This window comes from Lotus japonicus, chromosome 1 (genome assembly GCF_012489685.1).
Source record: "Lotus japonicus ecotype B-129 chromosome 1, LjGifu_v1.2".
NCBI classification, from domain to species: Eukaryota; Viridiplantae; Streptophyta; class Magnoliopsida; order Fabales; family Fabaceae; genus Lotus; species Lotus japonicus.
In genome coordinates, this window is record NC_080041.1 from 15247660 (window position 1) to 15304819 (window position 57160).

At 35.9% G+C, this 57160-nt stretch overlaps 4 protein-coding genes, 1 long non-coding RNA gene, 3 other non-coding genes and 1 pseudogene across 11 annotated transcripts; 4 read left to right on the plus strand and 5 right to left on the minus strand.

Moving 5' to 3' along the window:
- Positions 1-4659: 4659 nt before the first annotated feature.
- On the minus strand, positions 4660-9911 carry LOC130733811 (sucrose synthase 7-like). Its single transcript, XM_057586084.1, has 15 exons — positions 9512-9911; positions 9038-9192; positions 8470-8662; positions 8250-8368; positions 7824-8040; positions 7598-7693; positions 7334-7507; positions 7125-7241; positions 6872-7038; positions 6416-6640; positions 5703-6269; positions 5472-5610; positions 5303-5376; positions 4962-4991; positions 4660-4868 (listed from the first exon to the last, which is right to left on the minus strand). Exons 1-15 carry the CDS (start codon positions 9743-9745, stop codon positions 4853-4855), a joined length of 2523 nt encoding a protein of 840 aa, XP_057442067.1. The 5' UTR covers positions 9746-9911; the 3' UTR covers positions 4660-4852.
- Positions 9912-13212: 3301 nt separating this feature from the next.
- On the plus strand, positions 13213-13310 carry LOC130734901 (small nucleolar RNA Z103). Its single transcript, XR_009018237.1, has one exon. It is a non-coding gene; the product is annotated as a small nucleolar RNA Z103 (small nucleolar RNA).
- An 80-nt stretch (positions 13311-13390) lies between these two features.
- On the plus strand, positions 13391-13473 carry LOC130734918 (small nucleolar RNA Z122). Its single transcript, XR_009018253.1, has one exon. It is a non-coding gene; the product is annotated as a small nucleolar RNA Z122 (small nucleolar RNA).
- A 6399-nt stretch (positions 13474-19872) lies between these two features.
- On the minus strand, positions 19873-23404 carry LOC130733812 (protein SET DOMAIN GROUP 40). Of its 2 annotated transcripts, none has more exons than XM_057586085.1 (6): positions 23195-23404; positions 22809-22956; positions 22166-22297; positions 21900-22040; positions 21497-21784; positions 19873-20531 (listed from the first exon to the last, which is right to left on the minus strand). In XM_057586085.1, the coding sequence occupies exons 1-6, from the start codon at positions 23341-23343 to the stop codon at positions 19917-19919; spliced, it is 1473 nt and encodes a 490-aa protein (XP_057442068.1). In that variant the 5' UTR covers positions 23344-23404; the 3' UTR covers positions 19873-19916. The 2 variants fall into 2 exon arrangements, with proteins under 2 accessions (XP_057442068.1, XP_057442069.1); XM_057586086.1 differs by having other exon boundaries at positions 22809-22966; positions 23195-23323.
- A 9926-nt stretch (positions 23405-33330) lies between these two features.
- LOC130733813 (phytoene synthase 2, chloroplastic) lies at positions 33331-37623 on the plus strand. 2 transcript variants are annotated; one of them, XM_057586088.1, is made up of 7 exons: positions 33331-33535; positions 33866-34519; positions 34625-34675; positions 35156-35328; positions 35964-36199; positions 36389-36581; positions 37304-37623. In XM_057586088.1, the coding sequence occupies exons 2-7, from the start codon at positions 34045-34047 to the stop codon at positions 37481-37483; spliced, it is 1308 nt and encodes a 435-aa protein (XP_057442071.1). In that variant the 5' UTR covers positions 33331-33535; positions 33866-34044; the 3' UTR covers positions 37484-37623. The 2 variants fall into 2 exon arrangements, with proteins under 2 accessions (XP_057442071.1, XP_057442070.1); XM_057586087.1 differs by lacking the exon at positions 33331-33535 and adding an exon at positions 33585-33763.
- A 1873-nt stretch (positions 37624-39496) lies between these two features.
- On the plus strand, positions 39497-39570 carry TRNAI-AAU (transfer RNA isoleucine (anticodon AAU)). Its single transcript has one exon. It is a non-coding gene; the product is annotated as a tRNA-Ile (tRNA).
- Positions 39571-41292: 1722 nt separating this feature from the next.
- LOC130733815 (uncharacterized) lies at positions 41293-42752 on the minus strand. Its single transcript, XR_009017641.1, has 2 exons — positions 41744-42752; positions 41293-41609 (listed from the first exon to the last, which is right to left on the minus strand). It is a non-coding gene; the product is annotated as an uncharacterized LOC130733815 (long non-coding RNA).
- A 252-nt stretch (positions 42753-43004) lies between these two features.
- On the minus strand, positions 43005-48489 carry LOC130733814 (ras-related protein RHN1-like; annotated as a pseudogene). Its single transcript, XR_009017640.1, has 7 exons — positions 48267-48489; positions 48094-48171; positions 46452-46619; positions 45694-45742; positions 45149-45222; positions 44361-44454; positions 43005-43415 (listed from the first exon to the last, which is right to left on the minus strand). The product of XR_009017640.1 is annotated as a ras-related protein RHN1-like (transcript).
- A 6627-nt stretch (positions 48490-55116) lies between these two features.
- On the minus strand, positions 55117-56523 carry LOC130733816 (protein OXIDATIVE STRESS 3-like). Its single transcript, XM_057586090.1, has 2 exons — positions 55950-56523; positions 55117-55564 (listed from the first exon to the last, which is right to left on the minus strand). Exons 1-2 carry the CDS (start codon positions 56192-56194, stop codon positions 55231-55233), a joined length of 579 nt encoding a protein of 192 aa, XP_057442073.1. The 5' UTR covers positions 56195-56523; the 3' UTR covers positions 55117-55230.
- Between the last annotated feature and the right edge of the window lie 637 nt (positions 56524-57160).

Here is a 57160-nt window from a genome sequence, read left to right on the forward strand (position 1 = left end):
CCAAATTCCACTTCTGGTTCAAGGTTCAGTAATTCTTATAAGTCTCCATCCATTTCTCGAACTGTCACAGTTGATACTACACAGAAGAGTGGAGGCAAAAGTTACACACCATCTTCATCTTATTCTGGTAGTGTCTCAGTGGATAAACCATTTCAAAGAAATCGACCGGGTAATTACCGTAGACTTTCTGATGCTGATTACCAGGAGAAGATCCGGAAAGGAGAATGTTTTCGCTGTGATGAAAAATTTGGGCCTAACCATGTGTGCAAGAACAAACAATTTCGAGTTATGCTGATGGAAGAGACTGGCGATTCTGAACCAGAAGATGATCCAGATTGTCACCCCGAAACGGAACCTGTCCCACATTTATCCCTGAATAGTATTGTTGGATTCACTTCCAGAAGGTCTTTCAAGGTTTGGGGAACTATTGAAGATCACAAAGTTGTGGTGTTAGTTGATTGTGGAGCAACTCATAATTTCATTTCCAAGGCGTTAGTACAGGAATTGCACTTGAAGGTTGAGGATACTCCATCTTATGTAGTTGAAGTAGGGGATGGTCATAAGATACCATGCAAGGGTGTTTGTAAGGACGTGTCTTTGCTGTTACACAATGTGCCGGTCAATCAGCAATTTTATTTGTTTGGCCTTGGCGGAGTGGACATTGTATTGGGCCTAGAATGGTTAGCAAGTCTTGGTGACATTAGAGCTAACTTTGAACAGTTGACTTTGCGGTTTACTATGAATGGCCAGAAGTTATCACTCCAAGGGGATCCTGAATTATGCAAGAAGGATGCTTCTTTAAATTCCTTACTCAAGGCTTTGCAACATGGTGAGGGATTTCTCATTGATTTTCAACAAATTCGAGCGGAAACAGATTGGAGGGCTAATGTTCCAGCAGATTTAGTTTCCATTCTCCACCAATTTCCTTCCATCTTTGAACCGCCGGAAGGATTACCACCTCACCGTCGGCAAGATCATGCGATTCATCTCAAGGAAGGGGCGCAAATTCCTAACTTAAGACCTTATAGATATCCTCATTACCAGAAAAACGAAATTGAGAAATTGGTTGCTGAAATGTTAGATGCCGGCATTATTCGTCCATCTACAAGTCCCTTCTCCAGCCCCATAATTCTGGTTCGAAAGAAAGATGGTAGTTGGCGGTTTTGTGTTGATTACCGGGCCTTAAACAAGATCACCGTGCCAGACAAATTTCCAATTCCAGTCATTGATGAATTGTTGGATGAAATAGGAGGGGCACGGATCTTTTCAAAGCTGGATTTGCGTTCCGGTTATCACCAAATCAGAATGAAGGAAGGTGACATTGAAAAAACTGCATTCAGAACTCATGAAGGTCATTACGAATTTCTGGTACTTCCTTTTGGTCTCACTAATGCACCCTCTTCTTTCCAATCTTTAATGAATGAAGTTTTGAGGCCCCTTCTCCGCAAGTTTGTATTAGTTTTCTTCGATGATATTTTGATATATAGCCTCTCCATGGAAGATCATATCCAACATTTGCACACTGTTTTATCTCTATTACAACAACATGATTTGAAAGTCAATGGGAAGAAATGCACTTTTGGCCAAGAGACTTTGGAGTATTTGGGTCACATCATTTCTGCAGGTGGAGTTTCTGCTGATCCAAAGAAATTAGAGGCTATGTGGTTGTGGCCTACTCCCAAGGACATCAAAAGTTTAAGGGGTTTTCTTGGGCTAACAGGTTATTACCGCCGTTTTGTACAGAATTATGGGAAGATTGCGAAACCTTTGACTAATTTATTGAAGAAAGATGCCTTTCAATGGAGTTCTGATGCTCATGCTGCTTTTGAACAATTAAAGAATGCCATGACTACTCTTCCTATGTTGGCTGTTCCTGATTTTACCAAGCCTTTTGTTTTAGAGACTGACGCTTCAGGTACATGTTTGGGTGTTGTTTTATTGCAGGAAGGTCGCCCTTTGGCTTTTTGGAGTACAACTTTATCTGATCGGAATCAAAGGAAATCAGTCTATGATCGCGAACTGATGGCGGTTGTCAAAGCTGTCCAGAAATGGCGCCATTACTTGTTGGGTCATCATTTTATAACCCGAACTGATCAGAAAAGTTTGAAGTTTTTGGCAGATCAACGCATGTTGGGTGAAGAACAATTCAAGTGGGTTTCTAAGTTGGCTGGGTTTGACTTTGATATTCAGTACAAACCGGGTAAAGACAATTCTGCTGCTGATGCCTTATCCCGGCGGAGTTCTTATTGCGCCATTTCTATCTTACAAATTCATGATTTTGAAGAATGGGTGGAAGAAGTCAATAAAGATGACAAGTTGCAGAAAATTATACAAGACTTGATTCTGGACCCTACTTCTCATTCCGGATATGTCTTGCGTGATCAGAAACTATTCTTTAAAGGTAGATTGGTTTTATCAAAGACTTCATCCCGTATACCAGTCATCTTGAAAGAGTTTCATTCTTCATTGATGGGAGGGCATTCCGGAATCTTCAGAACATACAAAAGGGTGGCCAACTTGGCTTATTGGGACGGCATGAAATCTGACATCAAGAACTATGTGGCTGCTTGCGATGTTTGCCAAAGGAACAAAAGTGATACTTTAACTCCGGCTGGCTTATTGCAACCTTTACCCGTTCCTACTCAAGTTTGGACAGATATTTCCATGGATTTTGTCACTGGTTTACCTAAATCCATGGGGAAAGACACCATTCTGGTAGTAGTTGATCGTCTTACAAAATATGAACATTTCTTGGCCTTGGGTCATCCCTATACAGCTACTGAGGTTGCTGCAGTATTCCTTCAAGAAATTGTCAGGCTCCATGGTTTTCCTTCCTCCATTGTATCTGATCGAGATCCCCTTTTCTTGAGCAATTTTTGGAAGGCACTTTTCCGAGCAGCAGGTACTCAATTGAAATTTAGTTATGCTTATCATCCCCAAACTGATGGCCAAACCGAAGTTGTCAACCGGTGCTTGGAGGTGTACTTGCGCTGTCTTACAGGTTCCAAACCCAAAAAATGGGTTTCTTGTCTTCCATGGGCTGAATTCTGGTTTAATACTAATTATAATGCTTCCAGCAAAATGTCACCTTTTCAAGCCTTGTATGGGCAGGATCCTCCTCTTCTTTTCAAAGGTTCGACCATTCCTTCCAAGTTAGATGAGGTTAATAAACTTTCTAAGAACCGGGACGAATTGTTGGCAGATTTGCGAGACAACTTGCTTAAGTCTCAGGATATCATGCGTACATATGCCAACAAACACAGAAGACAAGTGGAATTTGAAGCTGACGATTGGGTCTTCTTGAAGTTGCAGCCTTATAGAAGGCGATCTTTGGCTCAACGAGTTAATCAGAAACTCAGTCCACGATTCTATGGGCCATTCCAAGTGCTAGCCAAAGTTGGAGCTGTAGCTTATAAATTGGACCTTCCTTCCCATAGCAGAATTCATCCGGTGTTCCATGTCTCTCTTCTTAAGAAAGCCATTGGCGATTCGTTTCAATCTCAGCCCTTGCCTCCCATGCTATCTGAAGATAACGAGTTGCAAGTTTATCCCGAATCGGTTCTCAATGTTCGTGAAGATTCTCCTGGTAATGTTGAGGTTCTGATTTCCTGGCAGAATCTTCCTTCTTGTGAGAATAGTTGGGAATCGGTGGCCCGCATTCATGAAGCCTTTCCAGACTTTCACCTTGAGGACAAGGTGAATCTTCAAGGGGGGGGGTATTGATAAGATTAAACCTCCTTTGATCCAAGTTTATCGCCGGAAAAAGAAGAATTTCAGGTCTGGAACCACCATGGGGGGTGGCGCAGCCACTACTGTGGCCATGGAGACTGCTGAGCAGCCAAAACAGCAAGGAGAGAGGGGAAATACGAATTTGGCAGATGGATAGGGGCAGTTACCAGTCTGTAGTTATTAGGAGTTAGCAGTTATTATGTGTGTATGTCAGTTTGAATTCAAAATAGAAACTGCACTATGCAGTTGTATAAATAATAGATGTAGCCTATTAGATGATCATCCAGGAAATTATAAGTTTGGTAGTATGGAGAGAACAGGCTCTCGAACTCCTGCTGTATTGTACTATTCCCAGTAGAGATTCTTCATCTCTGCAGTATCAATAATAATTATCCATTATTCTATTCCCCTATCTTATGAGAGAGACCCTGGCCTTTTGGAAGGAAAAGACCTATAACTACATTTCCATTCTATAATAAGAATAGTTTAAGTTCTTCTCTATTACCCACTTGTTTCTAGTTATTCTTCCATAATTCTCTGGTCCAATCTATCATTTGGTATCAGAGCACCGATCTAAGTGCTTTGGATAGAAAATTATTTCACAATCATGTCTAACATGTTCGTACAATGCACGTAGAAGTGGATATACACTTCATAAAACAAAACCTTGTGGAGAAAACCATCAAGTTCCTATTTTTCTAATCAGAAGACCAACTGGGGTGATTGTTAGTGTAGCTGTAGATATTTTATTTCTTCTATATCTCCCTGAAATCACTCTTTGTATCTATATATACTAAGAACCCTGAATCAAAGTGGTAGGTTTTAAGTCTGATACATTCTGACAGACATTAAATAGTCTTCATCCAAGTACCTCACAAGTTAATAAATCTTGTTTTATGGAAGTACGTTGAGATTATACATTGCTCCATATTCGTTAGAAATTTCCTCACGCACAACATTTTATTGATCACATGAAACAGTTGCTATATAGCAACAATTACATAGCTTCTTCATTTAATGAATAACAAAAAAATAAATTTACACCAGAGAATATCAGTATTATGATGAGATGTCTCCTCGTACTTGACATGCTTTCTGGTTGAGACCATTAAGCTCCAAGTAATTAAGCTCCAAGCAACCTGAAAGGAAACAAGTTTCTTTTTTGAGTAAGTTGTTACACAGCTAAAAATCATGATCTAATTCGGGACTATGTATTACAATTTACTACTAACCTTCGCAATGAGGACTGTGAACGTCTGGTGCTGCAAACCATTTAGAAAATGAAAAAAAGAAAAGAGACATTAGGTTGGATCACATGGAAAAATCATTTCTTAACTAAACAAAGGTGTATGCTGACAAAGAAATAGAGAACTTAGCAATTTGACCAGTTTAATTTAAAGTATGCAAAAGATATAAATCCCACAAAGAGAAAGACTCTAATGAAGGTACTCAACATTTTAATTAACTTCAATTTTTTCCAGATTGAAAATTCCTCTCATGTTGAAATTTCACATAACATTTCAATGTTAATATTTTGAATCTATCCTCTTCTCATATTGTTTGAGTGACATACCTCGAGCTCACTTTACTCGGCTGCTTGCCCACTGGTTGTGGAGGTTCATCACTTGGAACACGTATAGTTTTCACCTGTGACATTGACATATCAGAAGTGTTAACCTTTTCAGAAACTCACTATGCAATAATTGGTGTGTGTGAAAAAAAAAAACCAAACATTGACTAACCAAGTTCTTAAATATCAGATTGTAGAACATGTGGATGTATCTCTGCTTTGCCTCTTTTTGCTCCTTATTCACTACGCTCCAGAAGGTATACATGTTTCCCATATTTACCAATTTGTTTGCATAGATCTTCCAGGTATAGCTATAACAAAAAGGGATCAACAAGTTTAGAATTCAATTTTTCACTGACTAGACTAGTTCTAAGCTAAGGAAATGATATGATTCATTAGTTACCATTCATATATGCGCCGCAAACCAGCTGCAGAAATCAAGTTCCAGTATGATGGATCTGCTTTGCATTTTTCAAAGAAATCAGCAATTTTGTTGCTTGATTCATCTCCATTGAGAGGGTCAATGTGGAAGCCAGAGACCCCATCAACAATGATTTCAGCTGGACCACCTTGATTGGTAGCAAAAGTGGGCAAGCCACAGTTCATTGCTTCAATGACAGTTAGTCCAAATGCTTCATACATAGCAGGCTGCACAAAAGCTCCCTTTGAGTCAGCAATGCAACGGTAGAGCTCACCATTGCGGTATCGATTAGTCTGCGCAGCAATCCATCTGAATTGGCCCTTGAGTTGGTGTTTTTCAATTAAGTCATGCATCTTTTTTATCTCTGCCACTTCCTCCCTATCTTTTGATTTTGAAGGGTCAAAGTAGCCCCCAACTATGACAAGGTTCACCAAGTTTCTCAGTCTCTTGTTCTTTCCATACCATTCGACTAACCCGGTTAAGTTCTTCACAACATCAAGCCTTGCCATTGAGAAGATGATTGGCTTCCTCCTATCTGCTAGATATCCACTGTTGGCACAGTAGTTTAAGAAAAGAAAATTAATCATTTGGAAGGCTGTAGTAATTCACATATAAAACTTAATATTAACCATGCAAGAATGACAAGATAGGCGTTTGGAATCTGAACATAATGGGAAAGAACATTAACAACTCACATATGCTCAGCGTTATCCACTTTATTAAAGAGAAGGTCTTCAATGGAAGGTTGAAATTGAGTGAGTCTTTTCTCTTTCTCTGTGTATGGGAAGTAGATAGACTGGTCAGCTCCAGGAGCAGCTATGTTGAACTTGGGATCAAACACATTTATCCCTGAAACAACTCTACAAAGCCCTGGGAGAGTGAATGCAGCATGGCTTTCATATTGTCCAGGTCTTTCTTTGCTGCAAAAATGAACTTTCAAAATTAGTTTCAATGTTTTTTCTAACTCCACCTATGATGTGTCATAGTCGGTGTTAAGCTCGGATAAAGGAGGAATGTTGTGTAAGGCATGCATCAACCAACCTAAAGCTGGTCATACTTTAATATGGCTCAATTGATCCATATAACCGACCTCACTCTATTGAATAAGGCTTAAGTAAAGTAAACGGTTAAAGATATATATTTGAGCAAACCTTCCAGCAATTTCTTGGTATGTGCTGGTTATGATGAAGTCAGATGCATTCATTGCAACTGTATCAGCCATGAATTGACAAGAGAAATGATACTTGGGATCCAACTCTTTCCACTTGACATCTGAGTCTTCATACTTGGTTTTCTCTAAAGCATGTGCTATAGTTCCCTGGTTTCCAAACACCCTAAGGAATTAGTACTTTTGGAAAAATTGTGAAAAGGAAAACTAATAGAGAAATGGATAGAGATAGTAACCTGAGTTATCCTAAGTTTTCTAGCCATTAGAGATGCTACCAAATTTCCATCAGTGTAATTTCCAATAACAAGATCTGGTTTCCCTTCCATGAGGTCCAAAACCTTGGCTGTTGCATCCTATTAACATGAACCGAAGTATTGGTCAGAAGAAAAGTTTATAAGTGGGAAAAAATGTATTGAGTGAAGAACCTTGAAGCAGGTGAACATGCCTGAGTAAACCTCTCAAGATAGGGATAAATGTCAAAGCGAGAAACCCAATGGCGAAGAATTCCTTTATCTGTCTTGAAGGGCACACGTAGAATGTGGGAGTACTTGGTATCATTGATTGGTTCTAGCTCTTGGTGGCACTTGGTTCCTCTAGCATCAGGAATGAGCCTTGTTACCTGTGAAGATCAAGAATGTACTCACTCACTTGATTCCAGTAAGTTGTATCATGTATGTAGAAAGAGATCATTCATTTGCATGAAACTCACCACAAGAATTTGAGGCTTCACATTTAGTCCTTGTTGCTTAATTCTGAGAAGCAACTCTGCTTCCAGAGCCTTCACTTGGTCCAATATGTAAACTACCTGTTGTTTTGGCAAGGAGTGTTAGAATATCCATCTCTTGGCAAGGAGTGTTACACATATTGTGCACATACATTAAATCTAAATGATATGACATTGCCAAATTAATTGTTCCTTGTAGTAGGAAATTTACCTGGCCACCAGTGTCTGGCAAACCAAGGACATCTGCTTGTCCAAAATAACCATGAACTGAGAAGATTACTACTTTGAATATTGTGGGAATCCTGCTGAAAAAGTTATCCAGGTTCACTGGGTCTGGTGCTTGGAGTATTTCTGATAGGGTTTTCATTGTCTCCTTCACTCTTCCTGCAGTGTCTCCCCATCCTCTTTCAAATCCCCACTCTTTAAGCCTGCCAATAGCATATTGAGATCAGTATATATATATTTTTTAGAATCATTTCTGGCACTCAGAAACTACTTATAGAAGCTTCTTCCTAGAATTGATTTTGGTTTATGAATCAATTATAGAAGGATTTCCAAACATGCGCTAAATTGGCATTGGGTTTCAACTTGCAACATCCCTGGCCTATTTAATAGAAAAAATAAAAATCTTCTTTACCTTAGCTCAAATTCTTGATATGCAGTGTCTTTGGGAAGTAGTGAGAGGAATGCATCAGCCAATATCAGTGCATTCTGAAGATTTGCCGCTGAGCTCAAGGTGTCATTTATCATCAGGCTCTGCCAGTGTAGATGACAAAGAAAAATGAATATTGAGAAATGTGTATAACTTTTGTGTTGGTATGATGTTTATGAATTTAGTCTCATGTTCTTCCACTTACTTCTCCCTGATGAGTTAGTGTTAACAAGTAGTCCACTATAGCCTGTGTTTTAGCCAATTTCCCAGATAACCTTGTGGTTAAGAACTTTGAAACAAATTGAAGTCCATTTCCAATTGAAGAAGGCAGTGTTAATTGAGGAATCCCCATGTCAAAAGCTCCAAAGTCAGCTTCAAGTGCATTTTCATCGTTTGCCCTGCAATATAGAACCCAAGTTAATCATCAAAACCAAAGTGAAATGAAGGATGGCAGGAATGGATTAGAGACCTCCACAGATCTTCGTGTGGTATGGTACTACAACCAGTAAGTTTGAACATTTTTACTAATATCTTTTTACCTCATATTTATTATATACTTGACTTCAAGGTGTCAGAATTGATTTTGACGAAAGTGAAGCTGATCCAAAATGATATAAACCTTCTTATTCTACTGTTTTTTATGTATAGTACTAATGATTGAAATGAAAATAAGAAAAGGTGGATACTGAGAAAATTTGCTGATTACAAAGTTACTAAAATAGTAAAATCCAAGACAGGTTTGAATATAAGAAAAATGAAGAGAAATGACACACCATTTTTCATCATACACCCTTTCCTTGAATTTGAGGTAGTCAGTGGGGGTGATAGCCTCAACAGAGAGGTCCTCAGAGTTCACACGTACAAATTCCCAAACTCCTGGACTAGGCCTTATTCCAAAGGCAACATGTGGTGGATCCACAACAGCTTCCTGCAAGTTTCATATGCAAAAAGGATTAAAATTCATGTTAGAACTTAGAAGTATAATATAAAACCATTCCTGTGTGAACAGCTTAAGCTTTTGAGATATTTAGTCATGACATGGTATCAGATTCTCTGTGATTACGTGGTCTAGAGTTTAATCCATGTTTACCTCATTATTCTAACTAAAAGTTGGATTTCACTACATGTTAGGTGAGCATGTGCATTGTAAAAAAAACTTAAGCTTTTGGAATAACCGACAATCCAAATTCTAATTGTATGTCCCAATTTTGCATACAGAGTTAAAGTTACTAATAAAAACAAAGAACCTGTGTTGAGCACAATATGAAACCAAGAGTGCCCTCCAAAACTTGGTTTCTTTCACTTTCATCATCTATAGCTCGTTCCATTTCTTCCATCAAATGGTGAAGTTTCATGATCCTTCTCCCCTTCTCAAGGTACTTTGCAAAGCACCTCTTCATTTGGTACCGGCTCTGCCTCAATGCTTCCGGCATGTTATCTGCTATAGAATCTGTGCGCTTTAAGGCTGGTGAAGAAGCCATTTAGAGAAAGAGATAGTCAAAGAAGAAGAGAAAAAGGTTGGTTAAGGTTTTGAAACTCAGAAAGGTAAGATGGTTGTGAAATGAAATGTGTCTCCATTTATAGGTGTAGCTTTTTGTGTTTGTATCATATTGGAAAAATAATGTGCTGGCTTGGATAGGTGAATGTAAGAGTTGGATTAGGAATACTTGCTGAGGGAAGGAAAGGAAAGGAATTTGGATGTTTGGGAAGTGATTCAATGTTGTGAAAGTAAAGCAAGGTGTGAATATTATTTATATCAAGGAATCATTGCATTCTTGTGGATGGCCATCACCATGAGAAAAAGAACATAGACAGATTCCATTACATGGCATTTACTTTCTGTTTGTTTTGAGGAATGAAAGGGGATATTATTTACCAAGTCATAGTGTACCACGTGTGGTGATGTTTATAAGTTAAAGGTAGTGAAGAAGAGATGAATAACAAAGTGAAACTAATGAGATTTAGAGTTTTGGTCTGGCATTTAGGAAGAAAAGGGAGAGAAAACAAAGCCTTATATATGCTTAGCTTTGCAAGGAAAAGGAAGGAAGTTTTTCATCCACACTAAATCCTTTTTCTCATGATTTTTTTTAACCTCCCTGCATTTGGAGAGTTATGGAGAAAGAAATAAAGCTATATACTCATTTATCCTTGTTTGAATTGCTTAATGGTAGAATAATAAATTGCATAAAATTATTTTTTTCTTAAGATTTATCATTATTACACTGATTTCACTTAAGGTTTATTATTATAAGACTCAACATCCTTGATCCCTCTATTATTGTAAAGGCTTAATTGCACTTTCGGTTCCCCAACTTTGACCTTCCTGTGAAAATCGTCCCCAAACTTCAAAATTAGCAAAAAAACATCCTCAACGTTTACATGCGGTTGCAAAATTGGTCTTCCGTTAGACTTCCATCCAAAACTTAACGGATTCTGGGTTAAAAAATGAATTAAAAAAAAAATGAAACCCAGGAAATTCATGACGTTCTTCATCATCTTCTTCAACTTTTTTTTTTCCTGAACCTCAATCAAACAAGAAACCTAGAAATTTGAAGCTCTTCCTCAATACACATAGGAAATATTTCAATTCTTCATCATCTTCACATCATGTTCTTATGAAAAGCCAAGAAAAATCCATAGATTCATCATATTCATTCTAAACTTTCCATTAAGCAAAAGAAACCCACTAAAAAATTACTTCTAGAACCTCTATCTCTTTCACCTTCTATTAGATTTTGCTCCTGCACAACATTGGAAATCCAATTTTCTTCCATCATCAACTTTCGCTTCTTCCACCAGTTCCAGCTTTTCATCACCCTCTTCCATCACCATCAAAGAAATCAGAAGATAGGGACGTTTGAGGGAGAGATCGAGAAATCCGAATCCAGCGAAACCCACCCCACCACTCCCTCTCATAACCCCAGATCGAGAACGAAATCCACCCCAACACTCCCTCAACTCCTCATCTTCCTTATCCTCTTTTCAAATCTTCAGATCTATGCGAAAGGTCGTCGCGACGGTGGTCAGAGCTTCGCCAACCAAGAAAGGAGATCGAACGTCAGCAGTGAGGGATTCACAGGACGTCAACGACGGGAGACTCAGAGAAGTGGGTCGATCTTCATGTGCAACCCAGAGTCTATTGAAGCCCTGAATCGATTGAACCCATCACTCGATCTGCCGTTACTATTGATGTTGTTGTCGTTGTTGTTGCAGTGTTTGTGTTGTTGGGGTTGGGGTGGGGTGGGGTGGGGTTCTTGAATTCTGGGTTGGGGTTGAGAGTGGTGGGGTGATGTGGCTGTTGTTTGCTTGTGAATAATAGTAGTGGCTTGTATCGTTTGTCCTCTGGGATTTGATCTGCAATCTCATGCTCTTTAGGGGATCTTCTTTTGCAAGGGTAGGTGGCTTTGTTGAAATATATGACATCAGGTGCTATAAGGTGGCTGTGATTTTGGCATTGAAATTGAAATAGTTCTGTTGGAATTCTTGTAGCATTTAAACTTGTCTTATGTAGTTTCGTTGATTTCATTCAAATGAGAGGGATGAAAATGAAGAAGAAGATGTTTGAAGAATATGAATAATGAATGAAGGTTGTTGGGTTTCATTTTTTTTAATTTTTAATTCATTTTTTAACCCAGAATCCGTTAAGTTTTGGATGGAAGTCTAACGGCAGACCAATTTTGCAACCGCATGTAAACGTTGAGGATGTTTTTTGCTAATTTTAAAGTTCAGGGACGATTTTTGCAGAAAGGCCAAAGTTGGGGGACCAAAAGTGCAATTAAGCCTATTGTAAATGAAGTATGAAGGAGAGGAGTTAGTGTATTTCCCAAATTAGAGGGGCGGTTCAATAATGATAAATCTTAGTGGAAATTAGTGCAATTTACCAATCAAATGCAAGTTCGAAACATTGTATATTGTGTATTTCTCTTGGTAAGAAATTCATGCAAAGGATTAAAACATAGTTGTTTAACTTACCCATATGGTGTCATTTAACTTCATCCTAGTAATTAACATGATTATTTAAGGGTATTTAAAGAATTACCAACTTTTAAAAATTGATTAGGGTATGCAAAAAAGAAACACCTTTTTTTTGTTGCTTGGGCGGGGCTAGGCCCCAAAAGAAAAGGACAAGAAAAAACCAAAAACAACTACTCCCTCACAAACGAGGTTCCCCTAGCATCCACAACCAACAACAGATCAACCCCATCTGGTGGAGCACGAAGCAAACACAACGGCGTCGACTGTTGAGCTCCAGCCTTGGCAAGGAAATCTGCACACGCATTCCCTAAAACACCTTGAAGTTGCAAAAGAGTTGTATTTTTTTAATAAAATCAAATTATGTTAATAAAAAAAAGGTGTCTTATTAGTTTTTTTTTTCTATAGACAAAATGTTAATTGTTAGTAATGTTAATAAATTAATCTATTCTCCGGGTCGAACAAAATTGCCTCCTTTGGAGGATATCTATCTTACAACAAAAAAAAATATAATCACTTCTCAGTAACAAAAACAAAATTAATCCCTTCTCAAAGTGTCTTATTAGTATATTTTTGGTGTGCAAAAATGAATCTCATGTTGTCCCATGTCAGCTTAAATGTTTAATATGCTCAATAAGCCCAAGTTACCCAACTATCTTCACTTTGGATCCAACCAATTGGGCCAACCTTTGCACAAGGCCTGTTTCACATATCCAAAAGGCTCGCAGACCAAACAAACAAACCAGAAGCTTCTCCCAACCTCAAATTAGGGTTTCGCAATCCCTTTATAAACACCTCCACCTTCTCTCACAATACCAACATTCAAAGCGTTGTCTTTCTCATGTTTTCCTTTTCCTCTTTTTTTATGGCTTTAGTTTTATAATAATGCCCAATTCACATTGAAGTTTTTGGTTGAATTTAGGTTGTAGTTACTAGTTATTGTAATTGTTAAATGATGTGTTGTATTGTTAAAGAGATGGAAGTGATGATTTTTTCCCCAGATGATCGAAGCTGAACATAACCGTGCGATTTTTCTCAAATTTTGAGAAACCAAGCCTAATAAATCTGATCCATCTCTATATTTCACAACTTATATTATGTATTTTCGTCTTCTCCATCAATTTTTTCCCCTTAATCTTGCTATGTTTGAAGCTTTTGGGATATGATGCTAAAGATTGTTAACAGAGGCTTTAGCTTTGCTGAATTATTGATATTTGCACGTCAGTCTGATCCCAAATATTCATGTCTACCACTACTTTTTTATGTTTTTGTTAAAAACTGATTTTATATTAGCTATATGACAAATTGTTTATATGAGAGGGTGGAATTACTTTTGGCCGAAGGGTTTGTTGTCCACACCTTATCATAGGGCTATGCTTGGATTCTTAAGCAGGGATAGTTGAGTTTGGAGATAATGCATTATTATTTTGTTGTTAATTGAGGCTAGAACGAAATGGATTTGAATCTAATTGATCATAAGAATTAAGAAGACAAATACATCCCACATAATATCTATGACTACCACATTTCGAAGGCAACATCTTTTTCTTTGCAAATCGTTGATAAATTTAATTATGAACTTATTTTGCTTAGCTAGCTGTTGATAAATTTAATTTGGATTTGTAATAGTTCTCTGTTTTGAACTTGATGTGATATTGGTTGCGTGTTTAAAGGCCCATCGGGGTGCAACTATCTATTTCATTTGATAAATTAAACTAAACTCTTGTTTAGGAATTATTGATACATTGTTAAACAAAATTTGGGACTTGGAAAAGAGGTGAGGAGATTCCAACCTAGGTGTTTGTACGGACAATACATGAACTTTAGCATGTTGAGCTAGGGATTGAATTGGTGATTTGTGATGAATAAACCTAAATTTTTATTAATAATTTAACTAATGGTTTGGGTAGCTCAACTGGTAAAGGGAATGTTTTGTCAATACAAGGTCTTGATTTGAATTTCCCTCATCTTTTTTAAGTTTTGAATTTTGTTATTAACAAATTAACTCAATTTTCAAGTATTAGATAAAAATGAAATTAATTTACTAACATGTTTGGAAACATGTAAAATGACGACGACCAATGAAGAAATGATCCGTTGTTTCATATACATCTAAGTATGTTTGTTAGTAGGTGGGATGATAATTTTGCACAAACACATGGCTACCCGATCTGATTTGACATACAAGACCTGAGTTGGCTGAATTTGGGTTTGGGTTTTACCCGTTACATTACTGTAGCAGTTTAGAGGTTTGGGTTTTTGATATTAGTTAAACCCGTGCTCATACCTGTCCAAACCTGAACTCAAAGATTCTCGAAACATAAAATTACAAAAAAACTCTTATACATATATATATATATGAGTTTAATGGATATGCACTGACAGTGTAAAAGAGTTTTACACAGTCATCCAATCAAAGCATGCCACATAGGAGAGATAATTACATTTGACTTTAATTTTAATTAAAAGAATAAGATATTTTTTGATTTGGCGGAATTCAATTGGATGTCCGTGTAAAACTATTTTACACTGTCAGTGCATATCCATTAAACTCTATATATATTTATAAACTTTGTTCCTAGTGTTTGATGATTAATTGTACTTTTGTATGTTTGAGAAAGTAAATTCAAAACTATTGTTGTCTGACTTTTGTAATGAATGAATGATGAATGATATTTGTTTTTTTTCTTTCTTTCTATTCTATGCCCAAACCCATTGAGTTTTGGGTAAATTTGTAACCTAATGGATTTAGAAATGAATTTCATTTTATCGTCCATAAGAATTGGTGTTTGGGTTTAGTAATTATAAAACCTGTGTCTGATCTTACTCGTGTCTGATCTTACTCATTGTAATCCGAATTAGTAGGTGTGACTTTTATGTAACATTTGAATATTTGGATGATTTTTAATTCCATGACAATTTCAATATTAAGCTATAGTGTTAATGCTTGTTTGCTCAAAAACAATAATTATATTATTTTCTAATTGCATGAGAATTTCAATGTTTGGAATACCTCATGCTTTCTTGACAACTAGTTTTCTAAAAAAATTAGTCTCACGATCCTCTAAAGTAGGTAAGCTTAGCTTAGCTTTTCAACAAGTACTTTGGACTAATAAAATAAATAAATAAATTCCATAAGATGTAACTCAAACAAAAAACAAAGAATTTATATATCGACCTTTATAAGTTATAACTACCAGTGCCCTCATTGTTCAATTTGTGATCGGGAATGTTCAACATTAAGGTCAGAGTCAAAGTGGTAGATAACGGTTTTTTATAGGCAAATGTTAGTAGTGAGTAAGTTAGTCATCCTCAGTGGTCAGGGTTTGAATCCTGGGCTCTTCACTCTCTCAAATTCTTATGCCCCCAACTCTTACAACGTGATCCACTCTTGACATGACCATCAAGAAATCAATAACCAGCATCATTCATGATCCACTCCTGATGAGTATTAAAAAATTAATAACCACAACGCCGATAATAATGTGAGCCATAACCTTCATGCCAGTTGCGGAGGAGTTTTCCGAGACGATAATGGCTTTTTGATAAAGGGTTTCTGCTGGAACTTGTGTACTTTGGCCTCGTCAAATGTTTTCCTTACAGAGCTGATGGCGGTGAAGCTGGCGGTCGAAAGTTGGATCTGCCCAAGGTCATCATTGAGTCTGACTCCATGGAGGTGGTTAGCTTACTTCATTCGCAAGACGTTGGAGAGCATCATTTTGCGCAGATTGCCTTGGAGATAATCCGCATGCAGAATGATCATGGGGAGCATGTGTTCCAGCACACACCGCGAGAGTCGAACTCAATGGCGGACTACTTGGTTAAGATTGGCATTGATCTACCTTATGGACCTCATTGGTTTGGCTCACCCTTAAGTGAATGTCATTCTCTCCTGCTGAAGGACTCATGTCCTTGTTCCCCTCCTGCTACTGGTGGTAGTTAGTCTTAGGGCTTGGGGCTTTTAACCCCTCCTTGTTACAAAAAAAAATTAATAACCAGCTCATTCATGGTGTGTATGTATATCTAATTACACTATAATTATAACAACAACAACACTTGTAAATAATTATAATGGTAGTGAAAAAAGTGAATGCATTTGTAGCTTACATATCTCTCGTAGTATTAAATGGATACATCCAGATCTTCAAGTACTGCATACATAAGTCGTCAATCGTTTGACTATGTGTTACATTCATTATGTGCATTGCTGGTGTTAAATTCAGTCACAAGAGACCAGTCATACCACTCAGTTTGAGTTTTTCTTTGTAGCTAGTTTGGGGTGTAGTACCAAACCAACCTTGAATCTAAACCCACTAGGTAATGAAATTTTAAAAAGAAAGATATTAAGACTTCATTTATTTAACAAAAAATAAAGTAAATACATTCTCATACTTTTATCACTCGTAATTATTAAAAATATAATTTTTTTTTGTTGGTTACTGAAATTAAAACAACAGAAAAACAAAGAACAAAACTAGCCTGATTCCCTAAGATGAGGAATCTCAGCTGGAGGTCGATCCCAAGTGGCTAAGGTCCACTGCACTGACAATCCTAACTTTGCAAGCACATTCACAACCTTGAACTTCTCCCTTGGGACATGTTCGACCACCACCTCCCACTCGTCTTGGAGAAGGCACCTGATCTCAGTAAGCAAAGTGGCACAAGAGTGAAGGTTTACACTCTTCTGAGAAACAATACTCTGAACCGCATTTAAACAATCAGACTCACAAATAACTCTTCCATAGCCCTTCTGCCAAGCGAGTTACAGACCTCGCACTATCCCAAGCATCTCCGCCATATGCAAATCTCCCTGGCCTTCAAAACTCGAAAACCCCTGAAGCCACCGCCCCCCTCTCATCTCAGATAGCACCACCACAAGCAATAGACGACACAGCTTTATTACAGCTCCCATCCACGTTCAGCTTGACCCAACTCGCTGCCAGAGCTGACCAAGACGAATTAGGGATAGAGCTCAAGTGATTAACACCAATCACGGCTCCCTGTGTAGCCAAGTCAGCAACAATCTTTCGCAAAACATCGTCAAACTTCCAAACCTCAGCATCTAGAATCATATTATTCCTTCAACGCCAGATCCACCAGATGATCAGAAGCAGCGTAGGAGCCTCGTCATGATCTAGAGCAGCTGACAGCCATGAGCGACTGTCTTGGGAGAAGAAACCTGAGAACATGCCATACATAAGCCTGGACCACACTTCCTTCGAATATGGGCAGTCTCAAAAGCAATGGAGCATATCCTCCAAGGGAGAAGAGCATCTGCCACAAGCTGTTGATTGAGCTATCTTACAATGGAAACGATACCCATTAACAGGAAGAACCTTGTGCAGGGCAAGCCAAAACATGAACTTGACTTTCCAAATCCAATCATCACCCCCATCATCCTCTTTGGCATTCAAGCATGAATATGCACACCAGGTGGTGAAGTGCCCATCTGGTTCGAAGTCCCACCTCCAAGCATCGTCAAACCTGTTTCCAAAAGGTCTTTTAGCAGCCTCAATCAAACCCCTTATCTGAAGCGGTAAGTTGGTCCACCTAGGTTGTAAATTCCACCCATCTTCTGATATGTCAGCCACCGTCAAAGCAGTATCACTGATGTGGACGTAAGGGACATAATGACATATAGAACCAATGCCCAACCAATTCACATACCATAAAGAAGAATTCCCTCACTAAAGCAAGAACGAAAAGCAAGGTCGTAACTCATCCCGAGCCTTAATGATGCTCCGCCAGATGTAGGATACATTACCCGACATGTCGTAGTCCAAAATTGCGTCCCCCTAAGGTAGATACTCGACAACAATCGAACCCAAGGGCAGTCTGGCTCCTTCAGCATTTTCCAGACTAGTTTTCCCAGTAGAGCAGTGTTCGCTTTCCTCGCATCCCGGATCCCTAAACCACCAGCGCTGCGAACGTTAGTGGGCTTGCTCCAGCTAACCAGATGCCACCCCTTGCCAATTCCATCAGGGCTCCAGAGGAAGCGCCTACACATTTGATCAATATGTGAACAAATATTACTCGGTATCCAAGCAGCTTGCATATCATACACCGAGAGAATTCAAAACCGATTTATCAAACATAATTTCCCTGATCTGTTTAACATCTTCATCTTCCACAATGCCAAACGTTGCTCAATCTTCTCTAAAACGGAGTGAAAGTGCTCCTTCTTCGATTTATCAAAACCTAGAGTCACTCCCAGATACTTACACAGACTTGAGGCACACTTGATGGAAGATTGTGTTGTGAAGGCATTCCTGCGAACCCTAAACACCTTTTCGGAACAAAGCATTCGAGACTTATCCAGGTTCACCCGAAGACCAGAAGCCTCTGAAAAAGCCTTCAAAGCATCTGAAACAACCTGGACCTGAGAGGTACTTGTGTGTGCAAACAGCAAAATATCATCGGCAAACAGTAAGTGGGAAAGGCCAAGACTATTGTGTGCTAGGTGGATTGGTTTCAACTTCCTTGCATCAACCAGATCTTGAATATGAAGAGAGAGCTTCTCCATGCATAATAAGAATAGGCATGGGGACATAGGGTCCCCTTGTCTCAAACCCTTGGATGGGGAGAAGTTTGGAAGATGACTCCCATTCCAAAGAATGCTCAAGCTTGAGTTAGTCACGCACCACATAATTAAATTGACAATGCTATGGGGAAAGCCGAACTGGACGAGAGTTAAGCGGAGGAAGTCCCAATTCACATTATCATAGGCTTTTTCTAAATCAATCTTCATTGTTAAGACATTTTTGCCCAACAACATTAGGATAAGTAATTAGTGCCCATAAGTGGGAATCAACAAATGTCATTTCTGACGATTCATGACCAATAATAAGGGCGAAGAAGGGGAAAAAAGTGCAGCAACTTGAAACTTCTTCTCGATTTGAATAGACAAGAAAAATTAATTGGGGTTCTCTCTTCTATCAATGTATAGTCTTCTGAAAGTCTCTTCCATTTGCCTCTCTTTGCAAACTTGGTCATACGGAGTATACATGTTTTTCCAACCTTACCGGGGTGAGCTCTCCCTCCCCACCGAGTCCCATGCCCATCCATCATATTTAACACAAAAAGATGTTGATTTTATCGAGTCCTTGTTAGAGGATGTTTTTTTCATAGAATAATAGGGGTAACTAGTACAAGATCTCAGCAAGATTCCTAAACCTGATGCATTTTAGAAATTAAAACTCGTATTGCTCTAGAGAGTTTTAAGTAGTTTGTATCTTGTCATAGGTTCACTACCATATTATATGAAAAACAAAAGTGAGCACATGCACGGCTTATGTTTTGTACACACGTATTTGTTTACTATTTTACTATGCAACTCTTTAGTCTTTACATCAGAATTTGGATTTTGAACCATCGATGGGAAAATTTGCTTTCCAATCATCTAAACATACATTGGCACCATTGATTTAATTGAAAAACTATCAGAGTCTTGTGTAGGAAAAACCACCGCTGACACGTTGAGAGAGCTAATCCTACAAAAATATGGATACTTCCAGCTTGAACAGTATTGCTTCCCACGGAAGATATATGTGGTCAAACCAAAAGTACTGTTGCATAAGGCTAGCTTTCCTGTTTTTATTATTTAAGCTTTTCCACTAAAATCTCAAGAAAGATAACAGAAAAGGAAAAGAGTTCACTATTGCAACCAAGTCCATCAGAGCACTATTTCATCAAAGAATTTAGTTTCTCATTGCAATAAGATATACAATCAACAAGGACTTTCTTATACCTAAGCCTCCATTGGACAGCTAATCTCCACCTATCCATGGACCTTCTTGCTTTTCTAGATAGAAGTGTATCTGTACAACCATGAGCATCTTTTATATCATGAGCTTCTAAGAAGGTATCAACCTCATCCCTGGAAGACATGAGTTTTGTGAACTCCATGAAAATATCTTGACTATCAATTGCATTCATGAGCAAGTTATCATCTTCAATAGATGTTGGCAGATTCTTTAAGACGGCACCACAGGCTTTTAATAGCCATTTCATTATAAAAACTTCATTGTCGGCAGAGAGTTGAGAGCCAGAATATGCAAGATGTCCAACCGACCGCCTTTTATTTTGAGGGGTTGCCCACAATCGCAGTGCCGCTAGTAGTGCGAAGGAAGGCTTCCCGTTTTGATGGATATAGAGTGATTCCTTAGACCATGAAGTGGAAGAATATATAGCAGGTTCCAAAGGGATACAAATTTTGTCATTTGGATTTTCTGGTAAGAGAAACCCGTAGTGTTCAAGGAGCTCCAAATTTGTGTAGGTTCCATAGCATAATAAAACCTGGCGATAACAAGGTAATTTATAATTCACTATTATGTAAACAATGGAAAGAAGGTAGAGTGAAAACAGAAATGAAATTATTCGAATGGAAGGAGGTACATCAGCCCTGGCAAAGTTTCACAGTCAATATCTAGGAGACAAACAAGTAATGCTTTGTACCTAGAATTTATGATAAATTATATTTCTTGGAAAGATAAATTGGTAATAATCTCATGCTAAATTTGATGTGCAGAGCTGCAGACCAAAAGCAGTTATATTTACAGCTGCATATCCTAAATATAAGCTTGTCTTCTAAGTGTGTTTGGATATTAGTTGAGGGCAACATGAATGGACTTTCATCGCAATACATAACTGGATAAGACAAATCAAAATATAGAAAAAACAAAATGATGCTGAAACATAATTTATCAACACCAAACACGCCTCTCCCACAGTCATGTATTGAGCCTGATGTTGAGTTGAATTTCAAAACGGAGCTGAAACATAATTTATCAACACGCTTCTCCCATATTTGAACTAGCATTTATAAGTTTCATAGTTAGACTACAGTTGAATTGCATTAAACATCTCCAATAAGGACTAGTTCAACTAGTAGGTCTTACATTGTGTTCCTCCAAGTGGTCCTTCAAAAATAGGTCCTTCGTAAGTCTTCTCCAAAACTTATAACATGTCCCAACCTTAAAATGAAGTAGCCTCTCCCTCTACCTAAACTTCTCTTAAAAAAAGATAGTATTAAGCATCACTGCTCCTAAACACAATCCTAACCAATTGGGCATAAACATCATATTTTGATATAAAGAATAAACTTAAGCTAAGGACAGGCAATTCAAACAAGACAAATACAGTATAGTAAAACGATAAATAAAAACTGGAAAATGAAGATAAACTTTAACCATATAAAAATAAAACAGAAAGCAAACAGATACTCCACTTATATGTTAAAATTTGCAAGAGTTGTGCAATACCTGATCTCCTTTCTTATAATTTTCCCTAGCATAAAAGCAATATGCATTAGCATCTTCATCAAACCCACCATCTGTTAATCGCTGAGAATGAGAATCAATCTGCTCTGCATCTACCATGATATTATCCTCCTTTGATACATCAACATGGATTGAAGAATCAGATAGAAAATGCTCTACCTCCTCAATACCAGATGGCTCCTCTCCAGGTGCATCATAATTAAACAAGTCACCCACAGGGCATAAACAACCAGCTTCATCCCAAGGTATATGCAATGTCCTGGAAGAAATCTAGAATTTAAAAAATTTAAATGTGATTAAATGATAGAGAAAAAGTTGATTTGTGATTTACTCGAAACTAATATAAATATGCTGTATAATATGTATAAAAGGCCAGGTTTCGAACCGTTGCAGCAGCCCAAACCCAAGCCTTAAATGTTAAAAGCCGGGGCTTAAACATGAGATCATCCATCAAAGCATGAGCTTCTTTCCACTCTGATTTGGCTTTTAGTACAGCTTTTTCTGTGACCCACATAGCCTCATCAACCTAACAGTCACAACATAAAGATTATTTCTAACATAAGGTAGGAATGAGTGCTGATAAATACCATTAGTTGAGATGCTACAATCTAACCTAATGAGATAAATTAAAATTTCTAACAGAAACTGAACTTGAAGAGCCTGCTTCTCAAATTCACCAAACATGGCTAGCACGTCATAGCTTTGCGGCAAATGCATGAGGTAAGGATGCCATCTTGAAGTCTTCCCTTTACCCATTTCATACAACAAACAAACACTCAATATCTGCATTATACACAAACTTAGAAGTAAGCATAAGAGGTTCAAAAGCATAAAAGACTAAATTATAAGCAACAATAATAATACAACAACATGATGAAACCATATCCATTAATAGGTGTGTTCAGAGCTCAGTTCAAACATACCTATAGACTATAGTAATTCTAAGATAAAATACTTGGTCTGGTTCAACAACCAATGAAAGGTAATAAAACCTAATGTTTTGGACCCAGCTTGAATTAGCTTATAACTTATGAGGGCTTTTCAACAAAGATGAGTATTTTGTTCCTTAACTTACGATAAGTCCAAAACATTTTCTAACCTTTGCAACAGGATGGTTTTTGCTAATGCAAGAGCTGTACTTTAGAAAGATCATGATTATTCAATATCATTTTAACTTCTCTTTTCCTAAAAGTGCTTGTAACTAAAGAAGTTTATCTAAACAGGTTCTTGGTACATTTTCACAGATTCAATTGTAAACAGCAACAAAATTACCACACTAAGTTAAGAAGGAAACCTGAGTTGAGGAGAGAGAAGAGTGCTTATTGACAGCAAGACAGAGCTTATTATCTTCCATAACACTCTCTGTAGTCATCAAAGCAGATTTTGGAACTCTCAATATAATTTCACCCCTCCTAAGGTCTCTCACAGCACCCAAACCTCTACTGCAACATTCTCCAAATAATACAGCAAAAAGGGCAGACTTAGTAAATACAAAATATTCAAAAGTATCAACATTTAGATTATTATCATTAACAATATTCAGTTAATTGTTCATCAACAAGAAGAAATTTATTCAGTCACTGTGTGATAAAATTGATACTATATAATAAAGAAAATAAATTCATTGCAAAGTTTATACGATGAGCTATGATGAAAATAGAGGAAAATTTTGGTGAGTACCCGCCAGAGTGAGGAAAGAGAGAGACACATAAAGAATGGCCCAAACAAGAGAGAGAGTGTTGAGGTTGGTCGGTGTTTGTGGAGTCTGATATTCCAAGCTGTGCTGCCCATGATAAGAAGCTTTCAAGGCTTCCTTGTTGCTGCTCCATCTTCTTCCTACAAGAATCCCTAACCTAGTTTTTTCAGAACAAAGTGTAAGCTGTTATTTTCATGTCATCCCAGTTTTATCAAAATGGGCCCAAACCCATTATGAAATTAGACTAAAAAAAGTAATTTTAGCTTAGGGGATCACTCCCGACAACAATGATTAATCATCTCGTCGCGAGTGTTCATACTAAGCGGAAAACGACTAACCACTATATGCGCTTCATTCTCGTATACGAGGATCGAACCATTAATCTTATGGTTAAGGGACAAAGTGAATTAACCACTATGTTCTAAAAAGTTTTTTTTTTAGAAAAGTTTATTACAAACTCAAACCAATAAATTCTCTTAAAAACCGCATTCCCTCTTGTAACTATAAAAGTTTACTTAAAAACCAATTTTCTAGTATTACAACGATTGTCAGATATTCTATACAAATATTTCACTCACATAACTTTTTTCAGTTTTCTACCCTCATACACCTTTTTGGTGCATTTTTTATACAACTTTTTTAATGCAATCTACCCTACCCTCATACACTTGAAAAATCAAGTATAGCAAGCAGAAAGAGAGTTTTAATGCAAAAGGTTATATGAGCGAATAAGCGTTGAATAGTTAATCCTTTTTTTTGGTCAAATCGTTGAATAGTTAATCTCAATCTGAACTTTTAAAAAATATTTCATGGATTTTTTTCATAATTGGCACATAGCTCTGAATCTGATAATCATTTTGGGTTATTATAACTTCTGATAAAAAAAACTCAATAACTTGGGCCTGTCTAAACCCTATTCAACACAGTCCATGTATGTTTTCCCATCTTGAAAATGTGATTGACCAAAAAGAGATAAATGGACCTAATTATTCTCAGCCCATAATGGGCTTTATTTTTCACACAGTTTTACTTATCTTTAATCGACCAAAATTATATATTTAATAAGAAAATCTTTTTCGACCAAACTTTTTGGTTTGAACGTGAAAATCTGTACTTATATTTAACTGAAAGAATGCAAAACCTACCAAAAAAAAACTGAAAGAATGCAAAACCATTTCATTCATTGTGATGGCGCGCTTTCCCCTTTAGAGTACAGGAGAAGAATGAGAGATAAATAAAATAGTAGTAGTTGCGAATAAATAAAGGTATGGAGAACTTGAAGGAAAGGATGGAAGGAGGAAATGAGAAAATAATGGCTTCACTATTTTGTTTACCCCTAATTGAAGTTTTATTTTAGGTCATGTTTGGGGTGCCTTTATCTTCTTTGTTTCATGGTTTAATTCTGCAGTTAGTTGTTTTTTTGTATCTTTGATTCAATTTTTTGTGTTGGTTGTTGTCGTTGTTTAGTCTTGTTTTATTTTTTTGACCTATTGTTGTTTTAATTTTTGTTTAATTTTGTTCATGAAATCATTTGTTCCCACAACAATCATGAAGAATCTTGACTTGTAACATTCTCCCTTATACCAAGTATGGAAGTTGAGTACTCGGGAATAGCTCACAAGACTAGTGAACTCCTACAATTGAACACTTAATTCAAAAGTTGTAATTATGTAAAATTGTTTTGATGATGCTATTTTTTTACGAGACTTTCATAAGAACCAAACATATAGCATTAGTGGATGCTCTTCAGGGGGAATCAACTTCATTTTCATGAGCTTGCTGCTGAGTTGTTGGAAATCAGGACCTTGCTTCAGCGTGAGTGGACTATTCTTCTTGTGCATGTTCCTAGGGAGGCCAATGATGCAGCGGATTGCCTTGCCGGGCTAAGATATGATCGTCAGTGCTTCTATCTGCGTTTGGAGGATCCTCCTCCTAAGCTTAGTCTCACTTTAGCTAGGGATTTGTTAGCTTTGTAACTTTTATTTTTCTTCGTTTTTAAGTTTTTGATGTACAAAAAAACATATAGCATTAGAATATGTTATAACTAAGCAAACCTGGACCAAAGTTAGGTATTTTTTTTATAAACAATGATTTATTAGGGGATAAGGGTATCCCAACCCATATCAAATACAAAGAAAATAAGCTATTTAAACAAAGTTAGGTAATATGAAACAAAATGGTTATCTTTAATTTTTTAAATTGTAAAAAAGTGCATTTATAATTTTTGATGTTGATACTTTTATTTAAATTATTAATTCACTAATTAGTGTCACTATTTAAAAACAATGAAAATAATTAAGACTATTGAAAAACACTTTTTTTTAAAGAATAAACCATTCAATATTTGGGTAGCGTTTGGTAGACAGGTGGGAAGGGAAGAACATGACATATGTGTTTCGTTTTGTGTTTGTCATGCTTTTAAGATGGAACAGAACAAAACAGAACAAAAGACTCCAAGAATGAGACACTTTGGTTCCCTGAAAAAGGGGTGGAACGGAACAGAACACTCTCTTAAAAGTTTTACATAGTAAAAAATACCCTTGATTTATATTTGAAATATTTTGTATCTAAACAGTTTTAAATCACTTCTTAAAGTGAAAAGCACTTATTATATTTGTAGACAAAGTTAAATAATTTATGTTTTTCAAAAAAATCACTTAAAATAAAATCAATTATTTTTGTCAAATGTAAAATCACTTTTTTTAAGCAGTGACAAATGAGCCAATTAGAGTTCGTTTGATTCAACTTATTTTAGAAAAATCACTTTTTTCATAAAAAAATCACTTATTTTAATCAAAAATCAATTTTTTTGATAAAAATCACTTATTTTAATCCGAAATCACTTTTTAAATCAAAAAATCATATTATGTTTGTTTCGTCTTTTTTAAAAGCTGAAAACAAGTTATTTATAAAAATTACTTTTAACTTATCATAAAAATCTATTATGATAGACAAGAGGAGATTAAAGAAAGTGATTTTAATTAGAGTAGTCAAACACGAATCAACTTATGCTTTTTTCAAAATATCTAAAAATTAATCTAAACAAATGCACTTAAAATAGCTTAAAGAAATAATCGAATTTGTATTTTTTTAAAGCACACTGAAACAACTTAAATAATATATAAGTGATTATTTTAAAGAAATAAGTGATTATTTCATGAAATAAGCAATAACAAATGATTTCTATGCATGTTCAATTTGTTTATCCTCGATCAAATATTAAACATGCAGGGTTATATATGTAATTAATTCTGCAGTTAGTTGTTTTTTTGTATCTTTGATTCAATTTTTTGTGTTGGTTGTTGTCGTTGTTTAGTCTTGTTTTATTTTTTTGACCTATTGTTGTTTTAATTTTTGTTTAATTTTGTTCATGAAATCATTTGTTCCCACAACAATCATGAAGAATCTTGACTTGTAACATTCTCCCTTATACCAAGTATGGAAGTTGAGTACTCGGGAATAGCTCACAAGACTAGTGAACTCCTACAATTGAACACTTAATTCAAAAGTTGTAATTATGTAAAATTGTTTTGATGATGCTATTTTTTTACGAGACTTTCATAAGAACCAAACATATAGCATTAGTGGATGCTCTTCAGGGGGAATCAACTTCATTTTCATGAGCTTGCTGCTGAGTTGTTGGAAATCAGGACCTTGCTTCAGCGTGAGTGGACTATTCTTCTTGTGCATGTTCCTAGGGAGGCCAATGATGCAGCGGATTGCCTTGCCGGGCTAAGATATGATCGTCAGTGCTTCTATCTGCGTTTGGAGGATCCTCCTCCTAAGCTTAGTCTCACTTTAGCTAGGGATTTGTTAGCTTTGTAACTTTTATTTTTCTTCGTTTTTAAGTTTTTGATGTACAAAAAAACATATAGCATTAGAATATGTTATAACTAAGCAAACCTGGACCAAAGTTAGGTATTTTTTTTATAAACAATGATTTATTAGGGGATAAGGGTATCCCAACCCATATCAAATACAAAGAAAATAAGCTATTTAAACAAAGTTAGGTAATATGAAACAAAATGGTTATCTTTAATTTTTTAAATTGTAAAAAAGTGCATTTATAATTTTTGATGTTGATACTTTTATTTAAATTATTAATTCACTAATTAGTGTCACTATTTAAAAACAATGAAAATAATTAAGACTATTGAAAAACACTTTTTTTTAAAGAATAAACCATTCAATATTTGGGTAGCGTTTGGTAGACAGGTGGGAAGGGAAGAACATGACATATGTGTTTCGTTTTGTGTTTGTCATGCTTTTAAGATGGAACAGAACAAAACAGAACAAAAGACTCCAAGAATGAGACACTTTGGTTCCCTGAAAAAGGGGTGGAACGGAACAGAACACTCTCTTAAAAGTTTTACATAGTAAAAAATACCCTTGATTTATATTTGAAATATTTTGTATCTAAACAGTTTTAAATCACTTCTTAAAGTGAAAAGCACTTATTATATTTGTAGACAAAGTTAAATAATTTATGTTTTTCAAAAAAATCACTTAAAATAAAATCAATTATTTTTGTCAAATGTAAAATCACTTTTTTTAAGCAGTGACAAATGAGCCAATTAGAGTTCGTTTGATTCAACTTATTTTAGAAAAATCACTTTTTTCATAAAAAAATCACTTATTTTAATCAAAAATCAATTTTTTTGATAAAAATCACTTATTTTAATCCGAAATCACTTTTTAAATCAAAAAATCATATTATGTTTGTTTCGTCTTTTTTAAAAGCTGAAAACAAGTTATTTATAAAAATTACTTTTAACTTATCATAAAAATCTATTATGATAGACAAGAGGAGATTAAAGAAAGTGATTTTAATTAGAGTAGTCAAACACGAATCAACTTATGCTTTTTTCAAAATATCTAAAAATTAATCTAAACAAATGCACTTAAAATAGCTTAAAGAAATAATCGAATTTGTATTTTTTTAAAGCACACTGAAACAACTTAAATAATATATAAGTGATTATTTTAAAGAAATAAGTGATTATTTCATGAAATAAGCAATAACAAATGATTTCTATGCATGTTCAATTTGTTTATCCTCGATCAAATATTAAACATGCAGGGTTATATATGTAATTAAAATTATGCTTCTGTTCTAATGACTTGGAGTTACCAAACACAACACACAGAACATTATTGTCATGTTCCATCATGTTCTGTCCCATCCCGTTCTGTTATGTCCTGTTCCGTTCCGTCACCAAACGCTACCTTGATCATCCTTTAAATATTGATTATTTTGAATTTCAAATTTTACACAATTAAAGCTTCTTATCTCTTTCCCACACACACATATACTATATATGGAACTAGAAAGCTCTTCGCACGCACTTAACATGTGTTGTTAATTAAGTTATTTCTTTATGAGCAAAGTGAAAAACTCTTCAATAAGCGATATGAATAAAAAAAAAATATAGATATTTGTTAAGAACTTAGGACTTACTAAGGCGGAAAAATACTAGAAAACCCTAGTAGAGCAAGAATAAAGGTACAAATGTCATAGAATGAGTAAAGGTTGTCGAGTACAATAAATGACCTCCCCTTTTATAGTGGAGGGGGGAGGGGGAGGGGATCTGAAATCCTAAGCAAATTGGAGAATTGGTCCTTGCATTTAAGGCCCAATTCTCGATACTAAGATACAAACATAAGCATAGGCCCGTTATTAGTGTGAGCGACCTTTCCCATGGAGGTCAGACCGTCCTAAACTAACGATCTCGTCCAGCTAAGCGCGCCCGCCCAAGCAAGACTTTGATGCCTTTCCGCCTTCTCTGTATATCTGTGGCAGGTTTTATGTTGTAAGAACTCGTCTAATCCAAAAACCATAAGACATTGTGCTCGAATGTTCAGAAAGTTAAAATGTTTTTATAAATTCTTTTGGATGTTATGCATACTTGGTGTTTAGACATTCGCCCAACCTAATATTAGATACCAAATTTAATCAAGATGAGATTGATCATACCTACCATGAAAGGGAATACCAATCTCTCTAAGAGTGGTCCTTAGCAATGGCAAATAACCAATCAATTCACAATATAATTAAGCACAAAGCAATTTAGAATTAAAAATGCGTCCCACCCATCAGTTTTTTATTCTGATTTGGACCTGTTTTGACCCCTTCTTTTCTCACCTCAATACAATACAAAATAAGGTTTCCGACATCTTGGCTAATTATTTAACCATGACTAGCAATGTTACCTATCTTATGTGTAATCTACATTCTGAACCCTCTACACCTACCTTTTCCATTAAACAAATGGGTAATGAGATCTGAATCAAAAGCACGTTAATTAGTTAACAACAATGGATTGTAACCGAAGGCAATGGATCGTAATAACAAAAGTTAATAACACTAATGATGTGTTTCAAACACTCTTTTTTATTTGATTGAGTACTCATATAGCTAGGAGTGAGATTCATGTATGTGTAACCAAAAAAAAATTCATGTATGTAGAAACTCATAAATCGGGTTGTCTAAATGACTCATGAGAAAGTTTGAGTTAAATAACTCATTATCCAAATCACATTCAAAATAAGTAAGTTGAAATTTCTATACTTTATTTATTAATTTATTTATAACTTACTTATCTCCATTATATTTACTCACTCACCCTATATACTACATTTTCGTCCCCGTATGATAGCTCGTAGTAGGAGCTGGGGGACATATGGGTTAGGTAGGGGGAGATTCATGGATCAATTCCTGGCGGGTGCAATTTATCTTTCCGATGTACCAAAAAATATATTACGTTTTCCATTAAATTGTAATTGTAATAAAAACAAGTATTATCAACAATTTTAGGTACCCCAACAATTTTTGTATTGTGATTGCTGAGTCACTGTTTGGCAACAATGAACATACTTGCCACGTGTGAGGGGAGTTGAATCTAGACCCTCAACAAAAAGTGCCTCAAACCTGTTCCCTAAAATAGTCAAATAACACTAGGAATTAGGATGCTATGAGATCCACACATGGTGCAAAGTAGATACGTGTCAAACATGAGTGTGCACTTAACGTGTGGCCACTTTCCTAAACTCATATTCATTCCTTTGTTAATTCATAAAAGAGTAATGATATATACACACCTCATTTTTAAAACACTTCATTTCCACCTCTTTTTGTTTTTATCTCTCTCCTCTTACCATCTATCACATCTCATACTTTCTCTCCCTTACTTTTTCTTTTCTTCCTATCTCTCTCATCATTCCACCTCACACACCTCAAAAGAGAGGCACCTCAAAAGAGAGGTGTGTGAGTAACATTATTCATGTTCATCTTATACTTTCCACTATCAAAATAATTAGGACTATACCAAAAATATATTAAAAACCGACACAGACCCACTGGGCCCAAAAAGAGACAACGATGTGGGTCCCACACTTTAAGGATAGACCAACCCCCCTATATATATTAATATATCCCATGATCTTAAAATCTGAGTATTGATGAATGTGGCCAGTGAGGATGTGCCACGTGTGTGTTCGCACCCAACCGTCTTGGCACCGTTATGTAGCATGTGATAAGGTTATCGTCCGGTGATTGGATGACGGAGTCCACGTTGGATTGCCCTTTTTCATGCCGCACTTTCTGCCTGCGCCTGCCGTCATTCCCGGGTCCTGTATCCGGTTCACACTATTCTTCCGGGTTCAATTAATTATTTTACTGTCAAAAAATTTCAATTTATCATTTTACCACATCACAGCTAAATAAAAAGAGAAAAATTAATAAAAAAATGGGAGGTTTTTCTTTTATATTTATGTAATACTGTCTACAATATTAGTATATGACTATATGTTAATTAAGTTCTTCACAAATATATTTGTGTTTGGGTGCTAGCCCTTCTTTGTAACAAAAAAAATCAATAAATCTTTTAATTACATAGGTTATGTTTGCCATGTCATTTCAGCTAGCTTATAACTTATTTGACTAGCTTATCAGTTATCACAGCTGTCTCATATGCACACCGTTCTCGTACACAAATAATTACTACTTTGGAATAAAACAAATAATTTAAATTACAAATTATTTGTTTTATTCTATTAAATTTAATAAAAATATATAAAATTAAATAAGTAAAAATTAATATTATATTTTTAAGATGATAAATAACTTGAGTGAAATTAAAATATTCAATAATAATTTTAATATTAATAACATATATGTGTTAATGTGAAAATAAAGTAATGTTAAATATAAAAAAACATTATGCAAGTATGTTTTTTTATGTCATTTTACAATTTCAGCTTGTTCAACAACTAGTTTTATCAAACACTTTTGTTCCAATGACGTAGCTTTTCAACTTTCAGCTAGCTTATCAGCAAGGCGTGCCAAACATAGCCTATATGTTAATTAAGTTCTTAACAAATATATTTTTGTTTGGGCGCTAGCCCTCCTTTGTAAAAAAAAATCAATAAATCTTTTAATTACATAATATATATCTCATTTAATTTCAATGTGCCAAAAAATGACATACACATACGTATACATTTTTGACTGATTAAATTTTGTTCCACAACATTTTTGACTGAAAATTTGAGTATCGTTCAATGTGATTTCAAATATATTAACTCAATAATCAAAATCCCAAAAGAGTTTAATTTTGATGCACTGATAGTGTGAAGCTTTTTTACACCGTCAACCAATCAGATTCCAAAGATTTTCTCAGTAAATTTAATTAAATAAAAAATCAATCTTTCTGACATTTAAAAAATCTAATTGGTTGACGCGTTGACGGTGTAAAAAAGCTTTACACCGTCAGTGTATCAAACTTTTTTTATCCTAAAAGTTGAGGGAATGTAATGTTATTTACTAAGATTATGCGCATGTATGGATACATAATATGTACATATCGTAGTGGTTAAAATTACTACAAGGAGTTGTGGCCTTTAGAAGCTCTCCCACGATGCAAGGAGGTGGCGTGGCGTGCGACGATGGGTATTCTTCCGGTCTGGCAAGATCTTCGGGTTCAAGGGGTGGACGTTGAGGAGCTTTGTCCTTTCTATAATGAGCATCCAGAAACTATTAGCCATGCTTTGTTTATGTGTTCAATTGTCTCTTGGTGGTGGTATGCGTTTTTTGATTGTGCGCTGGTGAGTTTCTACAGCACAGTGATGAGCATGTTGCATAGTTTTCTTGAGTTGGGGGATCCAAACGTTGTTGGTGCATGCCTTACATTTATGTATGTCGTGTGGGAAGCACGAAACATGTTGCTATTTCAAGGACAAGTTCCTGTAGTCGAAGACATCATCTATCGGTTGTGCTCTTTGAATGCCTCTCCGAGTCACCTGTACGTTAGAAGAGACCAGGTCCTAGGGTGGTAAAGATAAACTTTGATGTGTATTTATACCTTTAAAAGTTGTTGGGTTGGGTTTTGTGGCTAGAAACAACAATGGCGAAGTCATGGCAGCAGGGACATCGTATCCCGCCGAAGCCTCTTCCCTCGGAGGTTTTGGCTTTTTGATGGTTGCTTGTTTTGGCTCTTAATTTGTTTTTCTTGAATATTTGGGCGGAAACTGACTGCTTGCAACTCTACGAAGCTTGACAAAAGTCTTTGGAAGGAGCATCTTATTTTATTTCTATTCTTAAGGATTGTAGACTTTTGATTTCTTCATTTAATAATTTTCTGTTATCTTAGTTCACCGATCAGGTAATTCTACGGCTGATCACTTGACCAAGAACTCCTCAAGGTATTCAAATTCTATGGGGATTGAGGAAGTACCCCTAGACTGTGCTTCTTTAATTGAGTCATATGTACCTACCTCTATCACCTTTTAGTTGTTCAATATATTTATCCACGTTTAAAAATAAATTGTACAAAATTTTATTTTGACCTTTTTAAATTACTAAAAAGTAAAAACACAAAACAAAACAAAACCGCAATAAGAGTAGCAAGCTACCGGTTTGGGCAAACCCGACCCATTCCAAGTGGATGGGGGAACAAAGTGGAGGATGACATAAAGCAGCAACATGCTCCAAACTTGAGGACAAGCTTCGTGGTGAACACAGAACCAGACAATTAGACAGTGGTTATCAAATCCCATTACAGATGTAGAAAGCTTTGATAGAATATAAAATAGGCACTTTCTCATACAAAAGGTTTCAATCTTTGTTAAAAAAGAGACAATATAAAGAATTATTACAACCTGGGTCTCTGGAAGAGTGGAGAGCTTGGTGGGTCACAATCACATAGTGAAGTTGTGAAAGGAAGGAAAATTTGCTCTTTCTTTAATGGCCGTTGTTAGTTTTTGCTCCATGATGTTGATGCCTCATGTCATGTGAGTGGGTCAATGACTCAAACCAACACAACAACAAGGTTGGTGCTTCTTGTTTCTTTCTTATTACTTACATAAATGCTATTCAGGTTCAGTTTTCGTGTAGCTTTGGGAACTTCACGTTTCTAAGCTAATTTGGTGCTGGAATTGATGAAAAACTCATAGGAGCAAAATACCAAACACAACAACCTGTTGCTTCATACTTCCTCTGTGACCACTAGAACTCTTTCTTTTTCTTGATTATTATTGATATTTGAAATGCCCATTATGTGAGTTCTTGGTTTATCTAATCAAAATGTTATCTTTTTTAGTTTGGATATGATGGGTCTGATGTACTCAATATGATGATGCTTGTTTTGGTTTAATCACAGATAGCTTGCTGGAATTGTTTGGATTAAAGCCTTTGCTTTTGTTTTCAACTGGGTTTCTTTTGATTGAAGAAAGCTTAGTGGCTGTTTGAATTTGAAGGATTGATATTTGAGGAATAGGAAGTGAAGAAGGAAACAGGTTAAGCTGAACAAGAAGGTTGCTGAAACCACAGAGTTTAGCCATGTCTGTGACATTATTTTGGGTTGCCTCCTTCCCTAACTTACAAGTATCCAATTCCACTAGGTTACTTGATTCTATTCGAGATGTGAGGCTCTTTGATTCTTCGAAGTTCATGTCGCGGGATTTTAGGTCAATTAGAGCAAAGAAGGATAGGAAGAAGAGATGGAGGTTTTGCTCTTTGAGTACTGGTGTGAAGTATGCATGTGTTGGTCAGTCTGGTTTAGAGAGTGCTAGTAGCTTCCCTATGATATCGAATGTGCTGGCGAACCCGGCTGCAGCAGAAGTGGCTGTTTCGTCAGAACAGAAGGTCTATGATGTGGTGCTGAAGCAGGCTTCTTTGATTAAGAGGAAGCTCTCCGCCGGCGATCATGGGGTGAAACAGAATGTTTTTCTGCCTGGGAATTTGAGCTTGTTGAGTGAAGCTTATGACCGTTGCGGAGAAATTTGTGCAGAATATGCTAAAACATTTTACCTGGGTTAGCTTTCTCTTATCTTTCCCTCAAGTGAGGATGTTAACTTTAGATTCTATTTGGGTTTGTAGCATGGCTTAAGTCTAACTGACACGGGGTTTTGTCTTTCAGGAACTCTCTTGATGACTCCGGAAAGGCGAAGAGCTATCTGGGCAATTTATGGTGAGTGATCATGCTCTTATCAGGATCTCTTTCTCTGTCTCTAAGTTATTTCTTTTTATTTTATAAAAATAATATTAGTTTTCATGATTATCAGAATTTTAGGCATAACTAGACTGCAAATGGAATCCACTGTAAAATTTTAACTATAGTTGGACTCTAATCCAGAAATTAAGTTAAGAAGGCATTTCCTAAGCTGTAGTAATCCTTATGGGTTTATAAGTCAAGGAGAATCTGGTTATGCTCTATTAGCATGTTTGAAGATCCTTCTACAATTGATTATAAAGTCAAACTTAATTCTGGAGAGAAGCTTCTTTGAGTAGCTTTTGGGTGTCAGAATTGATTCTTAGAAAAATTATGCTTATCAAAACATGCTATATATTGTCATGTACTAAGTAGGTTTTGTAAGCTTATTGTGCAAGACTGCTCTTGTATCAAGTAATTTCATTTTCCCTGATCAGTCAAATTCCACTGCCTTTTCAGTGTGGTGTAGGAGAACAGATGAACTTGTTGATGGCCCTAATGCGTCACATATTACACCAACTGCTTTGGATAGGTGGGAATCAAGATTGGAAGAACTTTTCCAAGGTCGTCCATTTGATATGCTTGATGCTGCTGTATCAGATACAGTTACCAAATTTCCTGTTGACATCCAGGTATTGATCGATTTTGTGACCGAATGAGATTGGCAGGCACATAATTGTCATTTTTTTTAAGAATTCTCTATGATATAATATATATTATGTAGCCTTTGATGAGAACGACCTCTACTTGCTCCTAATTCTTTCATTAGTGCACTGATCAGATCCACATTTTACCTTGCTATGAATACCTTTATAGAGAGTAACCAAAAAATCTGCAGTCTATGGAGTCCAAACTTTTCTCTATGCTTTTGTCCAAATCAGACTTCTTTACTCCTCATGATATAAACTGTTTCACTCTTAATTTGAATTCCATAATAAAGTTCAATTCAAGCCATTGGGGAAAATTTTAGAATGGGTTGCACTCTGTGCATGTAATATGCCTGAGATCCTTTTAATGAGCCATATACTTATTAAGTAGAGCCAGAGAGTGATGAAAACGCCCTTAACTTCTGGTCAAATGTTTTTTGAATTTATTTGAAAAATTCACTGCCTGTATTTTTGATTAATTTCTTGTCAACCAACCTGTATCATGATTTTGTGAAACCTTCAATTATTTTTGGTTACTTATAACATGCTTGTGAATTTGATATGTGCGACTTCAATGTTGGAGGAGTTATTTTCCTTATCTTTTATTGGTTTCCGTGCAGCCATTTAAAGATATGATAGAAGGAATGAGAACGGATCTTAGGAAGTCAAGATACAAGAACTTTGATGAACTATATCTCTATTGTTACTATGTTGCTGGCACAGTTGGTTTAATGAGTGTTCCGATCATGGGCATTTCACCGGATTCACAGACCTCAACGGAGAGTGTGTACAACGCTGCCTTGGCCCTAGGAATTGCAAATCAACTAACCAACATCCTTAGAGATGTTGGAGAGGAGTAAGTTCCAGAATTACTGATATTTCAAGTCATATCAGAAATTGTTATGAAAAAAGTACTGGATTTTGCTTCGCTCTAAGATCAGGATCATAAGCACAATGTTGGTTTTTTCTCTGTTGATGATTTCAAGAATGACCCTGCATTTCATTATGACTCCACCTTTCTTATTACATGTTCGATTTTCAACAGTGCCAGCAGAGGAAGAGTGTATCTACCACAAGATGAGTTGGCTCAGGCAGGGCTTTCGGAAGATGACATATTTGCCGGCAAGGTGACCGACAAGTGGAGGAACTTCATGAAGAGCCAAATTAAAAGGGCAAGAATGTTTTTTGATGAGGCAGAAAAGGGAGTGATGGAGCTTAATAAAGCTAGCAGATGGCCGGTAAGAAATGCAATCATTTTTCACTATACTTAACTTGCCAATATGATGACAGTGTAATTTTGAATGTCAAAGATGAGTTTAAATGTTGATAGTGCATGTATGGCATTGATTCTAAAGGGTTACCCTCATGTTTTAAAGTAAGAATACATGTCTTCCTAGAAAGATTAAGGTAGTTGTAGAACATGCAAAACAAGTTACTCGGTAGATTTTCTTATTGAGGGAGAAGTGATTTTGAGAGAAGCTAAACTTAGTGAGTTTGGTTCCATATTTGGAGTCTTAAAATCAAATTCTCTTTGACTAGAATTACTTTTAGGTGGCTATATACAGGTTTGGCAACTGACATAGAGAATTGGTTTTGGCAATATGAATTCTCGGAGAAGCTAGAGAGACTGAGAGTGTAACTTTTGTAGTGGGCATAATCAATAGTGAGATTTTATAACTGGAATTCACAATGTTACCCTATAGAAATCACTTTTCCCATAAACACATCCGAACATAAATCACTCCACTTCCAACTCACTTGTAAATCAATTATATCCATATTCAATTCTGACCACGCTGAACCGAGCACATGCACTTTCTGAGGGAAAAATTATTAGGCAAAGTTTAAACATGAAATCAAATATAATATTAGGATAACTTCTATGCAGGGCCCTCTATTCTTTTTATCCATGATTTAACTCTCACTTGTGAACACCAAAATGGTGTTGTGGCTGTTGCAGGTATTGGCGTCTTTGCTTTTGTATCGCCAGATATTGGATGAGATTGAAGCTAATGATTACAACAATTTCACTAAGAGGGCTTATGTGAGCAAAACCAAGAAATTACTTTCCTTACCAGCTGCCTATGCTAGAACTATGGTTGCCCCACCAAGAAAGTTATCTCATGTAATGAAGGCATAGATCCTTACACTATATACAGTTATGTAGAAAAATTGGAGGAGGACAAACAAAAAGGAAAAGCACAATTTGTATATGATAATAATATAAGCTTGTACTTGTTATCCACTAGTTGTAGTTAATATTGGTTTTCCTATTTTCAATTTTTTCTTCTTTTTAGAGCTAATAAATTATCAGCCTCGTCCATTCTACTGAATTATTCAGGATGTCTCACATTTTATTAGAATTTAAAGGGCTAGGGGTTTGAATCCTAGGGTCATTAATCTGGGGAGAGCTTTTCCTAACTATTACTCCCTCCATTCTAAAGTATAAGTTGTTTAAGGTTACATACGGGTATTAAAAACTCATTATTTGATAAATATTTTGATTTAAATATCCATATTTAAAGGTGAGTTATATCAAGAAGAGAAAAATGTAATTATTGGTTAAATGCATAATAAGGTAGCGTTTGGTGATGGGACAGAATATGACATAACAGAACGGAACGGGACAGAACAGGATGGAACAGGACAATAATGTTCTATGTGTTGTGTTTGGTAACTTCAAGTCAATATAACAGAACCATGATTTTAATTACATATATAACCCTGCATGTTTAATATTTGATTGAGAAAACAAATTGAACTCAATTGAACATTTTGCATAGAAACCGTTTGTTATTGCTTAATTCATGAAATAATCACTTATTTCTTTAAAATAATCACTTATATATTATTTAAGTTGTTTCAGTATGCTATTGAAAAAAGCAGAAACTTAATTATCTATTTAAGCTATTTTAAGTGCGTTTATTTAGATTAAAAATATTGATTTTTAACTATAATTTTTTTAAGAGATTTTGAGAAAAGCATAAGTTGATTCGTGTTCGACTACTCTAATTAAAATCACCTTTTTTTTATCTTCCCTCATCTATCATCATAGATTTTCATTATAAGCTAAAGTAACTGTTTTAAATAATTTGTTTTCAGCTTCAGCTGAAACAAACAGAAGTGATTTTTTCCAAAATAAGTTGAATTAAATGCATTCTAATTGGCTCGTTTATCATTGCTTACAAAAAATGATTTTACTTTTGAAAAAATAATTGATTTTATTTTAATTAAGTTGATTCGTGTTTGATTACTCTAATTAAAATCACTTTCTTTATCTCCTCTCATCTATCATTATATGTTTTCATGATAAGCTAAAATAACTGTTTCAAATAATTTGTTTTCAGCTTCAGCTGAAACAAACTCAAAAAGTGATATTTGATTAAAAAATTGATTATTTTGATTTTAAAGGTTTTTTGATTAAAAAAGTGATTTTTTAATTTTAAAAGTGATTTTTTGATTAAAAAGTGATTTTTCCAAAATAAGTTGAATCAAACGCACTCTAATTGACTCGTTTATCATTGCATACAAAAAGTGATTTTACTTTTGAAAAAAATAATTGATTTTATGTTAAGTGATTTTTTTGAAAAAGTAGATTTTTATTTAACTTTGTCTACAAATATAATAAGTGCTTTCAATTTTATAAGTGATTTTAAACTGTTTAGATACATAAAATTTCAAATATAAATTAGGGGTATTTTTTAACTTGCAAAAGTTTTAAGAGAGTGTTTCGTTCCGTTCCCTTCCGTTCCACCCTTTTCCAGGGAACCAAAGTGTCCCGTTCTTGGAGCCTTTTGTCCCGTTCCGTTCCATCTTAAAAACACGACAAACACAAAACGGAACCCATGTGTCCTGTTCCGTTCCCTTCCCACCTGTCTACCAAACGCTACCTAAGAGTTGTGATAAGTGAAAATTGGAGACAGTAGGTAAATGATATAATATTAAATGAGGGTATTTGAAGGACTTGTAAGTTGTAACACTTAAAAAAGATGAGACTAAAATCGCACATAAAGGTTGATAATCATGTTGACCTCCAACCCCAAGCAAAAAGATGTACGTTCCGCCAAATTTAATTACCCATAACTATTCATTCCGTATCAATATATGCAATACAATTTATTTAAATACTTATTATTCCACTATTTTAACGTCTGGCCTATTAGCTCAGCTGGTTAGAGCGTCGTGCTAATAACGCGAAGGTCACAGGTTCGAGACCTGTATAGGCCATTTTGCGTTTTTCTTTTGATAATATTTTTAGATCCTGCAGTCACGTGACTTCTTTGAGCCCTCAAAAGGAAATTTCGGATTCTTGTGATTCGGTCCTCCATTAGTGTTAAATTTCCATTCTCATAAAGATTTATCTCTTAATGTCATCAAGCCATTTTTAGATGATATGCATAGAAGTTAGAATAACCCATTAATAAAATATTTCTGGCATACCATAAAGAATTATTTTACTATTTTTCTTAAAACCAGTTTTGAACTTTTTTTTAGACAAGAGGGTAAAGAAAACAAAACAAGAAAAGAACACTGAAGGTAAGCTAAACCCAGGCAAAACTAGTTTTTCTAGCATCAGCAAGAGAAGAGGAACAAGATGATCAGGGAGTTCTGGAATTAGAAGGAATTCTTCTGCCTAAGCTTTTTTCATTTCCTTTTTTGACATTTGTACTATTTTTTCTTACGTAAAATACAAATTGTATTAGAAAATAATCGGCAAAATATCAGATAAAATACTGGAACGAATACGATTAGGAGGATCAACTGTCCAAATAGGCAAATAGTATCAACATAAGAATTTTTTTCCAAATAGCGCGCAACAAGTCTAGCATTTGAACTATTTCAAAGTAATTTATTATAATAAAAGAATATATATAAAAGTATAATTGAGGAAATATTACATATTAGATATTAATATTATATATACTTCCTTCATTCCAAAAGGCTTATTATTTTAATTTTTGACTTATTTTTCAAAGTTTTAGAAATTCAAAATACTTTATATCATTTTCTTCCTTCTTTTTTTTTGGTACATCGGAAAACACATCTTCCCTTTTTACCATTTCTGAACAATTTCAGAAGTTTCTTAATAATTTATTTGTCATCTATCACCTACTAATTTAACCTATTATCACTATCTTTTATTATTCCTAGTCCACTTTCACTCCTTTAATAAATCAACTTTTGAATACACACTCTTGAATCTTGATCGTTGAAATTTGAGGAAGAATAAATAATATGGACAAAAATAAATGGGAGTATTCGAGTCGAAATAATTATCTAATGAAGAGCTCTTAAATTATGTGTATAACCTTAAACAAGTGGTGGTATTATATAATTGCTTCTCCTTTCCATGTGGCTGCAACATTTCGAATTGTGATTCTTCGACCCATTATCGATAGTTAATTAAGTTTCATTTCCAAAATGACAACTTAGTTTTAACTAAGTTTCTTTGCAAATTTTGACCATAGTTATCAAATAACTTTGGTTGATGAAACATTATGGTTGACTTAATCACCAAAGTAAGGTCCCAAAGCTCAAAGTAAAACCTCAAAGCGTTCTTCATTCCTTTTTGTATAAAGACAGTCCACTTGACTATGTCTCCCAACCGTAAATGCACTATCACAATTCACAACCTACTAGTTATATTGAATTCAAAAACTCCATCCAACAACCAAGACATCTTAGTAACTTATAGGCTTTAGCCTCCCCAAGGTAGAAGACATGTCTATAAAAGACATGATGTCGCCTCAACTTCTCTGCCTGATCTCCAAGATTTCGACCCTTTTATATCTTCAACCTAGTTTAGAAACTAGGTATAATTTTGGATTAACAATATAATAGTAGCTTTGTTTAGTCAGGTACTATACTAGTAAATAGTAATTTCAAAGTACCTGAAATTCAAATGCATATTTTTATGCATTGTTTCTCCTAATCGAACATAAACAATGAGTACAAATCAGTTCATGCAAGCAATTACTTTTACACATTTATTGACCAAGTATAACTAGTTTAATACACATATACAAAGATGTTGGAGAAGAAATTAAATTTGGTAAAACTATCTTAATTAGCACACAGTACATGGTTTGGAAATGTGAATGACGTGGCAGATCATGAGCCTCAGCCAGCCATGTGGTTTCATTCAAGGTGATCGACGAGATTTGATGTAGTCTTGAAGTGCTTTGAGCTGCTCCTCAGAAGGGGGTGTCTGGTTATTCTTGATGGATCTGTGCACGTCGTACGTTGTTGCCGACAATACCAGAAGCCTGTGTTGGGTTCGTTGATCACAAACAATTCAACAGAATTTAAATTCATTACTACAGTTGAATACTTGAATTGGATCAAAGTGAATGCATAGCATAGTGATATAATAGTTGAATTTGGAAACGTACGTACGTACCCGGAAGCGAAAAGTATAATTTGGCGTGGAAACACGTGTTTGCCGAAGATCCTCATCGTTTTCCTCTGTTTCCGGTGTGTGTGCTTCCCGGTGTTTATTATTCCCCAACACAGACCAACTAATTTTGAAAATATTTATAAAAAAAAAAACTCATTTTTTGAGAGTTTTATTGAGTTTTTGGTTTGGGCCAAATATGGATCCAAAGCCTTTAAGGCTTCAACGTCATGATTCTACTAGACTCTTTGCTTTCGCAGGAAAACTTTAACCCATTTTTTCTTTCTACATTTTTTTTTCTTTTTTTTTTTTTTGTCACATGACTCAGCTATCTCAATTTTTTCTCTTATGTTCCTATTTCTCTCATGTGGTGGGAGTGAAATGAGTGTGAACATATGTCATTTGCCATAAAATTGTGACATGTTAACATAGTATGACGATTATAACGTTATGATTTTCAAATGACATAAAACAATTTTTTTAAGACATGGAACAAGTCACTTTCCTACTTAATCTTCTTTTGATCCTTAATCTTCCAAATCAAAGTTACAAAAATGATACTTGAACACCTAAATAGTAACAAACACCTAAAGGTACCCCTCATTTGATTCAATCAAAGCAGTCATAATGTCACCAAACCATCTCACCATCATTGATCTATATACATGTGCAGGGTGTCGAAAGAGGTTTGTCATTATAAGTGTCTATATATCAAAACTCTTGAAGTTAATCCAAAGTATCTCTTGATTAGACACAAATCTGCTCAAGTCTTTTCCGTAATACTCTAATTTACTGGAAAACGTTCAAATTAGGGGTAGAAATGCTATTATTAGGTATATTAACACTTGGAAACAAGACGCCATTTTTCAGACAAAGGAAAAGGTTACTCAGTGAACACATTTTCCAAAAGAAAAAAAGTGTTGGGGAGGGGGGATGCAATGAGTAGCAAATATTGTTTAGAAACACAAGCAAGTAAGCAACAATCCTCTCACATGAGATTTTCATGTAAAAGTCTTTGTTTATTTTGATAGAATGTAAAAGTCTTTTATTTATTTATTTCTTTTAATATAGATATAAATTCTGATAAAACCGACATACTTGCCATTTAGAAAACGAGATCATGATGCAGAAACTCCATATATTCCTATCATCAAAATCTGACAGGAAAATACCCATTCTTGCCAATAAGCTGAACTTTCTAGCATTTCACTTGAAGGCAACAAAAAACAAGGGATACAAAGTATAGAGTACTTATTCAAGCGATTCATTTTGTACCAACAAGTTGTATTATATAATTCGCATCCATATCAAGGTAGCCCATAAACTTGCTGGAGTTGCACATAATCAAAGTGCGTACAGTATTTACAAACCAAAGAAAACAGGATCAACTATCGGGGGTACGAGAATGGATCCTCTCAATTGTTAAAAAAATTATCATGAAAAGTTTCACCATCTAACCATTATTTTATTTCATTAATTATTACACATAGAGATCAATGGTTAAAGGTTGACCCTTGACCTGATTAATTTTTTAAAAATGTTGAGAGGATCATTTCCGGGTTGTACAGGATACAGAATCATGAACAACATGATGCAGCTCTGGATCCTTCTGCAGGTCTATCAACAAGAACCATCCCTGCTGGGTTTTGCGCAGGCTGTGCCCTTGGTAACCTCTTGGCTGTTGAAAATGCAAATCAAACAACGTATGTGTTAGAATATGATCTCAGAATATCTTGAAAGTATTTCAGAGTAAATGTGCATATCTTCACAACATATTCTAAAGATATTTTCAGAGGATCCTAGTGGAAACCCAATCTGGGTGAGTCCCTATTTTGGAATGACATTGTTTATTACACATAAATATCAATGTTAAAAAATCATCTTATATTTGAGCAAATCATCTTACACACAAATATTCATTTTCTCTACCTAAGCCCTACTATTTGAGCAGCATACAAAGTTCAACAGTTTATGACACAAAAGAAGTACAATCAATCAAATTTATCAACAAAAAAAAGTACAATAAAAAAGCACATGCAAGATAAGATAATATGGCCATACCACAGTAAATTTCTCTTTTTTGAGTGTACTATACATAATACAGTCCTCTCTTTTGTAGCAAAATAAAAACCATATAAAAAACTCTAGAATTTATAAGGAAAAGTTGACAGTTAAGTGAGCTAAGTCCTACATGTTAGGCCTAACAAATTCATCAACTAATTTGCTTGCTCATGAATGCTTGATAGAATGTCATTCATCGAAAAGCTATATACGTCGAGAAAACAGGAAAAGCACATTCATTTGGTGCAATTCAATTGAAGATCAGGTGCCCATATGAGCCTTTGATTCAGCAAAACCAGAATAGGAATAATAAATTCATTTGGTTCACAAACAGTATATTCAATCAGTAGTGAAGACCAAGGAAATGTCTATTGGCCTGCAAAGCAAAGCAGGGACAGATATTTCCTCAAAAGAAGTGTTTGCATCCTTCCTTCTCCTTGGACTGACTTAAATCATGTTCTCTTGTTCTCCATTATTTGATTTTTCTCATGCAATTAAGTTAAAATAAAGAAAAAGCACTATTAATCATCCTTAAGTTGATGTAATAGGAAAAGACTCGCACCTATTTCATAAAATACATCATTAACATTGGCAGCAGTTTTTGCAGAGGTCTCCATGAAAAATAGACCATTGTCTTCAGCATATACGCGTGCTTCCTACATTTCACAAGAGTCACAGCTGATAAGTTGGTTCTAAAGACAGAATCACTCTACATAAACATTTCTAAGTTAGTGTATTTTATTTTCATTTTAAAAGAACACTAATATTAAAAGACTTGGTAATGAGATAAATTCAAAGATAAACCTTTCAAAGTTAAGCTTATTTATTTTCATTTTAAAAGAACACTAATATCAAAAGACTTGGTAAGAAGATTAATTCCAAGCTGCAACGCATGGAAATAAGACACTTTACCACCAGTTTTAGAAGAAGTGAACATGTTAGGTTTATTAGCATATAAGTTCTCAAGATGCAAGGAATGAATATACAGAGCTGCACATGAATATGCTCACTGCTCAGAACATCTAAACTGTAGCAAAAAAGTCCCAGTCGGACGTGTATGCAGAATTCATGTATTTGACAACTCAATACATGATTTATAGAGGGAACAGGTTTTATTTCATACAAAGCTATAGATCCTGGAAGTTAACATCAAATAGTATCCAAAAATAAAAAAATATCAGGCACCAACAACGTTTAAAGTATCAAATGAAACCATCATTTGAAATTTTATTAGGAAAAAAAATTGCTTCATCATAGTTGCAGGTAATTGGCCATACTGTTAAAGAAATTATAATTCTTATAGCTAATATGAGGCCTTAATAGGAAAATTGAAATCACTATAACACTTACTTCAGGCGTCACTTTCCTCTTATCTTCCAAGTCAGATTTGTTACCAGCTAGGGCCACAACCATATTAGGATTCCCTACAACAACACCAAAATGAATGCATTATTTGAGAATCTAATGATTTAACTATAGGGAAGTTCAAAAGTAGACCATGTTTGTTATAATACTTCAAAGCAACTATTCTCCTCTTTTTTCTCACAAGACTTGATCAATTGTTTCTTTGGAAATCTGCCTAACTGTTCACATTTCTCTCATGCATTAATCATTCTCACATCATCATTCATATGTATTATCCAACCAAGTTCGGGCTATTATAAAACATGATTATAGTTTCATTGAACAATTAATGTTATTTATTCCAAAGTCAAGTTCATGAAAAACAGAAAAGAAAACAAATTTCACAAATGGAATATTTAAATATATGGTCAAGATTGCTTTACAGATAGTTTGTATCAGAAGTTTGTAAAGGGTTAATAAGTAGATCGGTTTTCCTTTTTATTTCTCCTAAAAGGAGCATAAGAAACTTCAAAACCAATCAGCAAATATACCTTGCTTCTGAAGCTCTTGGACCCACTTTTTAGCTCTTGTAAATGAATCCTGTGATTGAAAGATATAAATAATCATATAAAACCACATTAAATAGTAAACAGCTAAAATATCAAAACATGGTCTCTCAAACCTAACGAAAGGAAAATGAATATACAGATCATAAGATTGAATGAATTCTTTCACATCAATATCTTCCTAACAAGCATGAGTTTCAATTAGTGAAGATTAGATAGAATGAGTGGACCCTGTGTATACAACAAAGATTTAGGATTTCTCTGGAATGTCTTGCCGAAGGTTTTTTGGCAGAGAAGGAAAATCATGTATTCCATGATAAGGATCAAACACATGAACAGCTGAAGAGGAATATCTTGCAATAAAAATGAATTGGTCAAGAATTGGAACTCATCACTTTTAAGGCTCTAGACTTGCTACTCTGCCGCCTGAGATATGTTTATCTTCTTTACTTATTGAATTATACTACAGGATTAGTAAGAAAAGCAGTAAAAGAAGCACCTGTTCATCCCCATACTCAAAACAGTAAAGCTTGGCCTCAATAGCATAAGATTTACTACTCCCATTGTAATTTGGAGACTAATCAGAAAGTGCAAACAGAAACAGGAAGCAAAATTTTCATTCATGTTCCTTATTTCCCCGTCATTGGCATATTATTATGTTAATATACACAGATGGTCATATTATATTAAATGTTACCAATATAAACAGGTAATCAGAAATATTAAAAACAAAAAAATCATACTGAGCTAGTAATGTCATAGACAATGATAGCAGCAGCAGCGCCTCTGTAATACATGGGAGCCAAGCTATGGTATCTCTCTTGTCCTGCTGTGTCCCAAATCTCAAATTTCACTGTGGCATCATTTACTGCCAGTGTCTGTGAAAAGAATGCTGCCCCTATTGTTGATTCCTGTCTCCCAAACAGATCACATAAATTCAGCAACATAATATCCACGTGTGTGTATTTAGCAATAAGTAACAGCTCTAAGAACCCATAACCAATGATGTCAACACTACCATAAACAGAAGAAATAATCTCTCACTCTCTCCCCACCAACCCTACCCACACTTTTTATGAGGTATCAATTTAAGGGAAATTACTCTGATACCCATATTTCTCTCATGAATACAGGTACCCAAGGTGAATTGTTAGCATCTATGCTGCACAGATGCGGGTACAAGATTTTCAAAAAAATTAAGGTACGAGTACGTTTTTATATGTGTGTGTGTGTGTAAGGGTGAGTGTATGCGCGCATGTGTATATAAGGAGATCATATTTTCAACAAGTCAACAAAATATCTTCACAATAAAACAAAATATACATTGCTGTTAAACTAACTAATAGAATAAATCGGAGAAATGGAAACTAGTACACGAATTAAGAAAGGAAACTCGAACTTAGTAACTTATCAACCATCAACCAACGCAGGCGAGCATTGGCCAGGTAGGAACGAGACAGTTGATTGATGTAGATTAGGTACACAGGTAGGGTGTTACGGTTTTCTATGTGTTACATAGATAGGGTTTCGTTCATGTATATATAAAAGTAAAATAAAAACTGATAAAAAAAAAATTTGTTTTGGCTAAAATGTACCCAATAAGTACCCTTCGTTTTATTGAAAAATTATTTCGGCACGTACGCGGCATGTATTTACAAGTACCAATGAGTTCCGGGTACGGATTCACACCCGGAACAGGTACGGGAGCCAAAATGAAGTACCCATGCTTCCGAGGTTAGCATTTACTGGCTGCTTATTATATTTATTGAACTTCTAAAAATTTATTGTGAAAAAAAATCAAATAAATGTTTGAAAATTCGGTACAGCAAATCCCAATTTTAAAGAAAGTTTCTAAAATCTAATGTACTATGAGAGTAATACTATCACATTCAGTACACTAAACATAACACATTGACTGCATAACAATACATGTTAGTAGATTAAATCTAAGATATAAAGTTGAAACCAAATCTACCAAGTTAAGAGTATTACACAATGCATACTAAAAACTTTCCCATTTTAAGCTCTAAAGCTGCAAAATTGTCATCAAATTGGGACGGAAAGCTTTGTTTTCAGCTGAAATTTCTCTATTATTCTCCCTCCAACATGCTCATAACTTTTAGAAACATTTCATTTGAAAATTGAAACAGTAGAACCCCATTTTCTATTCAGTCAACAGCAAAACAAAGCAAAAGGGGCTAAAAAAAACACAATTTTCATGCCACAAGCAGCATCAAATACAAAATTGAACAAGCAACAACACCTGTTACCCACGAACTACACACTACACTTGATTCCCCTCTAAAATCCCAAAAATTATCCGTAAACATTTGAATTTGGCGAGCAGCGAATTGAACAGAGAAATCAAAAGGGATAGGAAATAACCTGAAATTCAAGGAATTGACCCTTGACAAAACGCAAAACGAGGCTGGATTTTCCAGTACCCATATCCCCGAGGAGAACCTGAGATTCAATTCAGCAAAATTAGCCAAACAAGAAATCGAATTCAACGAAAATTAAACAAAAAGGGAATTGAGAACAGTGAGAAAGAGAGAGACCAATTTGGCATTGAGATTGTTGTGTCCGACCGTAGCCATGAACGATCGGAAGGGAAGAATGGAAAGGAGAGAAGCTTCTAGAAGAAGGAATTGGAAATCAGAAGATGATGAAGGACGAAGAAGAAGAAGAAGAAGAAGAAGAAGAGGAAGAAGATGATGATTGATGATGAAGAAGAACGAAGCCAAAAACACAGTCCTTCTCACAGTTTTATTTATTGCTCTTTGCCTGCGGTGGTTGCTTGCGTGTAAACGCGCTTTTGAACTTTTTTTCCTAAAGTATTTTTATTTGGTTACTTTCTAAAATGTTTTATGTCGTTGTTAGATTCCAATTTTGCTTCTTTTCTTTTTTTTAACTTCAGTACGTATTTCAATTAAGAAAATGCAGCGTCTGCAAATAGGGAGTGATCAATTTCAGCTGGGGGCATCCCACCAAAGCCGATTTTGATACTTACAAGCCAGAGAGGCTAAGATATGAGCGGGCACATTTGCCTTGCGGGTTACATGAGAAAAAGAACAGGAAAGGAAATTATCAGCTAGGTAAAGGCAGTCTAGGGTGATGTCTTGGATAGTCCAATAATTTGATTCAGCTCTCAGGGATTTGATGACAGAAAGAGAATCTGATTCAAACAACACACTATCCATTCCTAGTTCAGATGCTTGTTGCATGCTCCATCGTAGTGCTAAAGCTTCTGCTGTGAGAGGCTCCAATCTGTGTTCCTAGAACTAGGGCTGAGCAGAATTATCCAGCCCGACCCAAACCCGAAAAAACCGACCAAAAAATAAGCAATGGGTCGAGTTGGGTCGGGTAGACGGGTAGGGCAAAATGAAAAAACAGTCTCATACGGGTGATAATGGTCGGGTGCGGGTTAGGAATTTAAAATCCACTTGTACCCGAACCCGACCGCATGTCAGTGTTGTGTGTTTAAATTAAAACTACTTTTTAGCCTTGCAGCAGTCTGCACTCTACAATTTGCGCAGAGAGGCATTTGCTTTCTATTTTTTTAATAGCTAAAAAGTAAAAGTAGTCATTATTTAATGCATTTGTTTTTTGTAAAGAAGTGATTGCATGTCTTAATCAAAGAAAAAGCTTATGGTCCATCACCGTTTCACATGACATGTCAGGGGGGAAATTAAGAAATAAGCCTTCTTCTTTCTGTCATACTAGGCTACTAGCCTTTCACGTGAAAAAAATAAAGAGGTTTGAGAAATAAATCAAATACTTTCATTTCATGAGTTATCAGTTCATCACTTTATCTTTTTCATATCAATTTTCTGGTCCTTCTCTTGCTCTCCTTCTCCCACCACGCTGCCACCACTTCAATCCAGCACCATTCTCCTCATTCTCCCCCTCTTCTCTTCCTGTCCGTACCTATTATGCTCTCCACAACTCTATTTTCTCCCTTGCTTCATCTAGGGAACACCATTGTTAATCATCTTTGAACAAAAAACCATGCAAGATGAGAGCTTTACCATCTCTAATGGTGGTGGCACTGCAACGAAGACCGCCGCTACCTTGTCTTAGTCATGGAACATAGCCTTTCCACCAAGCTCTACAATACCCGTTCTAACCGACCCGCACAACCCGCTCATCGATTCAACCCGCACCCGACATATCCGAGGCTTCCATGGTCGGAAATGGTTTGGAATATGCTTGATTCAAACCCGTTAAAACCCGATATAATACACCCGAGCCCGCCCGAAACCGACCCGTGCTCAGCCCTACCTAGAACAGGGTGCCTGCAGCTAGTAGTGCACCAGTGTGTGATCTGGCCACAAAGCCAAAGCCAGTTGAATTGGTTCCTGTCCAGCCTGCATCGACATTGATTTTTATCTTTCCTTCCGGTGGTGCTTTCCAGGCAACTTGGTGCTCAGACCGGTTTGTTTCGCCCCTCTTCTCTTGTGCTTCGATCCATTCTACTAGTTGGCTTAAGGCAGTCGTCATTATTTCCCCTGGATCTGGTTTGAGGTTGTTGAAAATTGCATTGTTTCGTGCTTTCCAGATTGCCCAAGTTCCTTGGAAGATTTGAGCCACCACCTCTTGATCATGATTTGTGCAGACCTCAATCAACCACTCTGCAATGGTTTGGTGGGTTGGGTTTATTCGAACCCCCAGGGGATGGTTGAACCATGCTGCTCTGGCCCATTGGCATTGGATGAAAAGGTGGGTTTGGGATTCAGTAGTCTCTTCTCCGCACAAGGTGCAATGCTCTTGGATTTGAATGCCTCGTCTTGCTAAATTTTCCCCGCAAGGAGTGATGTTGTTGACAGCTCTGTAAATAAAATGTTTAACTTTTGTGGGCACTTTGATTTTCCACATCCTTGTCCAGGGAAAGTTTGAGGAGCTTGATCTGCTTGCTGTGGCATTAAGTCTGGAAACTTGGCATTGGTGATATGCGGATTTTACTGAGAACAAACCATTTTTGCTCCATCTCCATATCATTTTGTCCTCGGGTGCTCTCCAGCTGAGGGGAATTGCCTGGATGGCTTTGGCTTCTGCTGGGTTGAAGTAATTGTTGATTTTTTGTACATTCCAGCGGCCTCCACTTTCAGCTATGAGATCAGCTACTTTGTGGCATGTAGGGTCATCAATTGGGGGGGAGATAATGTTCCCTTTACCTGGTCCCGGAAGCCAAGGGTCACTCCAGATTTCTATCTTGTTCCCGTTCCCAACTTGCCACTTGATTCCTTCATTGACGAGGCTAAGAGTTCCCCAAATGCTTCTCCATGCGTAGCTGGGTTGATGACCAATTGTAGCTTCAAGTAGCTGTTTTCTGGGGAAATACTTGGCTTTCCAAGTTCTGTACAGCAAAGAGTTTGGAGCACTTAATAATCTCCATGCTTGTTTTGTCATAAGGGCTTTGTTAAAGTCTTCTAGGTCACGGAAGCCCAAGCCACCTCTATATTTTGGTTTGCAAAGGTGCTTCCAGGCAGCCCAATGAATCTTTCTTTCTTTGTCTCTTTGACCCCACCAGAAGTTTGCAAGATTACTTTCAATTTTTGAGCATATGCCACTTGGGATTTTAAAACAACCCATGATGTAATTAGGGATGGATTGTGCCACAGACTTGATCAGGATCTCCTTGCCTGCTCTTGAGAGTGTTTTCTCCTTCCACCCTTGTAACTTTCGCCAAACTCTCTCCTGGATTTTCCCAAAGATAGCCTTTTTTGAGCTGCCAATAACAGTTGGAAGGCCCAAGTACTTGTCGTGGATAGTCACAGCCTTTACACCCATCCTTTCACGGATCATTTCCATCATGTTTTGTGGTACATTTCGGCTGAAAGACATTTCTGACTTGTCCAGGTTCACAAGTTGCCCTGAGGCCCTTTCATAGACTATTATGGCATTCATTAGACAATCTGCTTCCTCCTTTGTGGCTCTGCTGAAAATCAGACTATCATCCGCGAAGAATAAATGGCTTATGTGAGGAGCACCACGAGCCACTTGGATTCCATGAAGCTTCTTCTTTTGTGTTTGATCAGAGATAAGGCCCGAGAAAGCTTCTACGCATAGGATGAAAAGGTATGGTGATAGAGGGTCTCCTTGACGGAGACCCCTGCCTGGTACAAAAAGAGGGGCAGGTTCACCATTTAGAAGGATAGAGTAGGAGACAGAAGTTACGCACCTGAGTATTAGTTCCTTGAAACGGGGTGGAAATCCCATTGTTGTAAGTACTTGCTCCAAGAAAGGCCACTCTATCCTGTCATATGCTTTTGACATGTCTAGCTTCATGGCTAGATATCCTTTCTTTCCTTTTCTCTTCTTCTTCATGTAATGGAAGACTTCAAAACCAGTCAAGGCGTTGTCGGTAATTTGCCTTCCCGGTACGAAGGCACTTTGCTCCTCTCCAATGATATCTCCTAGGAATTCCTTTAACCTGTTAGTGATACACTTTGTCACCAGCTTCATGATAACATTGCATAGACTAATAGGTCTGAATTCGTTTGGAAATTCTGGTGCTTTTGTCTTTGGGATCAAGCAAATGAAAGTTTTGTTGATGCTTGAGGGGTCCTCTTCTCTGTTTAGGATATTCAACACTTTCTTGGTGACTTCCTCTCCTACTATGTTCCAATATTTTTGATAGAAAAATGCTAGGAATCCGTCAGGGCCTGGGGCTTTGAGAGGATGCATTTGGTGTAGAGCGTCTTGAACCTCTTCGGTGGTGAAAGGAGCTTCTAATTCTTCTATTTGGTCATGTTTCAGCCTTCCTTTAATCTTCTGGCAAGCAGTTTCAATGTTTGTGGGGTTCATGCTTGTGAAGATTCCTTCAAAATATTGCTTGAAAGCTTCGGTTACCAAGTCCCTCTTGTAGACCCAATTGCCACTTTGATCTTTTATTCTAGCAATTTTGTTTCTTTTGTTTCTCTGATTGGCTTTCCCGTGGAAGAAACCTGTGTTTTTGTCTCCCTCTTTCAACCATAAGGCTCTAGATCTTTGCCTCCAGTATATTTCATCTCTCCCATGTATCTAAAATAAGATTCCAATTTTGTTTACTCATGATTCATGAAACACATGTTAAATAGGACACCAACTAGGGTGGTAAGCGACTAAGCGGGTCTCATCCAACCCGCGAATACGACATATCCAACTAAACTGAGTTTTAAATAATTCAGATCAGATCAATGTTTTAAATCTGATTTGTTTCATTGAACTTGGACTGGTTTGGTTCGATTTGATTTGAGACTTGGGTTGATGAAGTTAGACCTCGTGGAGATCGAACCAAATAGAACCATTAGAAAACATGAGAACTCTTCTTGGGCATAACAAAAAGTGTTATTGTTCTCTACATGTAGGAACGAATGTCGTCATAGAGTTCTAGCAATGCAAGTGTTGTTTGTATTTTATTCCTTGGTTGAGATGGTGGTTTACGACTTTACAATGTGGTTCTACAAAGAGGGTTTATGTTGTTGGTGGTGAAGGGTTTGAAGGCTGAATGATGAGTTGATGGTCCTTGGATGGAGTAGAGGTAGGTTGTTGTGGTCGTGCGACGAAGATGAGGCTAGGATGGAGGGCTGGTGTGGCGAGGTTGTTGGGTGCAGGTTTTGTGCGATGAGGGTCGGATATGGGGTTTAATTGTAGGGCTTTCATAACTGATTGCATATGACATTAATGGTTGACGAGATTTCTACTTTTCTCGTTTACATTAAAATTTCTATTATTTTGACACGATTCAATTACCCAACCGAACCAACATGTTAATTATCGGGTTGGTAAGGTTCTAAGTGTTCACAATTTAATATCTTATCTTATGCATCTTTAATTATATGGAATGCCTAGGTGCTTCTTAATATAATATCATAACTTAGGCATCTTTATATAGAATTTCTAGGTTTTCCTCAATGTAATATCTTACGCTTTAGGAATCTATGTACAACTACTCAAAGCTAAGCTCAAAGAAAAATGCTCACAATTTGTAGCAAGCTTGAGACAGTTTAGGATTTCCAAAAGTCGGTATCTGCAAACTATAGAGTTCTGTATTTGTAACCCGCAGAGATTCATATTTGTGTCATGCTGTTGTAGTGTTGTAGCTTAGCTGAAAGAGGCTAAGGCATAGGCCACTTGTTTGGAGAAGCGGTGTCAAAACTCAAAGTATCTTAGTACGTGAGAATGTCATGGATCAATTATCTCACAAGCTTAAGATGTTGAGTACATAACTAAATGATTTTTTATTTATATAACAAGCTCCCTCATGCAAGAGTCAATTTGGGATTAAAGTGTGGACGATCAACATACTCACATGCCATGGGTTTGAAATTTCACTTTTTTTTTATGAGAATAGTGTGGGCAATAAGGATTGAACTCTAGACAACTCTACCATGAAGACTCTAATACTATGCCACGAACTAATTATCCTAAAAGTTTAAATTGTTGTTTGTGAAATAAGTTGAATGCTCTAATGTATGTGCTTGAGAAATAGAGAATCATTTAGCTGAAAAATTATGTAGCCCCCCTTTGTGTATCTAATTCTTTATATATCCTACATTGCATTGCACTTAAATCCCCATTACAACCTTTTGAGATCTCTCATACTTTACACATTGATCCTTTGTTTGATTTGAAGTGATTGATGAACAATTTGGTGCACTTTGCATGTACTATCAGATTGAGTGAATTATATGCACTTATGAGTGATGGTGAGTTGTGTGGTCTCCCTTATGTTAGTATCTAAATTGAGTTTCTGAGAAGTTTGCTCATGATTTGCATGCTCGGATAGGGGGAGACCGAAACTTGTTGGGCATGCCTTTTGACTACCCCTTGTATACAAGTGGTTCCTTGCTTGAACTGTTTGTTGTGTGGTGACACACATCTTGCTTTCTAGTTTGAGAAAGTATGTTTGAGGACAAGAGGAATTTAAGTGATCGTATAAATCACAATTTATTTGCAACTTTTTTACCATGATTTTCTGCCTGATTGTTGTACATTATATTTAGAACTATATGCTTTTAAGTGTATTGCAAAATGCAAGTGAAAATAGAAAAAATGAATGTACAATGAAAAAAGTGGTAAAAAATATATTTAACGTAGAGTTTCACGTATTGATAGAGAAGCACGACCATGCTTGTCAGAGGCCATGGTCGTGCCAATAAAATAAAGTTCAACGACCGTGCATCCTCCAGCTTACCCGTGGTTGAAGACTTGTAAAGTAGTCATAACCGTGCTTCTTAAGCCACAAACCGTACTCCCTAACGCAGTCAAAATCTCATGTTGTGACCTAATCGTTTTTATTCGAGAAAAACTTGGGTAAAAGAACAAAAGACAAATTAAGTGTATTCCTGGTGGTCCAATGATCATTTGGTTTTTCCTCCGAGAACTTTCCTCGAGAATAACACAAATTAAATCAACATCATATAATTGCAAATAATTTTTTATTTATTAAGACTATGATTGCAAATTCCCAACACCAAATACCTCTCAGCTATTAATTTACAAAAAAAAAAGAATAAACATCTCAACTTTTGATCCCTTTCAAACAAACAGAGCAGTTTGATTAGGAATATTGTTGGAACTGGTAGATCTATGAGGTGGGATTTGAGGCCTGCTACGAGTAAAGTTGCCACTGCCCCTTTCTGCAGTACTCACTGAATAGCTTGAACCTGTTGTATGCAATCTCCTCCTAGAAATAGCACTAGGAGTGCACTTTGCCCTTTGTGTCTCATCCATTTTCCCTCCATAGCTTCTGCAAGACTTCAACTTCTTGTTGTATGGGTTCTCTGGCTTAACCAGATCCTCCAAGCTGTTCACTTTTGCCAATGAAGTGAAAGATTGTGCTTTCCCTTGGTAATACTTTGAAAGTCCCCTCCTATTGACCATTACCAAGGACAGAAACTTAAGCAAAATACAAAAACCCACAAAAAGTTATCATTACTCATAGCAATCAATTGTGATATACTCAAAGCTATTAACATCGATTATTCTCCTGAATTAACGATGTCTCAATGAAAAATTACAGTAGAGTCAAAATTATGTGGACAATTACAAAATTTAAGAAGATTGTTTCTTACAATCAAGATTTTGGTTTAAGAATTATGAAAAGGCCAAAAACCCAACAAATATTACTCATTAAAATTAATTCTGGCACCAAAAATTTCTTAGAATAGCTTTTCTTCAGAATTAATTTTGATTTTAAAATTAAATATTGAAAAATTTCCAAATATTAAGTGAGATGAGATAAGAATGAAGCTTACTTAATGGGAAGTTGTTGAATCAAAGAAGACATGTCACTCAAAGGGTCATCTCCAACATGATCATCACCTGATGATGAAGAACAAGGAGGGGATGTAACTTCTTCAAATGAATCAGATTCCAAAAACGTCCCACTTGAAATTCCAGACTCAGAAGAAGAACTAAAACCAAAAAGATCACACTCATCATCAATTGCTTCAACTCCTTTCTTATTAGCTTCAACAGTAGCATACTTCAGCTGCTCCATCTCTAATAAACCTTTTTTTTACCCTTTTTAGTTTTTATACTTCGTAAAATTTTCACTTTCTTCCAAACCATTCAAGCAACAATTTATACCTGGCTATAGCACTCTATGACACACCTACTTTTCCCTCTTTCTAAAGCTATGCTTTAAATGGAATCACAAGTGATTGTGTCAATGAATAGAAAGACTAGCTTGGATGATTTATAAGCAAGGCTTTAAGATGATTGGATAAGAATACATTTTTTTTTAAATTATATCATGATATTCTATAAGACAGAAATAGTAAGATTCGGTTTTATCCGAATTTGATATTTCTTGTCCCCCTAATCCGGAACTTCCTCTCTCTTATCCCACTTATTCTTTGAAGAACTAAAAATCCAACTGCATACAATTTTTTTTTTTTGACATTCCAACTGCATACATTCGTATTGGAAACATAACATCATCGAATTGAAAACATTATACTAAGATTGTATATAAAGAAAAAAAATTATTGTCAATTTTTAATTAACAGGGATGAGAAAATCAATCAAGGGTAGGTGAGTACGTGGAATGTGATTTGTGAAGTTGACAAGAACTTTGGATAAGGGTGAAGTATTTGTATTGTATCCCGTGTAGTAACAAGTCGATCGATGATATCCTAATCCTCAACCAAAGAAAATCACTTTCCATCATAAGCGCGGCTCATGAATCTGGACGGGGTATTAAATATTTAATTCAATCACTTTTCTTTTTTAGCTGTTCAATTTTTAGTAGAAAAGTATTTAATATTTTCGAGATAAATAAGACATTTTTTATGTTCATATCTCTGTATATAACCAATAATAATAAGCTCTTTACATTCATATTTATAAATCACTTTTAACCAATATTAAAAAACCCGAACTATCTTTCTATTTCATTTTCGGGAAAGAAAACTCTCTATTTCTTAATTACTATGTTTTCAATTATTTTTTTTTTTTATTTTTG

Coding starts and splice junctions, on each gene's coding strand:
- LOC130733816 (XM_057586090.1), bottom strand. CDS start 56,194: ATGGAGCAGCTGAAGTATGCTACTGTTGAAGCTAATAAGAAAGGAGTT. Junction 55,565..55,949: donor ATTCAACAACTTCCCATTAA/GTAAGCTTCATT, acceptor AATGGTCAATAG/GAGGGGACTTTCAAAGTATT.
- LOC130733812 (XM_057586085.1), bottom strand. CDS start 23,343: ATGGAGCAGCAACAAGGAAGCCTTGAAAGCTTCTTATCATGGGCAGCA. Junction 22,957..23,194: donor CTCTTTCCTCACTCTGGCGG/GTACTCACCAAA, acceptor AGAATGTTGCAG/TAGAGGTTTGGGTGCTGTGA. Junction 21,785..21,899: donor GGGTTTGGGCTGCTGCAACG/GTTCGAAACCTG, acceptor TTTAAATTCTAG/ATTTCTTCCAGGACATTGCA.
- LOC130733813 (XM_057586088.1), top strand. CDS start 34,045: ATGTCTGTGACATTATTTTGGGTTGCCTCCTTCCCTAACTTACAAGTA. Junction 34,676..35,155: donor AGCTATCTGGGCAATTTATG/GTGAGTGATCAT, acceptor CTGCCTTTTCAG/TGTGGTGTAGGAGAACAGAT. Junction 36,582..37,303: donor ATAAAGCTAGCAGATGGCCG/GTAAGAAATGCA, acceptor TGGCTGTTGCAG/GTATTGGCGTCTTTGCTTTT.
- LOC130733811 (XM_057586084.1), bottom strand. CDS start 9,745: ATGGCTTCTTCACCAGCCTTAAAGCGCACAGATTCTATAGCAGATAAC. Junction 7,242..7,333: donor ATCTTGAGAGGTTTACTCAG/GCATGTTCACCT, acceptor TCATGTTAATAG/GATGCAACAGCCAAGGTTTT. Junction 6,270..6,415: donor GTGGATAACGCTGAGCATAT/GTGAGTTGTTAA, acceptor CTGTGCCAACAG/TGGATATCTAGCAGATAGGA.